Source organism: Triticum urartu, chromosome 7A (genome assembly GCF_056163025.1).
Source record: "Triticum urartu cultivar PI428250 chromosome 7A, HENAU_Tu73, whole genome shotgun sequence".
In the NCBI taxonomy this organism is placed as follows: Eukaryota; Viridiplantae; Streptophyta; class Magnoliopsida; order Poales; family Poaceae; genus Triticum; species Triticum urartu.
Genome location: NC_141879.1, coordinates 209,401,905 through 209,473,993, shown reverse-complemented (window position 1 = coordinate 209,473,993; position 72,089 = coordinate 209,401,905). Strand labels below are relative to the sequence as shown.

At 44.4% G+C, this 72,089-nt stretch overlaps 2 protein-coding genes across 2 annotated transcripts; one reads left to right on the top strand and one right to left on the bottom strand.

The window, feature by feature from the left end:
- Positions 1-31,197: 31,197 nt before the first annotated feature.
- On the bottom strand, positions 31,198-43,293 carry LOC147959049 (uncharacterized). Its single transcript, XM_087532432.1, has 5 exons — positions 43,190-43,293; positions 39,600-39,911; positions 34,473-34,818; positions 33,070-34,061; positions 31,198-31,222 (listed from the first exon to the last, which is right to left on the bottom strand). The coding sequence occupies exons 1-5, from the start codon at positions 43,291-43,293 to the stop codon at positions 31,198-31,200; spliced, it is 1,779 nt and encodes a 592-aa protein (XP_087388558.1).
- Positions 43,294-64,928: 21,635 nt separating this feature from the next.
- On the top strand, positions 64,929-65,411 carry LOC147959048 (uncharacterized). The gene has a single exon (XM_087532431.1). It carries the CDS (start codon positions 64,929-64,931, stop codon positions 65,409-65,411), a length of 483 nt encoding a protein of 160 aa, XP_087388557.1.
- Positions 65,412-72,089: the final 6,678 nt, after the last annotated feature.

The following is a 72,089-nucleotide window of genomic DNA, read 5'->3' as shown; positions in this document are numbered from 1 at the left end:
GACGTGTCTCGGTCATGTATACATAGTTCTTGAACCCGTAGGGTCAGCACGCTTAAAGTTCTGTGACGATCAGTTTTATGAGTTTATATGTTTTGATGTACCGAAGGTATTTCGGAGTCCCGGATTTGATCACGGACATGACGAGGAGTCTCAAAATGGTCGAGACATAAAGATTGATATATTGGAAGCCTACATTTGGACATCGGAATAGTTCAGGCTGAAATCGGGATTTTACCGGAGTACCGGAGGGGTTACCGGAACCCCCCGGGGGCTAATGGGCCTTGTTGGGCCATAAGGGAAAGAGAGAGAGGCCGGCCTAGGGCAGGCAGCGCGCCCCCTTCCCCCTGTCAGAATTGAACTAGGCGAAGGGGGGCGCCCCCCTTTCCTTCTCTTTCTCTCCCTGCCTTTCCCCCTCCTAGCAGGAGTAGGAAAGGGAGGAATCCAACTCCTACTAGGAGGAGGATTCCTCCTCCTAGGCGCGCCAACAAGGGACGGCCGGCCTCCCCCTTGCTCCTTTATATACAGGGGCAGGGGGGCACCTCTAGACACACAAGTTGATCACAAAGATCTCTCCCAGCCGTGTGCGGTGGCCCCCTCCACCATAATCCACCTCGGTCATACTGTAGCGGTGTTTAGGCGAAGCCCTGCTGCAGAACTTCATCAACATCGTCACCACGCCGTCGTGCTGACGAAACTCTTCCCTGATCTCTACTGGATCATGAGTTCATGGGATGTCACCAAGCTGAACGTGTGCTGAACGCGGAGGTGCCGTACGTTCGGTCCTGTCGATCATGATGACGTACGACTACATAAACCGCGTTGTCATAACGCTTCCACTTAACGGTCTACGAGGGTACGTGGACAACACTCTCCCCTCTCGTTGCTATGCATCACCATGATCATGTGTGTGCGTAGGAAAATTTTGAAATTACTACGTTCCCCAACAGGCCGAGGGTATGTACCAGTAGCTATGTGTTTGATCTCCGTCTCACACACACGCACTCTCTCTCTCGTGTTCTTGATTTGGCACGATCTCGATGTATCGCGAGCTTTGATATTGTAGTTGGATCTTATGATGTTTCTCCCCCTCTACTCTCTTGTAATGGATTGAGTTTTCCCTTTGAACTTATCTTATTGGATTGAGTCTTTAAGGATTTGAGAACACTTGATGTATGTCTTGCATGTGCTTATCTGTGGTGACAATGGGATATTCACGTGATCTACTTGATGTATGTTTTGGTGATCAACTTGCGGGTTCAGTGACCTTGTGAACTTATGCATAGGGGTTGGCACACGTTTTCGTCTTGACTCTCCGGTAGAAACTTTGGGGCACTCTTTGAAGTTCTTTGTGTTGGTTGAATAGATGAATCTGAGATTGTGTGATGCATATCGTATAATCATGCCCACGGATACTTGATGTGACATTGGAGTATCTAGGTGGCATTAGGTTTTTAGTTGATTTGCGTCTTAAGGTGTTATTCTAGTACGGACTCTAGGATAGATTGAACGGAAAGAATAGATTCATGTTATTTTACTACAGACTCTTGAATAGATCGATCAAAAAGGATAACTTTGAGGTGGTTTCGTACCCTACAATAATCTCTTCGTTTGTTCTCCGCAATTAGTGACTTTGGAGTGACTCTTTGTTGCATGTTGAGGGATTGTTATATGATCCCATTATGTTATTATTGTTGAGAGAACTTGCACTAGTGAAAGTATGAACCCTAGGCCTTGTTTCAACGCATTCCAATACCGTTTGTGCTCACTTTTATCATTAGTTACCTTGCTGTTTTTATATTTTTTAGATTACAAAAACCTTTATCTATCATTCATATTGCACTTGTATCACCATCTCCTCATCGAACTAGTGCACCTATACAATTTACCATTGTATTGGGTGTGTTGGGGACAAAAGAGACTCTTTGTTATTTGGTTGCAGGGTTGCTTGGGAGAGACCATCTTCATACTACGCCTCCCACGGATTGATAAACCTTAGGTCATCCACTTGAGGGAAATTTGCTACTGTCCTACAAACCTCTGCACTTGAAGGCCCAACAACGTCTACAAGAAGAAGGTTGTGTAGTAGTCATCATTATGAGGTTTGACCGATAAAGATCTTCGTAGAATACGTAGGAGCCAATATGAGCATCCAGGTTCCGCTATTGGTTATTGACCGGAGATGTGTCTCGGTCATGTCTACATAGTTCTTGAACTCGCAGGGTCCGCACGCTTAATGTTCAATGACGATTTATATTATGAGTTATGTGATTTGATGACCGAAGTTTGTTCGGAGTCCCGGATGAGATCATGGACATGACGAGGAGTCTCGAAATGGTCGAGAGGTAAAGATTGATATATTGGAATGCTATATTCAGACATCGGAAATGTTCCGAGTGATTTGGGTATTTTTTGGAGTACCGGAGAGTTACGGGAATTCACCGGGGAAGTTAATGGGCCTTATTGGGCTTTAGTGGAAGGAGGGAAGAAGGGCCACGAGGTGGCGCGCGCCTCCCCCCTGCCCAAACCAAATTGGACAAGCCCCCTTTCCTTCTCCCTCTCCCTCCTTTCCTTCTTTCCTATTCCGAAAAGGAAAGGGAATCTTACTAGGACTTGGGAGTCCTAGTAGGACTCCCTACACTTGGCGCGCCCCTAGGAGGGTCGGCCTCTCTTCCTCCCTCCTTTATATACGTGGGCGGGGGGCACCCCAAGATTTGTCTTAGCTGTGTGTGGTGCCCCCCTCCATAGTTACACACCTCAGTCATACTTGTCGTAGTGCTTAGGCGAAGCCCTACTCCGGTAACTTCATCATCACCATCGCCATGCCGTTGTGCTGACGGAACTCTCCCTCATCCTCAACTGGATCAAAAGCTCGAGGGACATCATCATGCTGAACATGTGTTGAACACGGAGGTGCCGTACGTTCGGTGCTTGGATCGGTTGGCTCGCGAAGACACTCGACTACATCAACCGCGTTACTAAATGCTTCCGCTTTCGGTCTACGAGGGTACATGGACACACTCTTCCCTCACGTTGCTATGCATCTCCTAGATAGATCTTGCGTGATCGTAGGATTTTTTTTGAAATATTGCGTTCCCCAATAGTGACATCCGAGTCGGGTCTATGCGTAGATGTTATATGCACAAGTAGAACACAATGAGTTGTGGGCAATAATAGTCATACTGCTTACTAGCAACGTCTTACTTTGATTTGGTGGTATTGTTGGATGAAGCGGCCCAGACCAACATTACATGACCGCATTCATGAGACTGGTTCTACCGATGTGCTTCGCACACAGGTGGCTAGCGGGTGTCTGTTTCTCCAACTTTAGTTGAATCGAGTTTGACTATGCCCGGTCCTTGTTGAAGGTTAAAACAACACACTTGACGAAAAATCGTTGTGGTTTTGATGCATATGTAAGAACGGTTCTTGCTAGAAGCCCGTAGCATCCACGTAAAACTTGCAACAACAAAGTAGAGGACTTCTAACTTGTTTTTGCAGGGCTTGTTGTGATGTCATATGGTCAAGACGTGATGATATATAAATTGTTGTATGAGATGATCATGTTTTCTAACCGTTATCGGCAACTGGCAGGAGCCTTATGGTTGTCACTTTATTGTATGAACTTTATCACTAAGCGGTAGCGATAGTAGTAGAGGCAATAGTTGGCGAGACGACAACGATGCTACGATGAAGATCAAGGTGTCAAGCCGGTGACGTTGGTGATCATGGCGGTGATTTGGAGATGGCGGTCAAAGGCACAAGATGATGATGGCCATATCATATCACTTATTTTGATTGCATGGGATGTTTATCTTTTATGCATCTTATTTTGCTTATTACGGCGGTAGCATTATAAGATGATCTCTCACTAAATTTCAAGGTATAAGTGTTCTCCCTGAGAATGCACCGTTGCTACAGTTCGTCGTGTCGAGACACCACGTGATGATCGGGTGTGATAAGCTCTACGTTCACATACAACAGGTGCAAACCAGTTTTGCACACACAGAATACTCGGGTTAAACTTGACGAGCCTAGCATATGCAGATATATGGCCTCGGAACACTGAGACCGAAAGGTCGAACGTGAATCATATAGTAGATATGATCAACATAGTGGTGTTCACCATTGAAAACTACTCCATCTTACATGATGATCGGACATGGTTTAGTTGATATGGATCACGTGATCATTTAAATGACTAGAGGGATGTCTATCTAAGTGGGAGTTCTTAAGTAATATGACTAATTGAACTTTATTTATCATGAACTTAGTCCTGATGGTATTAGCATATCTATGTTGATCAACAGCACGCGTATAGCTCCACTATTTTATATTTTTATATGTTCCTAGAGAAAACTTAGTTGAAAGATGATACTAGCAATGATGCGGACTGGGTCCGTGATCTGAGGATTATCCTCGTTGCTGCACAGAAAAATTATCTCCTTGATGCACCGCTAGGTGATGGACCTATTGCAGGAGCAGATGCAGATGTTATGAACATTTGGCAAGCTCGGTATGATGACTACTTGATAGTTTAGTGCGCCATGATTTACGGCTTAGAACCGGGACTTCAAAAACGTTTTGAATGCCACGGAGCATATAAGATGTTCCTAGAGCTGAAATTGGTATTTCAGACTCATGCCCGAGTCGAGAGGTATGAGTCCTCTGATAAGTACTTTGCCTACAAGATGGAGGAGAATAGCTCAACCAGTGAGCATGTGCTCAGAATGTCTGAGTACTACAATCGCTTGAAACAAGTGGGAGTTAATCTTCCAAGATAGTGATTGACAGAGTTCTCTAGTCACTATCACCAAGTTACTGGAACTTCTTGATGAACTATAATATGCAAGGGATGGAAAAGACAATTCCCGAGCTCTTCGCAATGCTAAAGGCTACGGAGGTAGAAATCAAAAAGAAGCATCAAGTGTTGATGGTTAACAAGACCACTAGTTTCAAGAAAAAGGGCAAAGGGAAGAAGGGGAACTTCAAGAAGAATAGCAAGCAAGTTGCTACTCCCAGTAAGAAGCCCAAGTCTGGACCTAAGCCTAAAACTATGTGCTTCTAGTGCAAAGGGACTAGTCACTGGAAGCGGAACTGCCCCAAGTATTTGGCGGATAAGAAGGATGGCAAAGTGAAAGGTATATTTGATATATATGTTATTGATGTGTACTTTACTAGTGTTCATAGTAACCCCAGGGTATTTGATACTGTTTCAGTTGCAAAATTAGTAACTCAAAACAGGAGTTACAAAATGAACAGAGACTAGTTGAGGGTGAGGCAACGATGTGTGTTGGAAGTGATTCCAAGGTTGATAAGATCACTATCACATACTCCCTCTACCTTCAGGATTAGTGTTGAACCTAAATAAATGTTATTTGGTGTTTGCGTTGAGCATGAACATGATTGGATCATGTTTATTGCAATACATTTATTCATTTAAGTTAGAGAATAATTGTTGTTCTATTTACATGAATAAAACCTTCAATGGTCATACACCCAATGTGAATGGTTTGTTGAATCTCGATCGTGGTTATACACATATTCATAATATTGAAGCCAAAAGATGCAAAGTTAATAATGATAGTGTAACTTATTTGTGGCACTGTCGTTTAGGTCATATTAGTGTAAAGCGCATGAAGAAACTCCATGCTGATGGGCTTTTGGAATCACTTGATTATGAATCACGTGATACTTGCGAACCATGCCTCATGGGCAAGATGATTAAAACTCCGTTCTTCGGAACAATGGAGCGAACCACTAACTTATTGGAAATAATACATACTGATGTATGCAGTCCGATGAGTGTTGAGGCTCGCGGCGGGTATCATTATTTTTTGACCTTCATAGATGATTTGAGAAGATATGAGAATATCTACTTAATGAAACATAAGTCTGAAACATTTGAAAAGTTCAAAGAATTTCAGAGTGAAGTGGAAAATCATCGTAACAAGAAACTAAAGTTTCTACGATACTGATCATGGAGGCGAATATTTGAGTTACGAGCTTGGTCTTCATTTGAAACAATGTGGAATAGTTTCGCAACTCACGCCACCTGGAAACCACAACGTAATGGTGTGTCCGAACATCGTAATCATACTTTATTAGATATGGTGCGATCTAGGATGTCTCTTACCGATTTACCACTATCGTTTTGGGGTTATGCATTAGAGACAACTGCATTCATGTTAAATAGGGCACCATCTAATCCGTTGAGACGACACCGTATGAACTATGGTTTAACAAGAAACCTAAGCTACCGTTTCTTAAAAGTTTGGGGTTGTGATGCTTATGTGAAAAAGTTTCAAACCGATAAGCTTGAACCTATATCGGAGAAGTGCGTCTTCATAGGATACCCAAAAAGGAAACTGTTGGTCACACCTTCTATCACAGATCTGAAGGCAAGATATTTGTTGCTAAGAGTGGTTCCTTTCTAGAGAAGGAGTTTCTCTCGAAAGAAGTGAGTGGGAGGAAAGTAGAACTTGATGAGGTAGTTGACCTTCTCCCGAATTGGAAAGTAGTTCATCACAGAAATCAGTTCCAGTGATTCCTACACCAATTAGTGAGGAAGCTAATGATGATGATCATGAAACTTCAGATTAAGTTACTACCGAACCTCGTAGGTCAACTAGAGTATAGTCCGCACTAGAGTGGTATGGTAATACTTTCTGGAAGTCATGTTACTAGACCATGACGAACCTACGAACTATGAGGAAGCGATGATGAGCCGAGATTCTGCAAAATGGCTTGAGGCCATGAAATCTGAGATTGGATCCATGTATGAAGAACAAAGTGTGGACTTTGGTTGACTTGTCCGATGATCGGCAAGCCATTGAGAATAAATGGATCTTCAAGAGGAAGACGGACCCTGATAGTAGTGTTAATATCTAGAAAGCTTGAATTGTCGCAAAAAGTTTTCGACAAGTTCAAGGTGTTGACTACGATGAGATTTTCTCACTCGTATTGATGCTTAAAGTCTGTCCGAGTCATGTTAGCAATTTCCACATTTTATGAAATCTGACAAATGGATGTCAAAACTGCATTCCTTAATGGATTTATTAAAGAAGAGTTGTATATGATACAACCAGAAGGTTTTGTAAATCCTAAAGTTGCTAACAAAATGTGCAAGCTCCAGCGATCCATCTATGGACTAGTGCAAGCATCTCGGAGTTGGAATATACGCTTTGATGAGTTGATCAAAGCATATAGTTTTATACAGACTTGTGGCGAGGCCTGTATTTACAAGAAAGTGAGTGAGAGCACTACAGCCTTTCTGATAAGTATGTGTGAATGGCATATTGTTGATCAGAAATGATGTAGAATTTTCTGGAAAGCATAAAGGAGTGTTTGAAAGGAGTTTTTCAAAGAAAGACCTCAGTGAAGTGCTTACATATTGGGCATCAAGATATATAGAGATAGATTAAGACGCTTGATAAGATTTTTCAACTAGTACATACATTGACAAGATTTTGAAGTAGTTCAAAACAGAACAGTCAAAGAAGGAGTACTTGCCTGTATTGCAAGGTGTAAAGTTGAGTAAGACTCAAAAACACGACCACGGTAGAAAATAGAAAGAGAATGAAAATCATTCCCTATGCCTCAGCCATAGGTTCTATAAAGTATGCTATGTTGTGTACTAAACCTATTGTGTACCTTGCCATGAGTTTGGCAAGGGGGTACGATATTGATCCAGTAGTGGATCACTGGACAATGGTCAAAATTATCCTTAGAAGACTAAGGACATATTTCTCGGTTATGGAGGTGCTAAAGAGTTCTTCGTAAAGAGTTATGTCGATGCAAGCTTTTACACCGATCCGGATGACTCTAACTCTCAATCTGGATACATATTGAAAGTGGGAGCAATTAGCTAGAGTAGCTCCATGCAGAGCATTGTAGACATAGAAAATTTGCAAAATACATGCGGCTCTGAATGTGCCAGACCTATTGACTAAGCTTCTCTCACAAGCAAAACATGATCACACCTTAGTACTCTTTGGGTGTTAATCATATAGCGATGTGAACTAGATTATTGACTCTAGTAAAACCCTTTGGGTATTAGTCACATGGCGATGTGAACTAATCACATAAAGATGTGAACTATTGGTGTTAAATCACATGACAATGTGAACTAGATTATTAACTCTAGTGCAAGTTGGAGACTGAAGGAAATATGCCCTAGAGGCAATAATAAAGTTGTTATTTATATTTCCTTATATCATGATAAATGTTTATTATTCATGCTAGAATTGTATTAACCGGAAACTTGATACATGTGTGGATACATAGACAAAACACTGTGTCCCTAGTAAGCCTCTACTAGACTAGCTTGTTAATCAAAGATGATTAAGTTTCCTAACCATAGACATGTGTTGTCATTTGATGAACGGGATCACATCATTAGGAGAATTATGTGATGGACAAGACCCATCCGTTAGCTTAGCATATTGATCGTTCAGTTTTATTGCTATTGCTTTCTTCATGTCATATACATATTCCTTTGACTATGAGATTATGCAACTCCCGGACACCGGACGAATACTTTGTGTGCTATCAAACGTCACAAACATAACTGGATGATTATAAAGATGCTCTACAAGTATCTCCGAAGGTGTTTGTTGGGATGGCATAGATCGAGATTAGGATTTGTCACTCCGAGTAACACAGAGGTATCTCTGGGCCCGCTCGTTAATGCACATCATAAGAAGCCTTGCAAGAAAAGTGACTAATGAATTAGTTGCGGGATGATGTATTATGAACGAGTAAAGAGACTTGCCAGTAACAAGATTGAACTAGGTATAAAGATACCGACGATGGATTCTCGGGCAAGTAACATACCGATGGACAAAGGGAATAACGTATGTTGTAATAACGGTTCGACCGATAAAGATCTTCGTAGAATATGTAGGAGCCAATATGAGCATCCAGGTTCCACTATTGGTCATTGACCGGAGAGGTGTCTCGGTCATGTCTGCATAGTTCTCGAACCCGTAGGGTCCACACGCTTAACGTCCGATGACGCTTTTGTATTATATGAGTTATGTGATTTGGTGACCAATTGATGTTCAGAGTCCAGAATGAGATCACGGACATGACGAGGAGTCTCGAAATGGTCGAGAGGTAAAGATTGATATATATATATATATGACGATAGTATCCGGACTCCGGAAGTGTTTCGGAGGGTACCGGGTACATATCGGGTCACCGGTAGGGGTTCCGGCCCCCCAGCAAAGATATGGGCTTAATGGGCCAACTGAGGTAATACACCAGCCCATAAGGGGCTGGTACGCCCCCTATAGGGCCAGCCATATGGGGAGGAAAGAAAAGGAGAGGAGGAAAAGGAAAGTGAGAAGTAGGTCTCCTAGTTCCTTCCCCTCCCCCCTCATTCCTTAGCCCCTTGTCCAAACATGGCAGGGGGGCGGTTAGGGCAGGAGCCCTAGGGCCGGCCGACCACCTATGTGGTGCACCAGGCTGCCTCCCCTCCCCTCCCACCTATATATATTGTAGGGGTGGGGGCGTGCCCCTAGCACAACACAAAAACATCTGTTAGCCGTGTGCAGCGCCCCCCTACAGAGATTACACCCTCAGTCATATTCTCGCGGTGCTTAGGCAAAGCCCTGTGCGGATCACTTCACCATCACCGTCACCACACTGTCGTGCTAACGGAACTCATCTACTTCCTCGACACTTTGCGGTATGAAGAGTTCGAGGGACATCATGGAGCTGAACATGTGCAGAACTCGGAGGTGTCGTACGTTCGGTACTTGATTGGCCGGAAAGAAAAGAAGATCAACTACATCAACCGCGTTTTCAAACGCTTCCGGCGTCGGTCTACAAGGGTACATAGACACACTCTCCCCCTCTTGTTGCTATGCATCTCCTAGATAGATCTTGCGTGAGCATAGGATTTTTTTTGAAATTGCATGCTACATTTCCCAACAGTGGCCATGAAGGCTCGATGGCCATGGCTCAAAAGGACAGACGTGACTAGACCATGGAGTGAGCTCGGAATCAAAGTTAGTAGGCTCAAGAAGCACGAGAGCTAAATGCAGATCTTCTTTGAGGCCACCTCTGAAGTGATAGATGATAACCCACAAGTATAGGGGATCAATTGTAGCCTCTTTCGATAAGTAAGAGTATCGAAACCAACGAGGAGCTAAAGGTAGAACAAATATTCCCTCAAGTTCTATCGACTACCGATACAACTCTACGCATGCTTAACGTTTGCTTTACCTAGAACAAGTATGAAACTAGAAGTACTTTGTAGGTGTTGTTGGATAGGTTTGCAAGATAATAAAGAGCGCGTAAATAAAAAGTAGGGGCTGTTTAGATAAAGCCACAACTAAATTAGTTTTAGTAGAGAGCTTTTTGTCACGAGAAAGTTATTTGTCCCTAGGCAATCGATAACTAGACCGGTAATCGTTATTGCAATTTTATTTGAGGGAGAGGCATAAGCTAACAAAATTTCTCTACTTGGATCATATGCACTTATGATTGGAACTCTAGCAAGCGTCCGCAACTACTAAAGATCATTAAGGTAAAACCCAACCATAGCATTAAAGTATCAAGTCCTCTTTACTCCCATATGCAAACAACCTACTTACTCGGGTATGTGCTTCTGTCACTCACGCCACCCACCATAAGCAAATCATGAATGTATTGCAACACCCTGCAGCGGGGATCCCTCATGCTTGCGCGACACAGAGAGCACCATAGGACAACATCAATACTAAAACATGCAACTCAAACCAATCACGATCATCAATTAACCCATAGGACAAAACGAATCTACTCAAACATCATAGGATAGCCATACATCATTGGGAAATAATATATAGAATTGAGCACCATGTTCAAGTAGAGATTACAACGGGTAAAAGAGGGGTTACACTGCTGCATAGAGGGGGGAAGTGTTGGTGATGGTGGCGGTGAAGTTGTTGGTGTAGATTGCGGTGATGATGATGGCCCCGGCGGCGTTCCGGCGCCGCCGAAAGATAGGGGGAGAGAGCCCCCCTCCTTCTTCTTATTCCTTGACCTTCTCCCTAGATGGGAGAAGGGTTTCCCTCTGTTCCATGGTCTCATGGCGTGGGAGGGGCGAGAGCCCCTCTGAGATTGGATCTATCTCTCTGTTTCTGCGTTCCCTGATTCTGCCCTTTCACCGTTTCTTAAATTCCTGGAGATCCGTAACTCCGATTGGGCTGAATTTTGGATACGATTTTTATTCGGATATTGGCTTTCTTTCGGCGAAAGAAGGGCACCAACCGCCTTACGGGGTGGCCACGAGGGCCCAGGGTGCGCCTGACCCCCTAGGGCGCGCCCCCTTCCTCGTGGCCCCCTCGGGCATCGTCTCCCGTTGATTCTTCTTCCCAAAAATATCATATATTCCAAAAAAAATCTCCGTCAGTTTTTATCCCATTTGGACTCCGTTTGATATGGATTTTCTGCGAAACAAAAAACATGCAACAAACAAGAACTGGCACTGGGGACTGGGTCAATATGTTAGTCCCAAAAATAGTATAAAAAGTTGCCAAAAGTATATGAAAGTTGTAGAATATTGGCATGGAACAATCAAAAAATATAGATACGACGGAGACGTATCAGCATCCCCAAGCTTAATTCCTGCTCGTCCTCAAGTAGGTAAATGATAAAAAAAGATAATTTTTGATGTGGAATGCTACCTAGCATAATCTTGATCATGTAATCTAATCATGGCATGAATATTAAGACACGAGTGATTCAAAGCAATAGTCTATCATTTGACATTAAGATAATAATACTTCAAGCACACTAATAAAGCAATCATGTCTTTTCAAAATAACATGGCCAAAGAAAGTTATCCCTACAAAATCATATAGTCTGGCTATGCTCCATCTTCACCACACAAAATATTCAAATCATGCACAACCCCGATGACAAGCCAAGAAATTGTTTCATACTTTTGACGTTTTGAAACCTTTTCAATTTTCACGCTATACATGAGCGTGATCCATGGACATAGCACTATAGGTGGAATAGAATATGATGATGGGGGTTGTGTGGAGAAGACATAAAGGAAGAAAGTCTCACATCGACGCGGCTAATCAACGGGCTATGGAGATGCCCATCAATTGATGTCAATGTGAGGGGTAGGGATTGCCATGCAACTGATGCACTAAGAGCTATAAGTGTATGAAAGCTCAAACTGAAACTAAGTGGGTGTGCATCCTACTTGCTTGCTCATGAAGACCTTGGACATTTGAGGAAGCCCATCATCGGAATATACAAGCCAAGTTCTATAATGAAAACTTCCACTAGTATATGAAAAGTTATAACTCAAGAGACTCTCTATATGAAGAACATGGTGCTACTCTGAAGCACAAGTGTGGTAAAAGGATAGTAACATTACCCCTTCTCTCTTTTTCTCTCATTTTTTCTTTTTTTTCTTTTGGTGGGCTTCTTTGGCCTCTTTTTTATTTTGGATTCTTTGGCCTCTTTTATTTTGATAACATCACATAGGACAATGTTCTAATAATGATGATCATCACACTTTTATTTACTTACAACTCAATATTACAATTCGATACTAGAACAAAGATATGACTCTATATGAATGCCTACAGCGGTGTACCGGGATGCGCAATGATCTAGCGTAGCAATGACATCAAAAAACGGACAAGCCATGAAAACATCATGCTAGCTATCTTACGACCATGCAAAGCAATATGACAATAAATGCTCAATTCATGTATATGATGATGATGGAAGTTGCATGGCAATATATCTCGGAATGGCTATGGAAATGCCATAATAGGTAGGTGGCTGTTTTGAGGAAGATATAAGGAGGCTTATGTGTGACAGAGCGTATCATATCACGGGGTTTGGATGCACCGACGAAGTTTGCACCAATTGTCGAGGTGAGAAAGGGCAATGCACGGTACCGAAGAGGCTAGCAATGATGGAAGGGTGAGAGTGCGTATAATCCATGGACTCAACATTAGTCATAAAGAACTCACATACTTATTGCAAAAATCTATTAGTCATTGAAACAATGTACTACGTGCATGCTCCTAGGGGGTAGATTGGTAGGAAAAGACCATTGCTCATCCCCGACCGCCACTCATAGGGAAGACAATCAATAAATATCTCATGCTCCAACTTCGTTACATAACGGTTCACCATACGTGCATGCTACGGGAATCACAAACTTCAACACAAGTATTTCTACAATCTACAACTACCCACTAGAATGATTCTAATATCACCATCTTTATATCGCAAAACTATTGCAAGGAATCAAACATATCATATTCAGTGATTTACAAGTTTTATGTAGGATTTTATGACTAACCATGTGAATGACCCATTCCCGTCATCTCTCTAAATAGATATAATTGAAGCAAGAGAGTTTAATTATTTCTAAAAAAGATATGCCCACGCTCTAACAAATATAAGTGAAGCAAAAGAGCATTCTACAAATGGCGGTTTTCTATGTGAAGAGAAACAGGCAATCCAAACTTCAAAAGATATAAGTGAAGCACATGAAGCATTCTATAAAGCCATACTCAAAAGATATAAGAGAAGTGCAATGAGAATTCTATAAATCAACCAAGGACTATCTCATACCAGCATGGTGCATGAAAGAAAAGTGAAAACTAAATGCAAAAGACGCTCCAAGATTTACACATATCATGTGACGAATAAAAATATAGCTCCAAGTAAAATTACCGATGATTGTTAGAAGAAAGAGGGGATGCCTTCCGGGGCATCCCCAAGCTTGGTTGCTTGGGAGTCCTTGAATATTTCCTTGGGGTGCCTCGGGAATCCCCAAGCTTAGGCTCTTGCCACTCCTTATTCCTTCATCCATCGTGATCTCTCCCAAAACTTGAAAACTTCAATTACACAAAACTTAACGGAAAGTTTGGTAACATTCGTTAGTATAATAAAGAAAATCACTACTCTAATTACTGTTGTAAACCAATTCATATTTTGTTTTTTCATTGTATCTACTGTAATATAACTTTTGCATGGCTTAATCCACTGATAGAAATTGATAGTTTCATCAAAACAAGCAAACTATGCATCAAAAACAGAATATGTCTTAAACAGGACAGTCTGTAGTAATCTGAACATTCACCATACTTATGGCACTCCAAAAATTATGAAAAAATTAGGAAAAATAAAAAATTTGTATGGAAAGACAGTGCAAAAAGTTTCGGAACCGTTTGACGTTCCAGTAAGAAATGTAAAATCGTGCACTACAGCCAAAGTTTCTGTTCTGCACCACACAAACCAACAAGCAATGTAAACATCCTAAAGGAAAATCTTGGCACATTATTTTTATAATATAATGGAATTGTACAAGGGTATAATTATTTTCATTGAAAAGTATCTGTAATCAAGATTCACAAAGTTTCCGTGAGCATGAACAAAGTTCAAGGAGCTCCCCCACTTCAACAATGCTTGTCTCTCTCACTTTCACTTTCCTTTTTGAAAAGTTTTGGGTTCCCCTCTTTATTTTTTTGTTTTAAACTATATAAAAGCACTGAACAGAAATAAATGAATCTCAAAAACTTCCGGGTTGTCTCCCTGGCAGCGCTTTCTTTAAACCCATTATGCTAGGCATATAGTACTCAAGTAATGAATCCACCTAGATCCCAAGGTATATCAAAGCCAATTTGAATTAGCAATGATTTGGCATTTAGTAGTGAGCACAAAGCAACATATATCATGTAATGACGAAGTCTAACTCTCTTCCTATGCATCCGCATGTCATAAAAGAACAATTCATGCACACATAGTAAAGGCCAATGCATAGTATAAATAGTTTCTTGCAATTTTATCATATTGGAAACATGGAGAGGCGGAAATGTAGTTCCTCTCTCATAATAATTGCAAGTAGGAGCAGCAAGCACATGCATATTATATCTATCAAAATCATCATGTGTAGTAGTGAAATGCAACCCATCAATATAATCCTTAATAAGGGAAAACTTCTCCGATATAGTGTAGTCGGGAGAATTCAAATAGATAATAGGACTACCATGCGTGGGTGCAATAGCAACAATTTCATGCTTAACATACGGAACTATAGCAAGTTCATCTCCATACGCATAATTCATATTGGCATCTTGACCACAAGCATAGCAAGCATCATCAAAAAGGGATATTTCAAAAGAATCAACGAGATCATAACAATCATCATAGCAATCATCCTTCGGTAAGCATGAAGGGAAATTAAACAATGTAATCATTAGAAGGTGGGCACGGGTAGCTAATCCGCTCTTCCTCCTTTTGTTCTTCGATCTCCTCATCATCTTTTTCATCCAATGAGCCCACAGTTTCATCAATTTCTTCTTCCATAGACTCCTGCAAAATATTAGTCTCTTCTTGGACAGCGGAGACTCTCTCAATAAAATCATCAATATCGGAATTGAATTCATAATTCTCATAGCAATATCTAAGTATAGCAAAATTTTCAGGTCTATAAACAGCATCATCAAGATTTTCACACTCTTTAAACAAAGATTCAATTTCATAAGCACCCATAAAAGCAATGAATTCTTCTATTTGTTCCATATCATAATAATCATATATACCATTATCATAAGAAGCCAAGGTTTCATCATCATTAAATTCACATAAAAAGGGAAGGTGTGGAGCCTTCATCCTAGAGCAACAAGTATAATCATATCTCAAGCATAGTTGCCGAGCATACCAATTCAACATATAAATTTGATCCCATAATAGTTTCCCTTTTTGAGTCAAGCAATAATCCCTAAAGTATTCACGTTGATCCAACGTTACTCCCATTATAAAGTTGAATGGGGTTTTCTCAGGATTATCAAAGTAGTACATAATATATTTCACATAATGAGCATCGAGGGTTTTAGGAGGTTCCCCATCTCCATGAGTAGCAAGTAAACCTAATTTTTTTTGGCATTTCGTGTTCCATATCCATAACTTAGAACAGCAAATAAAATTTACTTAGTGATAAAGCAAACAAGCACACACGAGGATATTCACCCCATGCTATAATTCCCTGGCAACGGCGCCAGAAAAAGGTCTTGATAACTCACAAGTATAGGGGATCAGTTGTAGCCTCTTTTGATAAGTAAGTGTGTCGAACCCAATGAGGAGCTAAAGGTAGAACAAATATTCCCTCAAGTTCTATCGACCACCGATACAACTCTACGCACGCTTAACGTTCGCTTTACCTAGAACAAGTATGAAACTAGAAGTACTTTGTAGGTGTTGTTGGATAGGTTTGCAAGATAATAAAGAGCGCGTAAATAAAAAGTAGGGGCTGTTTAGATAAAGACACAACTAAATTAGTTTAAGTAGAGAGCTTTTTGTCACGAGAAAGTTATTTGTCCCTAGGCAATCGATAACGAGACCGGTAATCGTTATTGCGATTTTATTTGAGGGAGAGGCATAAGCTAACATACTTTCTCTACTTGGATCATATGCACTTATGATTGGAACTCTAGCAAGCGTCCGCAACTACTAAAGATCATTAAGGTAAAACCCAACCATAGCATTAAAGTATCAAGTCCTCTTTACTCCCATATGCAAACAACCTACTTACTCGGGTATGTGCTTCTGTCACTCATGCCACCCACCATAAGCAAATCATGAACGTATTGAAACACCCTACACCGGGGATCCCTCACACTTGCGCGACACGGAGAGCATCATAGGACAGCACCAATAATAAAACATGCAACTCAAACCAATCACGATCATCAATTAACACATAAGACAAAACAGATCTACTCAAGCATAGGATACCAATACATCATTGGGAAATAATATATAGCATTGAGCACCATGTTTAAGTAGAGATTACAGTGGGTAAAAGAGGGGTTAAACCGCTGCATAGAGGGGGGAGAGTTGGTGATGGTGGCGGTGGCGGTGAAGTTGTTGGTGTAGATTGCGGTGATGATGATGGCCCTGGCGGCGTTCCGGCGCCACCGGGAGAGAGGGGGAGAGAGCCCCCCTCCTTATTCCTCCTCCTTGACCTTCTCCCTAGATGGGAGAAGGGTTTCCCCTCTGGTCCATGGTCTCATGGCATGGGAGGGGTGAGAGCCCCTCTGAGATTGGATATGTCTCTCTGTTTCTGCGTTACCTGATTCTGCCCTTTCACCGTTTCTTAAATTCCCGGAATCCGTAACTCCGATTGGGATGAATTTTGGACACGATTTTTATCCGGATATTGGCTTTCTTGTGGAGAAAGAAGGGTACCAACCGCCTTACGGGGTGGCCACGAGGGCCCAGGGCGCGCCTGAACCCCTAGGGCGCGCCCCCTGCCTCGTGGCCCCCTCGGGCATCGTCTCGCGTTGATTCTTCTTCCCAAAAATCACATATATTCCCAAAAAAATCTCCATCATTTTTTATCCTGTTTGGACACCGTTTGATATGGATTTTCTGTGAAACAAAAAACATGCAACAAACAGGAACTGGCACTTGGCACAGGATCAGTATGTTAGTCCCAAAAATAGTATAAAAAGTTGCCAAAAGTATATGAAAGTTGTAGAATATTGGCATGGAACAATAAAAAATTATAGATACGACGGAAACGTATCAATAGGTCATGTTCTTTTCATCAGGAACATCCTGCCTTGCAAAGTGAGCAAGTTTCTGAAACTGAATGTTGTATTGGTACACAGACATGCTTCCTTCCTTGAGATTGCGGAACTCCTTACGCTTGCTCTCAGCAACACTTGTTGGAATATGATGAGCTTTGAAATCTCGGCAGAAATCATCCCAAGTAATCACATGACCTCCTCTGGAGTCTTTGTATTGTTGCCAATCAGTAGCTTGGTCCTTGAGTTGAAACGAAGCGAACTTGACGTAGTCCTCAGGCCTGACATTACTACATTCAAAATGCTTGTTGATGTCCACGAGCCAATCATCAACGTCCGTGGCCTCGGCACAGTAGCTGAAAGACTTTGGCTGATTTGCAAGGAACTGGTTGAGGGTAGCAAACTGAGGCTGATTGTTGAAATTCCCTTGGCCTTGATTTCCTTGGTTGCCTTGACCTTGGTTGCGTTCTTGCAAGAGTTGCAAAAGAATCTGGGCATTGGCGTTGGTGGCTGCCATGACAGATTGCCATGCCTCCGGAGGCGGAGGTGGAGGTGGAGGGTTCACCTGACTCCCATCATTGTATTCCGGATTCAGACGCGTTGGAGGAGCCATCCTGAAGAGGGTGACATCCGTTAGAATCTTGATAGACAGATAGACAAGATGAATCAACGGATAGAAATTGCAACATATAGTCTTCACAATAAACATCTGAACAAGAATGAACGAATGAATTCCAAAGTTAACATCACACGCCCATTAAGGTGAGAAGCCACTTAGATAAAGGTTGATGAGTGAAACAACAAGGTACGAATGGAACAAACAAGTGGTAAGGATTACCCAATCACAAACCAAATATCTACAGGAAGAAATACTAGAGCTACTTGAATTCCCACCTATAAACTCCTGAAACTTTCTGGTCATGCAATTTGGTGTTCGGGATACAGGGAGGCACAATATATATCACATAACTAACAAGCCCTACGCTCCAATTGTATCCATCCATCAACACATAACTAACAAACATTCGGAAATCGGGTACCTCAACCTTTGAAAAGCATCCGTTATACGAGTTATGGAAATAGTCTCGAACTCCCACCCCAGTACTGGGTGGCGTCGAGGTTATCTCACAAACAACTGCATAGAAGAGATTTTCGATGTGGGCAAACTCAGGTATTCCAGAACTGCAACGATAAAATTGTGACGACAACACCTCGGAGCTTTACTCCCCGGGACACTGCCACAACCCCTAAATGACAAGAGGTACCAAGAACAATGTTCTCGTCACAAGAATATCAGAACGATTCCAGGATACCCGCGTGATCCTAAAACTTTTTTAGTGAAATTTGAGGAGAGGAAAGTCTAAACATCTATGTCAGGAGGCCTCAACAGAGCGACGAAGGGACTGGGGAGTAAAAAGAATCTTACTCTCCGATATATATAATCCCAAGACTCATAACATTTTGTTCTAGACTGAACGATGTCAGCGATTCGATCAAGCAGGGGGCTCCTAAGTTGGGGATGGCTCTGATTACCAACTTGTAACACCCATGATGCGGCTATAGCTCCTACATGTTGAGCCATGACTTAGAGGCATAACCCATAGTGGTTTTGTCGCAAGAAGGGTCATCTTCACAACATCCCATGTAGTGAACGAGAAAGGGATAAATAGAGTTGGATTACACTCGCCACGTCACACAATATTCAAATAAGTCATACATCATCAGAATACACTCATATTCTGACTATGGACAACCAAATGAAAAAGAAAATAACCAAACTGCTAGGTCCCCGATAGTCCCAACTGGGCACCACTACCGATCATCAGGAAACGACACCTAGTAACGACCAAGGTCCTCGTCGAACTCCCACTTGAGTTCAGTAGCGTCACCTGCACTGGTATCATCGGCACCTGCAACTGTTTTTGGAAGTATCCGTGAGTCACGAGGACTCAGCAATCTCACACCCGTGAGATCGAGACTATTTAAGCTTATGGGTAGGATGAGGTAATGAGGTGGAGTTGCTGCAAGCGCTAAGCAATTATGGTGGCTAACATACGCAAATAAGAGTAAGATGAGAAGCTACGCAATGGTCGTGAAGCTACAAGTGATCAAGAAGTGATCCTGAAACTACTTATGTTCAAACATTACCCAAAACCGTGTTCACTTTTCGGACTCCACCGAAAAGAGACCATCACAGCTACACACACGGTTCATTCATTTTAGTTAAGTCAAGTGTCAAGTTCCCTACAACCGAATATTAACAAATTCCCATCTGCCACATAACCGCAGGCACGGCTCTCGAAAGTTTATACCCTGCAGGGGTGTCCCAACTTATCCCATCACAAGCTCTCATGATCAATGAATGATATTCCTTCTCTCGGAAAGATCCGATCAGTCTCGGAATCCCAGTTACATGACATTTCGACAATGGTAAAACAAGACCAGCAAGACTGCCTGATGTGCCGATAAATCCCGATAGGAGCTACACATATCTCATTCTCAGGGAACACAGGATGAACACTACGTACAACGACCGAAGACCCTGGGTGAAGGGGTGGCACCGCAAGTGGCTCTAGGTTGGACCGACACTCAGGGGAGCACTGGCCCGGGGGGTTAAAATAAAGATGACCCTCGGGTCTGCAAAACCCAAGGGAAAGTTATAGGTTGTTAGGCAAATGTAAAACCAAGGTTGGGCCTTGCTGGAGGAGTTTTATTCAAAGCGAACTGTCAAGGGGGTCCCATAACCCCAACCGCGTAAGGAACGCAAAATCAAGGACCATAACACCGGTATGACGGAAACTAGGGCGGCAAGAGCGGAACAAAACACCGAGAAAAAGTCCAAGCCTTCCACCCTTTGCCAAGTATATAGATGCATTAATTAAATAAGGGATAATTTGATATCCCAACATATCCATGTTCCAACATGGAACAACCTGCAAGGCACCTGCAACTAGCAACGCTATAAGAGGGGCTGAGCAAAAGCGGTAACTTAGCCAAAGAATAGTTTGCTAGGAAGGTGGGTTAGAGGCTTGACATGGCAATATGGGAGGCATGATATAACAAGTGGTAGGTAGTGCGACATAGCGATAGAACGAACAACTAGCAAGCAAAGATAGAAGTGATATCGAGGGTAATGGTCATCTTGCCTGCACAGTTCTCTAAGTTGTCGAAAGCTTGCTCCTCGTTAGCGTACTCAACAGGTTCCTCGTTCACGTACTCGTCTCCCGGCTCTACCCAAAGCAAGAACACAAGCAACGGAACAACAATCAATCACGGTGCAATGCACAAACAACATGATGCAAGACATGGCATGGGATGCAAGGTATGATGTGCAATGCATATGGATACTCCAAAAGGGAAAAGATGAACGAGACATCAACTTGGAAAACCAAGTATGCCACTGGAAAGATGAGGTGATTTCAGTCGAAATCGATATAAGGAACACCGGAAACGGATGCACGGTTTGCAAACGACAAGCACTACAAGAATGACACAAATCTGCGATTAACAACATCATAGCACTTAGAATGCAACAAGAAACTATGCTACAACGCTCCAACATAGCAACAATGTACATGGACGTAAAGTACATGTGAAGTTCTAACAAGTGGTAAGGATTACCCAATCACAAACCAAATATCTACGGGAAGAAATACTAGAGCTACTTGAATTCCCACCTATAAACTCCTGAAACTTTCTGGTCATGCAATTTGGTGTTCGGGATACAGGGAGGCACAATATATATCACATAACTAACAAGCCCTACGCTCCAATTGTATCCATCCATCAACACATAACTAACAAACATTCAGAAATCGGGTACCTCAACCTTTGAAAAGCATCCATTATACGAGTTATGGAAATAGTCTCGAACTCCCGCCCCAGTACTGGGTGGCGTCGAGGTTATCTCACAAACAACTGCATAGAAGAGATTTTCGATGTGGGCAAACTCAGGTATTCTAGAACTACAACGATAAAATTGTGACGACAACACCTTGGAGCTTTACTCCCCGGGACACTGCCACAACCCCTAAATGACAAGAGGTACCAAGAACAATGTTTGGTACACTGCCACAACCCCTAAATGACAAGAGGTACCTAAACGATAAGGGGTTGTCAATCCCTACACGGCCACTTACGAGAGTGAGATATGATAGATATGATAAGATAATTTTTTGGTATTTTTATGATAAAGATGCAATGTAAAATAAAAGCAAAGTAAAAAGCAAATGAAATAACTAAGTATTGGAAGATTAATATGATGAAGATAGACCCGGGGGCCATAGGTTTCACTAGTGGGTTCTCTCAAGAGCATAAGTATTCTACGGTGGGTGAACGAATTACTGTTGAGCAATTGACAGAATTGAGCATAGTTATGAGAATATCTAGGTATGATCATGTATATAGGCATCACGTCCGAGACAAGTAGACCGACTCCTGCCTGCATCTACTACTATTACTCCACTCATCGACCGCTATCCATCATGCATCTAGAGTATTAAGTTAATGAAAACAGAGTAACGGCTTAAGCAAGATGACATGATGTAGAGGGATAAACTCATGCAATGTGATGAAAACCCCATCTTGTTATCCTCGATGGCAACAATACAATACGTGCCTTGCTGCCCCTACTGTCACTGGGAAAGGACACCGCAAGATTGAACCCAAAGCTAAGCACTCCTCCCATTGCAAGAAAGATCAATCTAGTAGGCCAAACCAAACTGATAATTCAAAGAGACTTGCAAAGATAACCAATCATACATAAAAGAATTCAGAGAAGATTCAAATATTGTTCATAGATAGACTTGATCATAAACCCAAAATTCATCGGTCTCAATAAACACACCGCAAAAAGAAGATTACATCGAATAGATCTCCACAAGAGAGGGGGAGAACATTGTATTGAGATCCAAAAAGAGAGAAGAAGCCATCTAGCTAATAACTATGGACCCGTAGGTCTGAGGTGAACTACTCACACTTCATCGGAGGGGCTATGGCGATGATATAGAAGCCCTCCGTGATCGATGACCCCTCCGGCGGAGCTTCAGAACAGGCCCCAAGATGGGATCTCGTGGATAGAAAGTTACGGTGGTGGAATTAGGGTTTTGGCTCCGTATCTGATCGTTTGGGGGTACGTAGGTATATATAGGAGGAAGGAGTGCGTCGGTGGAGCAACAGGGGGCCCACGAGGGTGGAGGGCGCGCTTGGGGGGGGGGGGGGGGTAGGCGCGCCCCCCTACCTCATGGCCTCCTCTTTTGTGTCTTGACGTAGGGTCCAAGTCTCCTGGATCATGTTCAGTGAGAAAATCATGTTCCCGAAGGTTTCATTCCGTTTGGACTCCGTTTGATATTCCTTTTCTTCGAAACCCTAAAATAGGCAAAAAAAAACAGCAATTCTGGGTTGGGCCTCCGGTTAATAGGTTAGTCCCAAAAATAATATAAATGTGGATAATAAAGCCCAATAATGTCCAAAACAGTAGATAATATAGCATGGAGAAATCAAAAATTATAGATACGTTGGAGACTTATCAAGCATCCCCAAGCTTAATTCCTGCTCGTCCTCGAGTAGGTAAATGATAAAAAACAGAATTTTTGATGTGGAGTGCTACTTGGCATAATTTTAATGTAACTCTTCTTAATTGTGGTATGAATATTCAGATCCGATAGATTCAAGATAAAAGTTTAATATTGACATAAAAATAATAATACTTCAAGCATACTAACAAAGTAATCATGTCTTCTCAAAATAACATGGCCAAAGAAAGTTATCCCTACAAAATCATATAGTCTAGCTATGCTCCATCTTCACCACACAAAATATTTAAATCATGCACAACCCCGATGACAAGCCAAGCAATTGTTTCATACTTTTGGTGTTCTCAAACTTTTTCAATCTTCACGCAATACATGAGCGTGAGCCATGGATATAGCACTATAAGTGGAATAGAACGGTGGTTGTGGAGAAGACAAAAAGGGGGAAGATAGTCTCACATCAACTAGGCATATCAACAGGCTATGGAGATGCTCATCAATAGATATCAATGTGAGTGAGTAGGGATTGCCATGCAACGGATGCACTAGAGCTATAAGTATATGAAAGCTCAACAAAAGAAACTAAGTGGATGTGCATCCAACTTGCTTGCTCATGAAGACCTAGGGCATTTTGAGGAAGCCCATCATTGGAATATACTAGCCAAGTTCTATAATGAAAAATTCCCACTAGTATATGAAGGTGACAACATAGGAGACTCTCTATTATGAAGATCATGGTGCTACTTTGAAGCGCAAGTGTGGTAAAAGCATAGTAACATTGTCCCTTCTCTCTTTTTCTCTCTCATTTTTTATTTGGGCCTTTTCCCTTTTTTTCTTTTTTATGGCCTCTTTTCTTTCTTTTTTTTTCTTTTTTTTGTCCGGAGTCTCATCCCGACTTGTGGGGGAATCATAGTCTCCATCATTCTTTCCTTACTGGGACAATGCTCTAATAATGATGATCATCACACTTTTATTTTTCTTACAACTCAACAATTACAACTTGATACATAGAACAAAATATGACTCTATATGAATGCCTCCGGCGGTGTACCGGGATGTGCAATGAATCAAGAGTGACACGTATGAAAGAATTACGAATGGTGGCTTTGCCACAAATACGATGTCAACTACATGATCATGCTAAGCAATATGACAATGATGGAGTGTGTCATAATAAACGGAACGGTGGAAAGTTGCGTGGCAATATATCTCGGAATGGCTATGGAAATGCCATAATAGGTAGGTATTGTGGCTGTTTTGAGGAAGGTATATGGTGGGTATATGATACCGGCGAAAGGAACGCGGTATTAGAGAGGCTAGCAAAGGTGGAAGGGTGAGAAAAGTGCGTATAATCCATGGGCTCAACATTAGTCATAAAGAACTCATATACTTATTGCAAAAATCTACAAGTTATCAAAGCAAAGTATTACGCGCATGCTCCTAGGGGGATAGACTGGTAGGAAAAGACCATCGCTCGTCCCCGACCGCCACTCATAAGGAAGACAATCAAAAAATAAATCATGCTCCGACTTCATCACATAACGGTTCACCATACCTGCATGCTACGGGAATCACAAACTTTAGCACTAGTATTTCTCAAATTCACAACTACTCAACTAGCATAACTCTAATATCACCATCTTCATATCTCAAAATAATCATCAAGCATCAAACTTCTCATAGCATTCAACACACTCATAAGAAAGTTCTTTTACTATTCTTGAATTCCAAGCATATTAGGATTATTTAAGCAAATTACCATGCTATTTAAGACTCTCAAAATAATCTAAGTGAAGCATGAGAGACCAATAGTTTCTATAAAACAAATCCACCACCGTGCTCTAAAAGATATAAGTGAAGTACTAGAGCAAATCTATATAACTCAAATGATATAAGTGAAGCACATAGAGTATTCTAATAAATTCCAAATCATGTATGGCTCTCTCAAAAGGTGTGTACAGAAAGGATGATTGTGGTAAACTAAAAATAAAAGACTCAAATCATACAAGACGCTCCAAGCAAAACACATATCATGTGGTGAATAAAAATATAGCTCCAAGTAAAGTTACCGATAGAAGTTGACGAAAAGAGGGGATGCCTTCTGGGGCATCCCCAAGCTTTGGCTTTTAGGTGTCCTTTGATTATTTTGGGGGTGCCATGGGCATCCCCAAGCTTAGGCTCTTGCCACTCCTTGTTCCATAATCCATCAAATCTTTACCCAAAACTTGAAAACTTCACAACACAAAACTTAAAGTAGAAAATCTCGTGAGTTCCATTAGCGAAAGAAAACAAAATACCACTTCAAGGTACTGTAATGAACTCATTATTTATTTATATTGGTGTTAAACCTACTATATTCCAGCTTCTATATGGTTTATAAACTATTTTACTAGCCATAGATTCATCAAAATAAGCAAACAACACACGAAAAACAGAATCTGTCAAAAACAGAACTGTCTGTAGTAATCTATAGCTAGCGCAAGATCTGGAACCCCAAAAATTCTACCATAAATTGCTGGACGTGAGGAATTTATCTGTTAATCATATTCAAAAAGAATTAACTAAATATCACTTTCCAAATAAAAATGGCAGCAGTTCTCGTGAGCGCTAAAGTTTCTGTTTTTACAGCAAGGTTAACAAGACTTTCCCCAAGTCTTCCCAGCGGTTCTACTTGGCACAAACACTAATTAAACAGAAAAAATCACAACCTAAACAGAGGCTAGATAAATTATTTATTGAATAACAGGAAGGATAAATATTGGGTTGTCTCCCAACAAGCGCTTTTCTTTAAATCCTTAAAGCTAGGCATTGATAATTTTAATGATGCTCACATGAAAGACAAGAATTGAAGCACAAAGAGAGCATCATAAAACAAGTGACAAACACATATAAGTCTAACATACTTCCTATGCGTAGGCATTTTATAGGCAAACAAATTGTCAAGGCAAGCAAAAACTAGCATATGCAAGGAAGCGGAAAGAAACAATAGCAATCTCAACATAACGAGAGGTAATTTAGTAACATGAAAATTTCTACCACCATATTTTCCTCTCTCATAATAATTGCATGAGGGATCATAAGCAAATTCAACAAAATAGCTATCGCACAAAATATTTTCAACATGATCCATATGCATGCAGAGTTGACACTCTTCCAAAATAGTGGGATTAACATTAACTAAAGTCATGACCTTTCCAAACCCACTTTCAATAATATTGCAAACACTATTATCAATCTCATATTCATCATGGGGCTTAAATAAATTTTCAATATCATAAGAAGAATCACCCCAATCATGATCATTACAACAAGTAGTAGACATAGCAAAACTAGCATCCCCAAGCTTAGGGTTTTGCATATTATTAGCACAATTGACATCAAGAGAATTTATAGTAAAATCATTGCAATCATGCTTTTTATTCAAAGATCTATCGTGAATCGTTTCATAAAGTAATTCATCACACTTTTCAGATTCACGAATTTCAAGCAAAACTTCATAAAGATAATCTAGTGCACAAAACTCACTAGCAATTGGTTCATAATAATAGGATCTCTTAAAAAGATTAGCAAGTGGATGAGGATCCATAGATCTTAGGTTCTCTATTTAGTAATAAATAAACAACTATTCCAACCATACGAGCAAATAAGAAACGGGCAAAAAGAGGCAAATAGAGAAAGAGAGGGAGGATAAAGAGAGAGAGAGAGAGAGAGAGGGCGAATAAAACGGCAAGGGTGAAGTGGGGGAGAGGAAAACGAGAGGCAAATGGCAAATAATGTAATGCGGGAGAGAAGGATTGTGATGGGTACTTGGTATATTGACTTTTGCGTAGACTCCCCGGCAACGGCGCTAGAAATCCTTCTTGCTACCTCTTGAGCACTGCGTTGGTTTTCCTCGAAGAGGAAGGGATGATGCAGCAAAGTAGCGTATGTATTTCCCTCGGTTTTTGAGAACCAAGGTATCAATCCAGTAGGAAGCTACGCGCGAGTCCCTCATACCTGCACAAAACAAATAAATCCTCGCAACCAACGCGATAAGGGGTTGTCAATCCCTACACGGCCACTTACGAGAGTGAGATATGATAGATATGATAAGATAATTTTTTGGTATTTTTATGATAAAGATGCAATGTAAAATAAAAGCAAAGTAAAAAGCAAATGAAATAACTAAGTATTGGAAGATTAATATGATGAAGATAGACCCGGGGGCCATAGGTTTCACTAGTGGGTTCTCTCAAGAGCATAAGTATTCTACGGTGGGTGAACGAATTACTGTTGAGCAATTGACAGAATTGAGCATACTTATGAGAATATCTAGGTATGATCATGTATATAGGCATCACGTTCGAGACAAGTAGACCGACTCCTGCCTGCATCTACTACTATTACTCCACTCATCGACCGCTATCCAGCATGCATCTAGAGTATTAAGTTAATGAAAATAGAGTAATGCCTTAAGCAAGATGACATGATGTAGAGGGATAAACTCATGCAATATGATGAAAACCCCATCTTGTTATCCTCAATGGCAACAATACAATATGTGCCTTGCTGCCCCTACTTTCACTGGGAAAAGACACCACAAGATTGAACCCAAAGCTAAGCACTCCTCTCATTGCAAGAAAGATCAATCTAGTAGGCCAAACCAAACTGATAATTCGAAGAGACTTGCAAAGATAACCAATCATACATAAAAGAATTCAGAGAAGATTCAAATATTGTTCATAGATAGACTTGATCATAAACCCACAATTCATCGGTCTCAACAAACACACCGCAAAAAGAAGATTATATCGAATAGATCTCCACAAGAGAGGGGGAAAACATTGTATTGAGATCCAAAAAGAGAGAAGAAGCCATCTAGCTAATAACTATGGACCCGTAGGTCTGAGGTGAACTACTCACACTTCATCGGAGGGGCTATGGTGATGATGTAGAAGCCCTCCGTGATCGATGCCCCCTCCGACGGAGCTCCGGAATAGGCCCCGAGATGGGATCTCGTGGATACAGAAAGTTACGGCCGTGGAATTATGGTTTTGGCTCCGTATCTGATCGTTTGGGGGTACGTAGGTATATATAGGAGGAAGGAGTACATCGGTGGAGCAACAGGGGGCCCACGAGGGTGGAGGGCGTGCCTGGGGGGGTAGGCGCGCCCCCTACCTCGTGGCCTCCTCTTTTGTGTCTTGACGTAGGGTCCAAGTCTCCTGGATCATGTTCAGTGAGAAAATCACGTTCCCGAAGGTTTCATTCCATTTGGACTCCGTTTGATATTCCTTTTCTTCGAAACCCTAAAATAGGCAAAAAAACAGCAATTCTGGGCTGGGCCTCCGGTTAATAGGTTAGTCCCAAAATAATATAAAAGTGGATAATAAAGCTCAATAATGTCCAAAACAGTAGATAATATAGCATGGAGAAATCAAAAATCATAGATACGTTGGAGACGTATCAGTAACCTGCATGAAGTAAACGTATTCAAGAAGCTAAACATGGCAAGATCAAGTTCATAGGGTACATGCATCACTAGCAAATCACATGGCAATATTGAATATCATGTTAACAATCTGCCAGGAACAATATTTAGCAAAAATAGAGCAAGGAAATGACTTGTTAGATTACTCCATAATTGTAACCAAAGAGATGAACGGATAGAACAACACCACATCTTCAAAACACTCTTACTGAACTATCTTAAAATGTGCATGGATCTCATGGTAGCAACAAGTTTACATGGCATCTAAATGTAACTGGAAAAGGACTTAGCAAAATGACCAAGTGCCTGAAATCAGCAACATTATGAAGCCCACTTTGCATGCTTGTGCTAGTCACCACATTGATCACAAAAATACAAAACTTGCACCCCTGTAATGATGGCCTGATGGAGCTCATAAAACATGTAGACATCATGCTCATAGGATGCACATACAAAATGCAACGAAAATAACAATTGATCAAGTTCTGTTAAATTCCAGCAGACAACATCATATAGCACTTTCGCAACAATGATAATGGCATCAAAATGGAGAGTAACATGCATGCAAATGCCACTAGCATCAAGAGCATCACGAGAAGAACATTTGATATATCATATGCATGATTCGAAGCACCGAGCACAGAGATATAGCATGTTGAACAGGACATCACAATGTGCAGATTTCGGGACTTTGTGAAAAAAATGAAGTCAACCTTTGATTCGGATCTAGGGTTTGGAGGCGCGGTTCCCGAGGACGGCTGGAGAGCTCGCCGGATCTTGCGACGGAGATGAGGGTGCGGCGGCCGGTGACACGGGGCAGCTCGCTGGAGAAGGTCGCCGGACGAGGAGGAGGCCAGAGCGGTCCGCGGCGGAGGCGGTGAAGGCGGCTTGGCGCGCGGCGCCGGAGGGCTCCGGTGGCACCGGCGGAAGGCAGAGGAGGGCGCTGGGGCGGAGGGTGCAGGGCAGGGAGGCGGAGCTTCATCGGCGGCAGGCGCGGAGGAGGCCGGGAGGCGGCGCGGGTGCGGCAACCAGTGTGGGGAGGCGCGGGCGGCGCGCGGGCTTCGGGGGCCCGCACCGGGCCTGGTGGGCCGGCGCGGTGGACGGCGGCGGAGGCCATGTGTCGCCTCCTAGTTGGCTGTGGGCGGCGGCTGGATCTGTCCGGTGGCGCCCGGACATGTCCGGCGGTGTGGAGGGACCTAGGCTAGGGTTTGTACCGTGAAAAATGAGGAGGGTGAGGTAAATATATAGGTAGAGGGAGTTAGGAGCGTCCAAATAAGGTGCGGTTTTCGCCCACACAATCGTGATCCAACGACGGAGAGCATGAAGGGGGTTTTAATGGGCTAGTCGGCTGTTTTGGAGGGGTGTTGGGCTGTAACCAGAGATGGGCTTTTACGGTTACCCGGTTAATCATTGGGGCATCAAACGACCTCCAAATGGAACGAAATTTGACAGGTGGCCTACCGGTGGTGTCCCAAGGCCACTCGACAAATCTCGACCCATTCCGAGAACATTTTCTCCCGCTCATGAAACGAGATAAGAGAGGTGCAACGGGTGCATGTGGGAGTGTCGGATTGCGAAACAGACAACGGGGAAAATGACTGGATGCATGAGACGAACATGAATGCAGAAGAGATGCACATGATGTCATGAGATGAAATGCATGACATGAACAAAATGCAAAACGAAGACAAAACCCAACCACGAAGGGAATATCATATCACATAGCCGGAAATGGCAAGAGTTGGAGTTACAAATATGGAAAGTTACACCCTGGGTGTTACAACACTCCACTACAATAAGATCTCGTCCCGAGATCTAGGACTGAAAGAATTCCAGATATTAGGAACAGAGGTGATCCTCGCGTTCCCAGGTGGCTTCTCGGTTGGAATGGCATGACCACTTCACTTTCAGGAATTTGATTGACTTGTTGCGAGTCTTGCGCTCGGTTTGTTCAAGAATAGCAATGGGATGCTCATGATAAGTCTCTTCTTGGAGACCAATCTCTTCGAAGCTGATAGTGCACTTGGGTGTCTTGAAGCACTTGTGAAGCTGTTACACGTGAAACACATCATGCACATTTGCGAAGTTGGACGGAAGCTCAAGTTGATAGGCGAGGTCGCCTCTTTTACCAATGATCTTGAAAGGACCCACGTATCTCGGGGCAAGCTTCCCTTTGATACCGAAGTGACGAGTGCCTTTCATTGGAGAGATGCGGAGGTAGACATGGTCTCCAATCTCGAAAGCCAAGTCACAGTGCTTGCTATCATAGTAACTCTTCTGGCGCAATTGCATGGCTTTGAGATTTTCACCGATGACTTCACACATTTCTTCAGCTTTTGTGATCAAGTCATTGCCGAGAAGTTGGCGTTCACTAGTCTTTGACCAATTGAGAGGAGTACGACACTTTCTATCATATAGAATTTCAAATGGGGCCTTGCCCGAACTTGCTTGGAAGCTGTTGTTGTAGGAGAACTCGGCATATGAAAGGCAATCTTCCCACTTCATACCGAAAGAGATGACACAAGCCCTGAGCATATCTTTGAGGATTTTATTGATTCGCTCGACTTGGCCACTTGTTTGAGGATGGAAAGCTGTGCTGAAGCGAACGTTGCTTCCCATGGCCTTTTGGAGGGAGTCCCAAAACTTAGAAGTGAAGATACTTCCGTGGTCTGAAGATATAAATTGCGGAAAACCATGCAAGGAGAAAATTTTGGAGGTGTAAAGCTCTACCAACTAAGCTGTTGCCATAGATTCTTTGATTGGAAGGAAATGAGCCACTTTTGTAAGCTTGTCAATGACAACGAAAATAGCATCATTCTCACGCTTGGACTTGGGAAATCCAGTTACAAACTCCATTTCAATATGGTCAAACTTCCATTCTGGAATGGCAAGAGGTTGGAGGAGACCAGTTGGTCATTGGTGTTCTGCTTTCACCCTTCGGCAGACATCACATTCATTCACGAATTGAGCAATCTCTCGCTTCATTCGAGTCCACCAATAGGACTGCTTGAGGTCGTGGTACATCTTCGAACTGCTTGGATGAATGGACAAGAGAGAATTGTGCGCTTCGTTCATTATGACCTTCCTTAGATCACCTTGAGGAACCACGATCCGGTCCTCGAAGAATAAAGTGTCTTTGTCATCAATGCGGTAGCACTTGTATTTGGATAGGCCCTTGGCAATACCATGTTTCACCTTTTTCACCATGGTATCAAGGAGTTATTCCTCACAAATTTGGTCTTCCAAAGTAGGAGTGACTTGAACGTTGGCAAGAAAACCTTGAGGAACAACTTGGATATTGAGCTTGCGGAAAGCTTCACAAAGATCCGGTTGGAATGGCTTGAGAATTAAGCTGTTGTAATAAGCCTTTCTGCTCAAAGCATCTGCAATCACATTGGCCTTGCCTGGAGTATATTCAATACTTGGGTTGTACACTTGAATCATTTCGAACCATCGAGATTGCCTGAGGTTGAGGGTTGAGTGAATATATGCTTGAGGCTCTTGTGATTTGTGAAAATGTCCATTTGCCTTCCCAACAAGAGATGTCTCCATGTTATTAATGCATGGACAACTGCCGCCAACTCAAGATCGTGAGTGGGGTAGTTCCTTTCGTTGGGCTTCAACTGATGAGAGGTGTAAGCCACAACTTTCTTCTCTTGCCTTAACACAGCGCCGAGACCTTGCAAAGAGGCATCGCAGAAAACTTCGAATGGCTTGGATTCATCAGGAGGAGTCAAGACAGGAGCTGAGACAAGCTTCTCTTTTAGAGTGTTGAAAGCAACGTCACACTCAGGAGTCCATACACACTTGACATGCTTCTGGAGGAGGTTGGAAAGAGGCTTTGCAATCTTAGAGAAATTCTCAACGAATCTTCGGCAATAGCTTACAAGTCCAACAAAACTGCGGAGCTGCTTGACATTCTAAGGAGGCTCCCAGTTCAGAATTGTAGAAACCTTCTCCGGATTAACAGCAGTGCCCTTGGCGGAGATGATATGACCAAGATAAATAACTTCATCAAGCCAAAACTCACATTTGGAAAACTTCGCATAGAATTGATACTCTCTGAGCTTGTCGAGCACCAATCTCAAATGCTTGGCATGATCCTTCTTATTCTTGGAGAAGATCAAGATATCATCAAGATACACCAGGACAAATTCATTTGTGTAGGGGTTGAAGATGAAGTTCATCATGCGAGAGAACGTTGGAGGAGCATTGACAAGACCGAAGGACATGAAAGCATATTCATAAGAACCAAAGCTTGTTCTGAATGCTGTCTTGGGAATATCTTGTTCACGAATTTGAATCTGATGATAACCCATACGGAGGTCAAGATTGGAGAATACTTTAGAACCTTTAAGTTGCTAGAATAGCTCATTGATGTTGGGAAGTGGATACTTGTTCTTAGTTGTCTTCTTGTTCAATGGACGGTAATCGACAGAAAGTCGGTCCGTGCCATCCTTCTTCTGGACAAAAAGAACACCACAACCCCACGGAGATGAACTCGGTCTGATCAAACCCAGACGCTCTTGTTTCATCGAGCTGTTTCTTCAATTCCTTCAACTCCTTTGGTCCAAGCTTGTATGGACGCTTGCAAACGGGTTCAGTACCAGGCTCAAGATCGATAACGAATTCAACTGGCCAATGAGGAGGCATTCCTGGAAGCTCTTCTGGAAAGACGTCTTGGTACTCACAAATGACTGGAATCTGAGAGATTGCATCTAACTCGCCCTTCTCATTGAGAGAAAACAGTCGAATGGTTTCGTCCCAAGCGGCATAGATGATCACATCATCAGAAGAGTGTGTCAACTGAATCTCCCAGGCAGCACAATCAAGTTGAGCCTTGTGCTTAGAAAGCCAGTCCATGCCGAGAATTAGATCAATATCAGAGTTTCCAAGAACAATTGGTTTAGACAAAAATTTATAGTTGCCCATCTTGATAGAAACATCCGGGACGCAATTATTAGATGTCATTTGCTTACCCGGGGATACAATCTTCAACGGGATAGGAATCTTTTCCGTCACAAACTCATGCTTGGCAACAAAAGGTCTTGAAATGAAAGAAAGCGATGCACCAGTATCGAATAAAACTTTTGCAGGAATGTCATTAACTGAGAGATTACCCATTATCACATCAGTAGATTCCTCTGCTTGAGCTGCATTCAACAAGTTCACCTTTGCATGCTTGGGATTATGCTTGACCACTGCATTGCTTGAAGATCTCATAGGAGGAGGAGGCGGAAGGCGCCTTTGGTTGAAGCACTTGTTCGCATAGTGACCTTTCTGCTGACACTTGTTGCAAGTCACCTCTGAGAGCGGACGATGATAAGGAGCACTTGACCATGGATCTTGAGTCTTAGATTTGTTTTGATAGGCTGGTTTGGGTGGGTGAGAAGATCCATGGCCACCTTTGTTCTTCTGCTGGTAGGGCTGATGAAACAGAGGAGGAGGAAGCCAGAACTTCTGTTGCTTAGCTGCCACTTGTGAGGAAGAAGAAGACTGAACTGCATCCTTGATTCTCTTCTTAGAAGCCTCACACTTGAGCTGAGCACCTTCTTGCTTGAGGGAAATGTTATAGAATTGATCAAACTTAGTAGGCTCAAGAAGCACGAGAGCTAACTGCAGATCTTCTTTGAGGCCACCTTTGAAGTGATAGATCATGCTCTTTTCATCAGGAACATCCTGGCTTGCGAAGCGAGCAAGTTTCTGAAACTGGATGTTGTATTGGTACACAGACATGCTTCTTTGCTTGAGATTGCGGAACTCCTCACGCTTGCTCTCAACAATACTTGTTGGAATATGATGAGCTTTGAAATCTTGGCAGAAATCATCCCAGGTAATCACACGACCTCCTTTGGAGTCTTTGTATTGTTGATACCAATCAGCAGCTTGGTCCTTGAGTTGAAATGAAGCAAACTTGACGTAGTCCTCAGGCCTGACATTGCTACATTCAAAATGCTTGTTGGTGTCCACGAGCCAATCATCGACGTCTGTGGCCTCGGCACAGTAGATGAAAGACTTCGACTGATTTACAAGAAACTGGTTGAGGGTAGCAAATTGAGGCTGATTGTTGAAATTCCCTTGGCCTTGATTTCCTTGGTTGCCTTGACCTTGGTTGTGCTCTTGCAAGAGTTGCAAAAGCATCTGGGCATTGTAGTTGGTGGCTGCCATGACAGATTGCCATGCCTCCAGAGGTGGAGGTGGAGGTGGAGGGTTCGCTTGACTCCCATCATTGCATTCCAGATTTAGAAGCATTGGAGGAGCCATCCTGAAAAGGGTGACATCCGTTAGAATCTTGATAGACAGATAGACAAGCTCAATCAACAGATAGAAATTGCAACATATAGTCTTCACAATAAACATCTGAACAAGAATAAATGAATGAATTCCAAAGTTAACATCACATGTCCATTAATGTGAGAAGCCACTTAGATAAAGGTTGATTAATGAAACAACAAGGTACGGCTGGAACAAATAAGTGGTAAGGATTACCCAATCACAAATCAAATATCCGCGGGAAGAAATACTAGAGCTACTTGAATTCCCACCTATAAACTCTCGAAACTTTCTCGTTGTGTAATCAGGTGTTGGGCATACATGGAGGCACAATATATATCACACAACTAACACGCCCTACGCTCCAATTGTATCCATCCGTCAACACATAACCAAGAAACCTTCGGAAATCGTGTACCTCAACCTTCGAAAAGCATCCGTTATACGAGTTATGGCAATACTCCCGAACTCCCGCCCCAGTACTGGGTGGCATCGAGGATATCTCACCAACAACTGCATAAAAGAGATTTTCGATGTCGGCGAACTCAGGTATTCCAGAACTACACTCATAAAATTGTGACGACAACACCTCGGAGCTCAACTCCCCGGGACACTGCCACAACACCTAAATGTCAGGAGGCACCAAGAACAATATTCTCGTCCCAAGAATAACGGAATGATTCCAAGATAACCGCGTGATTCTAAAATGTTTTAGTGAAATTTGAGGAGAGGAAAGTCAAAACATCTACGTCAGGAGGCTTCAATAGAGCGACAAAGGGACTGAGGAGTAAAAAGAATCCTACTCTCCGATATATATAATCCTAAGACTCAAAACATTTTGTTCTAGACTCAATGACGTCAGCAATGCGCTCAAGCAGGGGGGCTCCTAAGTCGGGGATGGCTCTGATTACCAACTTGTAACGCCCACGATGCGGCTATAGCTCCCACATGTCGAGGCACGACTTATAGGCATATCCGCATAGTGGTTTTGTCGTAAGAAGGGTCATCTACACAACATCCCATGTAATGAACAAGAAAGGGATAAATAGAGTTGGATTACACTTGCCACATCACACAATATTCAAATAAGTCATACATCATCAGAATACACTCATAGTCCGACTACGGACAACCAAATGAAAAAGAAGATAACCCAACTACTAGATCCCCGATCGTCCCAACTGGGCACCACTACTGATCATCAGAAAACGACACGTAGTAACGACCAAGGTCCTCGTCGAACTCCCACTTGAGTTCGGTAGTGTCACCTGCACTAGTATCATCGGCACCTGCAACTGTTTTTGGAAGTATCTGTGAGTCACGAGGACTCAGCAATCTCACACCCGCGAGATCAAGACTATTTAAGCTTATGGGTAGGATGAGGTAATGAGGTGGAGTTGCAGCAAGCGCTAAGCAATTATGGTGGCTAACATACGCAAATAATAGTAAGATGAGAAGCTACGCAACTGTCGTGAAGCTACAAGTGATCAAGAAGTATTCAAGATGAGAAGATACACCACGTAAACAGCTCCCGCAGACAAAGAACAAATACTTGCAACCCGATGTATTAAAGGGGTTGTCAATCCTTTTCAGGTAACAGTGCCAGAAATTGACAAGTAGACGAGATAAAAACTGTAGTAGATTGATAAATGCAAATAAAAGCAAATAAAATGCTGCGTGATATTTTGGGTTTTTTGGATTAATAGATCTGAAAATAAAAGCAAATAAAAATAGATCATGAAGGCAAATATAATACAGAAGATACCCGGGGGCCGTAGGTTTCACTAGTGGCTTCTCTCGAGAAAAATAGCAAACAGTGGGTAAATGAATTACTGTTAGGCAATTGATAGAACTTCAAATAAACATGATGATATCCAGGCAATGATCATTATATAGGCATCACGTCCAAGATTAGTATACTGACTCCTGCCTGCATCTACTACTATTACTCCACACATCGACCGCTATCCAGCATGCATCTAGTGTATTAAGTTCATGGAGAAACGGAATAATGCAATAAGAACGATGACATGATGTAGACAAGATCTATTTATGGAGAAATAGACCCCATCTTGTTATCCTTAATAACAACGATACATACGTGTCGGTTCCCCTTCTGTCATTGAGATCAAGCACCATAAGACCAAACCCATCACAAAGCACCTCTTCCCATTGCAAGATAAATAGATCAAGTTGGCCAAACAAAACCCAATATCAGAGAAGAATTACGAGACTATAAGCAATCATGCATATAAGAGATCAAAAGACTCAAATAACTTTCATGGATAAAAACATAGATCTGATCATAAACTCAATGTTCATCGGATCCCAACAAACACACCGCAAAAAGTGTTACATCATATGGATCTCCAAGAGACCATTGTATTGAGAATTAAACGAGAGTGAGGAAGCCATATAGCTACTAACTATGGACCCGAAGGTCTACAAAAGACTACTCACGCATCATCGGAGAGGCACTAATGAGGATGATGAACCCCTCCGTGATGGTGTCTAGATTGGATCTGGTGTTTCTGGAACTTGCGGCGGCTGGAATTGATTTTCGTCGACTCCCCTAGGGTTTCCGAAATATTGGGGGTATTTATAGAGCAAAGAGGCAGTGCAGGAGGCCACCGAGGTGGGCACAACACACCTAAGCATGCCTTGGGGCCCAGGCCCGCCCTGTTGGGTTGTGCCCCCCTCAGGGCACTCCCTAGGTGCTCTCCGGCCCATTGGGTGTCTTCTGGTCCATAAAAAATCAACAAAAGGTTTCGCTGCGTTTGGACTCCGTTTGGTATTGATTTCCTGCGATGTAAAAAGCAAGCAAAAAACAACAACAGGCAGTTGGCACTATTTCAATAGGTTAGTATCAAAAATGATATAAAATGATTATAAAACATCCAAGAATGATAATATAATAGCATGGAACAATCAAAAATTATAGCTACATTGGAGACGTGTCAACGCGCAGCGCCGCCGCCGGCGGTTGGCAGAGGGCCCGGTCTTGCTCTGAGGGCACCGACGGGCTTGGTGGCCAGGGAGGCGGCAGGTGAGGCAGTGCGTTGGATATCTGCAGTCTATACGGCGATGCTCCGAGCTCAGCCAGCGCAGGCAGAGGCCCTTGCAGCGCCTTAAGAACGCCTGCCTCGATGTAGCTGCATCCTCACTTGGGCGGTGCGGGCGCATTAAAGGCGGAGGACGGGGAGCCCCGTTACCCAGCAGATTGAGAGTGTTTCGCTTGCTTTTGCGGGACCTCGCCTGCGTGCAACCTTCCTCAAGCGGTGGCGGGATTTAGGCTGATGGAGCCGCAGCTGGGGGGGATAACTATGGAGCGCAGGCAAGAATCCAGCGGATCTGAGGATGACGCGCTAGGGGAGCCGCCATTAAGATCCGGCACCACAATGATGGATTTGAGGCGGGCACCCCCCCTTCGACCGGGCCGGGCGCAGACAGGAGGGGAGCTCGCGTGGACTACCAGATCTGGAGATGAGCGGGTTGCCGAGCCCCGGGCCGCCTCCACCGAATCTGGCGACATGACGAGCGTAGGATTCAGGGAAAGCTGCGATTCAGAGACGTGAGATGGGGATCCAGCTACAGATCCGCCCACCTCATCCTCGGACGAGGCCCTGTCAACCTGCTCTGTGGGCGCTGGAGAGGCCGAACCCGGGGAGCGCATCGAGGCTCGGAGGAAGGCTACTGTCCGGCGGGCAGGGGGAGGCGTGGCCGCCGCGGCTGGAGCGGCCAGCGGCGCTAGGCTAGGAGGGGCTGGAGCGGCGCTTTGCTCTCGTGTCTTGCAATCAATTTAAAAGCACATTTCAGACCGCAGAGACTAATTTCCTTCTAAAGGTGGTCTCTGAGCAATAAAAAGAAATGTTAGAGATGAAATATCGCTTCCGGTGTATTGCTCTTGCATGCAACATGAAGAAGCACCCGTTGAGTTAGAGAAAAACTAGGTATTAGGATCCCACCGTCCTCATTGTAAGCTTAGGGGCGATCTGATAATACCTTCTATCTTTGCTTTTTCGAGCTTCTTTATCTTTTCTTGTGAAATAAAAATTGAGTTATCAAGTTAGTTAGGAGCAAGGGAGGAGTCTTTATTCCAAGGGAAAAGTATATCTTTTGTCCTTTAATTTTTTCCAAAGTATAGAAATGATCCTTCAACTCTAAAACCAGCAAATCTTAGTCCCTCAATTTTTAATATCGGATAAGTTTAGTCTTTCTTACCGCTTATAGTGATTTGGTGCTCACGTGGACACGGTTTTAACTAAAACTAAACATGTTGCATAAGCTTGACGGCCAATGCACACAGGTTTGACCGCCACATACATATCCACAAACTCACCGTGGCCACCGTCATCGAGCCACTGCTCCCGTAGGAACTCGCGGCAACGGGTGCCGACCAGAGGGCGTTGCTGCAGCAGCACTCCTCGGCAGCTCGTGAGGAAGCACTGGCTGGGCTCAGGCGTGCTGCTCCGAGATCGCCTATGGGTATGTACGTATCGAAGCTGGCTTGGGTTCCACCGGAAGATAACACACGCACAGCAGAGCTGCTGGATCGATTCACAGGAGACTAGCTAGGTACGTACTACTCCGTAGATGGATTTTCGCCGGATTGGAAAACGCACACAAGCAACACACTTAAGCGACCCGCCGGCGTAGCGGAGTCGGTCGTGGATGGTTGGACTGTTTTAGTCGCTGTGGCCGTTGTCCGGCACGCCTTGACTCTCGCCCGGAGAGGAGCTCGTGCCTCAGTCGCGTACGCCCGGCGACAAGCACCTGATTGGTTTCCAGTGCACGGTGGCCATGTCCTTGAGTAGCCTCGACAGTGACGGAGTCGAGCCTGGACATGGATTCGTGCAGCAGCAGCCGGTAGGGCCGTGCACGAGGTCGCCCATGGACATCCTCCGCTTGCCCCAGGACGCGCCGGTGACCCTCGACGGGCGACGGCCGCAACCTGCAACGCATATCCTTTTCGCCTGCTGCGCAAAGCCGCTCCTCAGAGGCACCACGAAGTTGGGTGTGGCCTTGACGTGGAAGAAGGGGACGCCATAGCCCTGCTGACTGCTGTGCGGCCCTCGCCGCCACCGTCTGAAAATGTGGCAAGCGCACGACAGGGGTTTGATAAAATGCCAACGAAAACCATGCCACATCATCAATCAAACAACTCAGAGCGGTACGAGGGACTAAAGTTATCCGGTTTGAGAAGTTGAGGGACTAAAATTTGCTGTTTTGAAGTTAAAAGACCATTTCTATACTTTGAAAAAAATTAAGAGACGAAAAATATTTTTCCCTTATTCCAATGACTAGTGGATATTTAAGATGCAAAGTTTTATTGCATCCTCACAATAATTATATTAGGTGCAAGATTAAACTTGGGTGCTACTACATTTCTACCTAGAGATAATAGTAAGTCTTCCACATATTAAGAGACGATTGATTAGTGATAGTTAGCAACTGTATGAAATAGATCATCTTTGTTTCAGTATTCTCATGAGAATGTTAGGCAAAAATAAATAATAGTTCTTTGAGACATGTTCCCAAATAAAACAAATTAGCAAGAGCAAGAAGCGAGAAAGGTTGAACTCTCAAATGCTAATTAAGTATGATCATTAAAATTTGAGAGGTCTTTTTTTCATTCATTTCGCTAAGCATTCTTAGCTTACTGGACACAAATTAAACATCATATGATTGTGACATGAGCAAATAAGCCTGCTACCCAAGAGAAGGTGAAAAATAAAAGCACATGATTTAGAAGAAAACAAGCATATAAACGCTGGTTGAAAGAAATGAGAGCCCCTCGCAACTTGCTCAACTGAAGCACAGATGACTTATTGCATGGAAGTTGTTAAACTTCTGCTAATGAATTGATCACTAAAGGTGTGGAACCCTTCATAATTATGTTGGTGGTAAAGATGCACTAGCATTCATCATGATTATGTGTCTAATGTGAACATTCATTTGATGCAATAGACTCTTTCGTTTACATTTACCCACACCTCATGTACTTGACGACCTTGTTCTTCAAGCTGTGGGATTTGCTCAGGACGAGCAAAACTCTAAGCTTGGGGGAATGAGTCCAAAATATATTACTTTTTATCTTTAGTTTTTGTTCCGTAGTCATACGATTGTCAAAATTTTACCATGTTCGTTGTAATGCCCTAGTGTCATGCTACAGTGATCTCATGCTAATGATGCCTTGTCACCATGTTTGCTAAGCCAAATTGCCATTCGATAAAAATCAAAGTCAAATTCAAAATTCAAATTGCAAGTGAAATTTCAAGTTTCACAAACATGGTTGCAAAATAATCCATCATTTAGCAAATATTCCATAACAATTATTTGTTAAGGAAAACAACGTAAGTTATTTGCTTAATTGGGCTCTAGCAACTAAAACAGTACCAAATCGACATATTTAAACACTTTTTCATTTATGCAAAATTCAGACACCTTCAAATATTTTTCAAACCTTTTGTGGCAGTGCCAAATAATGCAAAGTAAATATATGGCCAAGTCCCATATTTTGCAAAAGTCATTTGTTGGCTAAATAAAAATGCAAAATTGGTGCTGTAAAAGAATAAAACAGAAAATAGAAAACAGGAACAAAAACTAAAACATAAAAGAAAAATAAATAAAGGAGTTTTACTACTGTGCACTTGAGGCCCAAAAGACCATTAACTAGCCCAGCCCACCTCCTATCTCCTTCCTCTTTGTACAGGAGGCAAGGCATGGCGCACATCCACGTCGGCCATGCCGTGGATGGCCGACACTTGCGCCTTAGCTGCGTCGTGGGGAGGATAAAAGCAGTGTTGGACGCCCTTGATCAAACCCTAGCTTCTAATCCCCTATCCCCCACTCGTTCGTCTCACTATTGTAGACACCCGACGCCACGAATGTCGTGTTGTCGTCGTCCCCGTGGTCATCGCCCACCTCGTCGGCTGAGGCCTTGCCAGGAGCTGCGTGTGCTTCATCTACATCGACTCCGAGGAGTAGCTTGAGCAGGAGATCACCACAGCGCAGGGATCGACATCGTCTTCATCCTCCGGTCACCGCGACGCCATCGACGAATTCATCGCCGTCGCTACAATCCCAGCCTCCTCGAACTCGCCCTGGAACCGCAGTGAGCTCCCCTCCCCGTTCCCCTGTTTCCCCTTGATTGCATCACCGTAAACAACCACCCCACTGCCATGCCTCGAGCTCCACTCTGCGGGCTCCTGGCCACGCCCGCGCACCCAGCCACGCACCCATGGTCACTGTTGGCCGTGCCCTGGCTGCACCTCATGCACGCCCTGCTGCGTGTGCCCGCGTCCGTTGAGGGAGTATTGGATTAAGGGGTCCTCGGGTGTCCGGGTTATTCGATATGGGCCAGACTGATGGGTCGTGAAGATACAAGAAGAAGACCTTCCCCCTGTGTCTAGGTAGGAGTCCTCTATGCGTGGATGGCCAGATTGGTGTCTGGATATGCTATTTCCTTCCCCCACCAACCGATTCTGTACAACCCTACGCCCCTCCAGTGTGTATATAAACCAGAGGGTTTAGTCTGTAGAGACTATCCGAATTCTCATAGGCTAGGAAACTAGGGTTTAGCCATTACGATATCGAGGTAGATCAACTCTTGTAACCCCCATACTCATCAAATACAATCAAGCAGGACGTAGGGTTTTACCCCCATTAAGAGGGCCCGTACCTGGTGTAACATTCCGGATGTAACATTCCATAATTGTAACTCCAACTCTTGCCATCTCCGGCTATGTTATATGTTATATCCTCCGTGGTTGGGTTTTGTCCTCGTTTTGCATTTTGTTCATGGCATGCATTTCATCTCATGTCATCATGTGTATCTCTTTTGCATTTGTGTTCGTATCATGCATCCAGTCATATTCCCCATTGTTCGTTTCAGAATCCGACACTCACACATGCACGCGTTGCACCTCTTAGATCTTGTTTCGTGACAGGAGAAAAACATTCTCGGAATGGCCCGAGATTTTTCGAGTGGCCTTGGTACATCATTGGTAGGCCGCCTGTCAAATTTTGTTCCATTTGGAGGTCGTTTGATGCCCCAACGGTTAACCATGTAACCATCGAAACCCCTCTCTCTTTGCAGCCCGACACCCCACCACAACAGCCCACTAGCCCATCTAAACCCCCTCCATGCTCTCCGTCGTTGGATCACAATCGTGTGGGCGAAAACCGCACCTCAAAACTCCTCTCCTAGCTTCCTCTAGCTATAAAACACCCCTCCCCCGAAATCAGGGCAAACCCTAGTCTCCACCTTCCCCCTCCGCCGCCGGACGTGTCCGCCGGACCGGAGACGTCCGCCGCCACCCGCATGGAGAATCCGCTCGCGCCACGTGAGCAGCGCCGCCTACCTCCACTGCTGGCCTGAGCGGCCCGGGGCGGGCCCACCTGGCCTATCCGCCGCCGCACGCACCCCGCACGCGCCGCCGCCGCCCATCCGCCGCTCGCCGCTCATCCCAAGCCGCCCCTCTGCCTTCCGCCGCCGCCCGCCTCCGCTGCCTTGCGCCGCGCTCGCCGCCACTCGTTTCCCCGTGGCGGCACCCGTCACCGGCCAGATCCGGCGAGGAGCCGGCCAGATCCGTTGCCTCCGCCGCCCACCGGACTCGCCGGAGTCCACGCTGGCTCGCCGGAGCCCCTCACCACCCGGACCAGCGCCCAATTCACTTCGCCTCGACCCGATCCGTCTGCGTTGACTTTTTCCAGAGGTCCAAAATCTTCTAAGTCCCTGATTTCTCACAATATGTGCTCATGTTTGGGCTGCCATAACTTCCTACTCATAGCTCCGTTTCACATGCATGATATGTCGAAATGTTCATCTCGTGATGCTCTTCATGCTAGTGTCATTTGCATGCATGTTACTGTCCATATTGATGCCCTAATCTTCGTTGAAAAGTGCTAAATGATGTTATCTGCTGGAATCCATCATAACATGCTGATTTGTCTTTTTCATAGCATTTTGTGTGTTTGTCCTTTGAGCATCATGTTAACATGTCTTAGGAGCATCTTCATGCCATCTTTACTGTGGTGCAATCCTTGTATTTTTATGTGGCATATGGTGACTAGCACAAGCATGCCAAGTAGGCCACTTGATGTTGCTGATTTCAGCCACTTAGTTTTTCTGCCAAGTCTTTTCCTGTTACATTAGGTTGCTATGTTAACCTGTTGCCTCTAGTGAACCCATGCATATTTTGATGGAGTTCAGTAAGGATGTTTTGAAGATATGGTTATGCTCTATTCATCCATGCCATTGTTGGTAATTATGGCGTACTATAGCTTGTCTTTACCATGCTCTAGTTTTGCTAAATATTATTGTTGTCAGTCTATTAAGAGGAAGTGCATTTTGCCATGTGTTCTGCTAGTGATCCATGCACCCTATGACCATGATCTTGCCATGTTTAGCTTCCTAAATGTGTCTTCTTACTGTTGGTTGCTTTGTTATGCCTTGAAATGCTATGTGGTGAGTTGCACAAGCTTGCAAAGTTGCTATCAAGAATCTGTCTCTGCCATGCATGATTTTCTTCTTAAGTCTGGAACCTGTTCATATCACTTGCCATGTTTTCATTGATGCTACCATCTTTTCTGTGGGTTTTTGGCTCAAGTTCAGTAAGGGTGTTTTGTTCATTGCCTTTAGTACTAGCATGCCATGCTCAAGTTTGCCATGATATGTTCCTGTAGCTTGTAGTTTACTAGCTCTAAACATTCTACCTGATGTTGTTTCTGCCATGATCAGTAAATTTGTTGTCATTTGCATTTTTGCCATGCTGTTTTAGACTTGTTCTAGTGAGTTCTAGCATAAAATCAGTGTTCATGATTTGTCGAGCTTCATCTGTACTTCATTTCCATGTGTTTTGTTTTTATGTTGGAGTGCTGTAGCACATTTTCATGATGCATCTTAAGTACTATGTTGTTGTTAAGCGCAGTTTTGCATTGTTCTTGTTTTGCTCGTCATTTGCAAACCGTGCATCTATTTTCGGTGATCTTCATATCGATTTCGACTGAAATCTCTCAACCTATCCAGTGGCATGCTTGGTTTGCCAAGTTGGTGCCACATTCATCTTTTCCCTTCTGGAGTACCCATATGCATTGCACATCATATATTGCATCCCATGCCATGTCGTGCATCATGTTGCTTGTGCATTGCACCGTGATTGATTATTGTTCCCTTGCTTGTGTTCTTGCTTTGTGTAGAGCCGGGAGACGAGTTCGTGAACGAGGATCCTGTCGAGTACGTTTACAAGGAGCAAGCTTTCGACAACCCTGAGAACTTTGCAGGCAAGATGATCATTATCCCCGATATCACTTCTATCTTTGCTTGCTAGTTGTTCGTTCTATGGCTATATCGCGCTACCTATCACTTGTTTTTCAAGCCTCCCATATTGCCATGTCAAGTCTCTAATCCACCTTCCTAGCAAACCGTTGTTTGGCTAGGTTACCGCTTTTGCTCAGCCCCTGTTATAGCATTGCTAGTTACAGGTGCAGTGCAGATTGTTCCATGTTGGAACATGGATATGTTGGGATATCACAATATATCTTATTTAATTAATGCATCTATATACTTGGCAAAGGGTGGAAGGCTTGGCCTTTTGCTCGGTGTTTTGTTCCACTCTTGCCGCCTTAGTTTCCATCATACTTGTGTTATGTTCCTTGAATTTTGCATTCCTAACACAGTCGGGGTGTTATGGGCCCCCTTGTCTCTTCGCCTAAAGTAAAGCTTTTCCCGAGGAGATCCAACATTGGTTTTACCATTTGCCTAATAATAACTAAAATTTGGATAGGGAGTAATTAACCCAAGGATTCTTAATCAACCCCCGGGCCAGTGCTCCTCATGAGTGTTGGTCCACCTACCCAGCAGTCGGTGCTGCCGCCTCGGGGAAACTCGAGGTATTTTGGCTATCATCCACTTAGCATAGACGGGTGAGTCCGTAGATGGAGAGCACGCGGCTCTGGCACGGGTCTGACTCACCGGGAGATCTCCTTGGGATACTTTTCCTTTCTTGGAAGAGCTTGTGCACCGGGATTCCGAGAATACTCGGGGTGTCCCGCGATGGAGGATTGTCTCCATGGATCGTGAGCTTGTCATGGGCTAAGTTGGGACACCCCTATAAGGTTTAAACTTTCGAGAGCCATGCCCGCGATTATGTGACAGATGAGAATTTGTTAATATCTGGTTGTAAAGAACTTGACACTTGGCTTAATTAAAATACACCAACCGCGTGTGTAACCGTGATGGTCGACGAGGTTCGGGAAGAGAACACAGTGGGGTTATGTTTGGACGTAAGTAGCTCAGGATCACTTCTTGAACACTTCCAGCTCTGCGTTCGTTGCATAGTTTCTCATCTTACTCTTGTACTCGTATGTTAGCCACCATATTTGCTTAGTGCTTGCTGCAACTCCACCTTATAACCACATCCTACATTTAAGCTTAAATAGTCTTGATCTCGTGGGCTTTGAGATTGCTGAGTCCTCGTGACTCAGAGATACTACAAAACAGTTGCAGGTGCCGATGATACAAATGCAGGTGATGCCACCGAGCTCAAGTGGGAGTTCGACGAAGACCTTGGTTGCTACTACGTTTCCTTTTCTGGATGATCAGTAGTGGTGCCTAGTAGGGACGAACGGGACTTAGCATGGGGGTTGTCTTCTTTTCATTTGGATCCGTCCGTAGTCAGACCTTGTGTGTACTCGGTTTGATGTATGAATAATTTGATCATTGTGTGACATGGCGATTGTAAGCCAACTATTTACTTACTTGCTCATTTACATGGGATTGTGTGAACATGACCCTTCTTGCGATCATACCAAAATGTGGTTATGCCTCTAAGTCGTGCCTCGACACGTGGGAGATATAACCGCATCTTGGGCGTTACAAGTTGGTAATTAGAGCCATCCTAACTTAGGAGCCCCCTGCTTGATCGAACCGCTGGCATTGTTGAGTCTAGGACAAAACTGTTTTGAGTCTTAGGATTATATATATTGAAGAGTAGGATTCTTTTTACTCCTCAGCCCCCTTCATCGCTCTGGTAAGGACGCCTGACGTAGATGTTGACTTTCCTCTCCTCATTTTCACTAAAAAAAATTAGGATCACGCAGGTATCTTGGGATCGTTTCGATATTCTTGTGACGAGAACATTGTTCTTGGTGCCTCTTGACATTTAGGGGTTGTGGCTGTGTCCCAGGGAGTTGAGCTCCGAGGTGTTGTCGTCACAATTTTATAGTTGTAGTTCTAGAATACCTGAGCTCACCGACATCGAAAATCTCTTTTATGCAGTTAGTGGTGAGATAACCTCGACGCCACCTAGTAGTGGGGAGGGAGTTCGGGAGTATTGCCACAACTAGTATAACGGATGCTTTTCGAAGGTCGAGGTACACGATTTTCGGAGTTTTCTTGGTTATGTGTTGACGGATGGATACAGTGGAGCGTAGGGCTTGTTAGTTGTGTGATATATATATATATATATATATATATATATATATATTACGCCTCCCTATATCCCCAACACCAGATTGCATAACCAGAAAGTTTCGGGAGGTAATAGGTGGGAATTCAAGTAGCTCTTAGTTATTCTTTCGACAGATAATTGGTATGGGATTGGGTGATCCTTACCATTTATTTGTTCCAGTCGTACCTTGTTGTTTCATTCATCAACCTTTGTCTAAGTGGCTTCTCACCTTAATGGTCGTGTAATGTTAACTTTGGAATTCATTCATTCAATCTCTGTTCGAATGTTTATTGTGAAGACTTCTTTGCACATATCTGTTTGTTGATTCAGCTTGTCTATCATGGTTCTAACGGATGTCACCCTCTTCAAGATGGCTCCCCCAAAGCGTCTGTATCCGCAACGTGCTGATGGAGAGCAATCAAACCCTCCGCCTCCTGCTCCGCCTCCGGAGGCATGGCAAGCTGTGATGGCGGCCACCAACGCCAATACCCAGATGCTTTTGCAGCTCTTGCAAGAGCGCAACCAAGGCCAAGGCAACCAAGGAAATCAATGCCAAGGGCAATTCAACAATCAGCCTCAGTTTGCTACCCTCAACCAGTTTCTTGCAAGTCAGCCGAAGTCTTTCAGCGCTTGTGCCGAGGCCATGGACACCGATGATTAGCTCGTGCATATTAGTTGATGCAAAGTGAAACTGCCCATGTGGACACTGTCCTCCTCCGTAGAAGTGCTCGTACAAACAAGTACGATGGGTTCAAGGTGCCACCTGTTTCTGACAAGAGAGCTGCGACATCCAAGGTCAAGCCCAGGAAAGATCCTTTTGTTCCTTGCTCCTCTTCTGCTGGTGGGCCTAAAAAGGTATCTCACGTTATTCCACCTCCCACCTCCATCCTAGCTATCCAATCCATTGGCACTAATATGTGTGGTTTGCATCCGAGTCAGTTAAGTAAGCGGAAGCTGCTCTCTTCTCAAGCTGGGCAGAAGAGCGACACCGTGGATCCTGATGCAGTTTAAGGCGTGGAAAGTGCTGTGCTAGAACATCCGAGGGATCAACTCTGAGCAAAAACAATTGGGTTTGTGTAATGCTATTAGTAGTAGTGGATGTTCAGTAATTTGTCTACAAGAAACCAAGCGTGCTGCTTTTGATGTTGCTTTTGTTACACTTTTCTGTCCTAAAAAGTTTGATAAATTTGAAGTGGTGCCCTCTTAGGGGGCCTCTGTTGGTTTAATTGTGCTATGGGATAGTTTGATGTTTAATGGCACTATGATATGTTGAGAATCTTTTGCTTTGGGTATTCAGTTTACTTCTTTGCAAAATGCCAACAAGTGGAATCTTATTAATGTTTATGGGCCATGTACTTGGCCTGCCAGAGCTGCTTTCACTTCTTGGCTGTTTGATTTGGACATACCTGATGATGAGGATTGGTTTCTCTACGGTGACATTAATTATATTAGAGCGCCTGATAATTGTAATAAACCTGGAGGGGATGCTAATGACATGCTAATGTTTAATGATTTTATACAGTCTCAAGCGCTGGCCGAGCTACCAATTAAGGGCAGACAGTTCATGTGGATCAATATGCAGACTGATCCTCTGCTTGAACAAACCGACTGGTTCTTCACTTCCTCGAACTAGACGTCGAACTATCCTAACACCACCGTGGGGCCACTCCCCAAGCCAGTCTCAGATCATACTCCTTGTGTGGTCTCCATTGAGTCCTCTGTCCCCAAAAGCAAGGTGTTTAGGTTTGAAAATTTCTGGATTTCACATCCAGGTTTCTTGGAGCTGGTTCAGGCAACATGGGATAAGTATTGTTATGCACCCAACTCAGCTGCATTGTTATGCAAGAAGCTAAAAAACTTATGGTATGCTCTAAAAAAATGGAGTAAAAACATCTATCGCTTGAATTTGTGTATTGACAATTCAAACTGGGCACTTCTCAAACTGGATAATATTGAAGATAAGCGGGCATTGACAATACCTGAAGCAAACTTCAGGGGAATTCTTAAGGATCATTTGGTCACGCTCCTCGGCTATAAACAAGAATATTGGAAGAATAGGTACACAGTTCGTTGGTTCAAATGTGGGGGTGATAATACTAAATTTTTCCACTCGGCGGTGTCGGAGAGATATCGCAAAAATTCCATCGCCTCTCTCAAACTTCAGGATGGTACTGTTGTTTCTGACCATGCAGGTAAAGCGAAGGAGCTCTTTGAAACATACAAGGAAAGACTGGGAAGAAAGACACCTTATGAAATGAAATTTGATCTGGCAAGAATTATTAAGAAAGTTGAAGGCTTGGATGGGCTGACTAAACCCTTCGCGCATGAGGAGATAGACAAGGTGGTGCAGGAGATGCCTACGGATAGAGCACCGGGCCTCGATGGGTTCAATGGTTGCTTCCTCAAATCTTGCTGGCATATTGTCAAAGAAGATTTTTATAGTCTTTGCAAGGATTTCTATGATGGTACTCTAGATATTCAAAGTCTCAACTCAGGTTATATCACACTCATCCTGAAGATCTAGTCGCCCAAAACTGCTAATGATTACAGACCAATCACCTTGCTCAACTGTTGTCTCAAGCTTATAACTAAGCTGCTAGCTAATCGTCTACAGAAAATTGTTCTTAAGGTTATCCATCACAATCAATATGGTTTTGTCAAAGGGAGGTCGATCCAAGACTGCTTGGCTTGGGCCTTTGAGTACATCCATCAATGCCAGGCTTCTGGGAGTGAGTGTTGTATCCTGAAGTTGGACTTTGCGAAGGCGTTCGACACGATTCAGCATGAACCAATGATTGAGATCATGCGCAGTATGAGATTTGATGATAAGTGGCTGGGCTGGATTAATTGCATTTTTTCCTCTGGTTGTTCTTCGGTGCTGGTCAACGGCACCCCGGGGAAGCAATTCCAGTGTCTTTGCGGTGTTCGTCAGGGTGATCCTCTATCACCACTAATATTCGTTCTCGCAGCGGATCTGCTGCAGTCGGCGATCAATGACACCCGCAACTCAGGGTTGATCCAACTACCTATACCGACGCCAAATAAGGACTACCCTGTAATCCAGTCCGCTGATGATACGATCGTTGTGTTCCCCGCTTGCCCCATGCAAGCTCAGGTGTTGAGGAAAATTTTGATGGATTACGCAACATCTGTGGGTCTCAAGATCAACTTTAACAAGTCCACTTTGGTACCTATCAACCTGGATCATATGAATGCCACGGTGTTGGCGGCAGTCTTTGGTTGCTCAATTGGCCAGATGCCATTCACGTATCTTGGTTTACCCATGGGCACCACGCGTTTGTTTGTAAATGATTTGATGTCATTGGTCACGTTAGTGCAGAGGAGGGTTCCGGCTGCGGCGTCGTTGTTGGATTATGGATCCAAGCTAACTTTACTAAATTCTGTAGTGACCTCTCTGGCCATATATGCCATGTGTTCGATCAAGATAAACCTTAAAATCATTGAACACCTTGATAAACTGCGACATCTTGTCTCTGGGTGAGGAAATCGGATGATGGAAACAAAAGTAGCTCTCTGGCAGCATGGGGGATGGTGTGTAGACCAAAGAACAAAGGAGGCCTAGGAGTCATTGATCTCAAAATCCAAAATCAAGGGCTTCTTCTCAAACAGCTCCACAAGTTCTATAACAAACTTGATGTCCCCTTGGTAAACTTGATCTGGAACATGCAAGGTACGTCATGAGCCCCGTGGCTCGTTTTGGTGGAGGGATGTCATGCAACTCTCGGATATCTACCGAGGGATCACCAAGGCGGATGTGGCTGTGGGTGAAACGATCCTCTTTTGGAAGGACAAATGGAAAAATGAGGTTTTTCAGGATCGGTTCCCGAGAGCCTTCTCATTCGCTATAGATCCAGACATACCGGTGCGCCAGTTGCTTTCTTCTCAATGATTGAGTGAGGTGTTTCACCTTCCATTATCGCATGAGGCACGACAAGAGGTGGCTGGTTTGTAGGCAGATACTATGGAGGTATCCATCACCGAGGACAAGGATATTTGGTCTTGTATCTGGGGGGATGTAACGCCCTCGATGCGGCTATATCTCCCACGTGTCGAAGCACGACTTAGAGGCATAACCGCATTGAAAGCAATGTCGCAAGTGAGGTAATCTTCACACAACCCATGTAATACATAAGGGAAAAGATACATAGTTGGCTTACAATCGCCACTTCACACAATTACAAGAATAAAGCATTACATCATCCAGATACAATCAAGGTCCGACTACGGAACCGAAATAAAAGAAGACTACCCCAAATGCTACACAAATCCCCGATCGACCCCAATTGGGCTCCACTACTGATCAACTAGAACGAATCAACACAAAGGGCAAGATCTTCATCGAGCTCCTCCTTGAGCTTGGTTGCATCTCTGCATGGTTCAACGACACCTGCAAGCTGGTTTTGGAAGTATTTGTGAGTCACGGGGACTCATCAATCTCACACCCACGCGATCAAGACTATTTAAGCTTATGGGAAGGGTAAAAGGTATGAGGTGGAGCTGCAGCAAGCGACTAGCATATGTGGTGGCTAACCTATTCGTAAAAGAGAGCGAGAAGAGAAGGCAAAGCACGGTCGAAAAATCTATGATCAAGAAGTGATCCTAGAACAACCTACGTCAAGCATTACTCCAACACCGTGTTCACTTCCCGGACTCCGTCGAGAAGAGACCATCACGGTTACACACGCGGTTGATGCATTTTAATTAAGGTCAACTTCAGGTTTTCTACAACCGGACATTAACAAATTCCCATCTTCCCATAACCACGGGCACGGCTTTCGAAAGTTCAAATCCCTGCAGGGGTGTCCCAACTTAGCCCATCGCAAGCTCTCACGGTCAATGAAGGATATTCCTTCTAGCGGGAAGACCCGATCAGACTCGGAATCCCGGTTATAAGACATTTAGACAATGGCAAAACAAGACCAGCAAAGCCACCCAGATGTGCCGACAAATCCCGATAGGAGCTGCACATATCTCGTTCTCAGGGCACACTGGATAAGCAAGACGTCGGGTGGGCTAGCCCAGAGTTGCCCCTGGTAGCTCCGGACATCGCTCAGTTGGACCAACACTCAGAGGAGCACTGGCCCGGGGGTTTAAAATAAAGATGGCCCTCGAGTCTGCAGAACCCAAGGGAAAGAAAAGGCTATGTGGCGAATGGTAAAACCAATGTTGGGCCATGCTGGAGGAGTTTTATTCAAGGCGAACTGTCAAGGGGTTCCCATTATAACCCAACCGCGTAAGGAACGCAAAATCCGGGAATATAACACCGATATGACGGAAACTAGGGCGGCAAGAGTGGAACAAAACACCAGGCATAAGGCCGAGCCTTCCACCCTTTACCAAGTATATAGATGCATTAATTAAATAAGAGATATTGTGATATCCCAACAAAATAACCATGTTCCAAACATGGAACAAGCTCCAATCTTCACCTGCAACTAACAACGCTATAAGAGGGGCTGAGCAAAGCGGTAACATAGCCAAACAATGGTTTGTTATGACAAGGTGGGTTAGAGGCTTGGTTCAACAATATGGGAGGCATGATAAGCAAGTGGTAGGTATCGCAGCATAGGCATAGCAAAAGAGCGAGCAACTAGCAAGCAAAGATAGAAGTGATTTTGAGGGTATGGTCATCTTGCCTGAAATCCCGCAAGGAAGAAGAACGAGTCCATGAAGAAGACAAACGGACATAGTCGAACGGATCCTCACAACTCCGGAACGAAACCGAAGCTAACGCGAGAAGCAACCCGGAAAGAAGCAAACAACATAGTAAACAACCACCACATAAGCATGGCACGAAGCGCAAACAAGTATGATGCATGTCCGGTTTAATGAAGCATGGCATGGCAAAATGCATAAACAATCCTACAAATTAAGTGGAGCTCAACATGCAACTCCGTTGCATATTGACGAAACACCAAATTCAAGTTATTTAGTTCGATCTCGTTTATGTACCCAACAAGATTAAATGTTGTTAGCATGGCAACAGGGTGAAGCAAAGTAAAACTACCTATCTAGTCAAGTTTAAATGAGGCCGGAAGCAACGTACAACAATTCCGGTAAATCCCCAGATGCATATATTAGGTTTGGTGCTGTTCTGCCCTAAACCAAATTTTATAGTTGTTAAACAAGCAAAGTGATGCCACCATGTTAAACTAGGCAAAATTCTACCCCATTTACATATAAAGTTTATTAGAAACCGAGCTACGGTTATTTAGTTATGATTTAAACCGTTTTAGCAAGTTATTTAAGCAAATTAAAACAAACAACATTTTAAACATTTTAAACATAGATGAAAGTTTCATATTATTAAACTAGATGAAAAACTAAGCAAGTTTCATATACAAAGTTTTTACATGTGATGCTTAGTTTGTGAGATATTACATGCATGAAGGCTAAGGGGTTTTCTGTAAATCTGCAAATCCCTAGAAATTAGCTAAATTCGCAGAACCAAAAAAAACATCCATTGGGCCGATACTGAACTGGCCCAGCAGTAAGAAAAGAAAAAAAGGAGGGGCGCTTGGGGTGGCCTCACCCATGGGCTTCGGCCCGTTCGGTGGTGAGGTGGACCGGATCTGGTGGACTGGATGGTTGAAGGGGCGCGGCTGTCCTTGCGCGAGAAGCGGTCCAGGCGTGGCCGCGGTCGACCAGCGAGGAGCAGGACGAGGCGCTGGGTGAGCGAGGCGACTGGTCAATGCGAGGCGCTCGTCCCCTGAAAGAAGAACAGAGACAGCGACAGCCTGCTAGCAAGGAAGAAGACGGCGATGCATGAGGCAGCGGCGGTGCTGGAAGGTGCAGGGACATCGAGGAATGGCAAAATGGGGCGGCACCGAGCGGATCTGGACGGAGGGGTCGAGGAGGACGACGGCGGTGAGACGCGACAACGAGGTTCGGACGGCCATGGCGGACTCCATGGGCTTGGCGGGGCGGCGCAGGTGGTCTCCTGCAGAGAAAGACGTGAGAGAGAGGAAATGGTAGAGGAAGAAGAGAGGGGGACGGGGCCTTGAACCTGATGGCCCGAGGAGAGGTCAAAGGAGGCCGTGGGATCCTGCTAGTGCTGCTTCCCATCGCTGGCGGGGACGGATCGCGAGGAACACGGCGGAGCTCTGGATCGGGATGAGCTTGGCTCTCTTTGGGCGTTGCACGGCGCGGAAGGGAGGCAGGGAGCAGTGGAAGGAGGAGACTCGCACGGGAGGGGCGCCATGGATCCTGGTAGCATGCTCGAGCACCTCTTGTTCGGGCGCGGGGGTTGCAAGGACGAAGAACGGCGAGGTGGCGGCTCGGGCTCTGGTGGCGGGGTGAGGAGCTTAGGTAGGGAACATCAGAGATGCTGCTGGTGGAGGTGGATCGAAGAGGGGATGGATTCGAAGGGAGCCATGGGAGGCTCTGGTTGGTGGGGATCGATGGATTGGGCAGGGGAGAATGAGAGGATCCCGAGGTAGCTTGTGAGTTGGTGGCGGCGGCGGACACGGAATGGATGGGACATACCCTAGGTTTTAGGGTTTGTCCAAATAGGCATGTGGGTGGACTATTTATATAGGGAAAGGAGAGAGTTTGGACCTTCCGATCGAAAACACACGGACGAGAATAAATAGACTAGGGAGTCCAATAAATAAAACGATGATATTTTGTAGATGTTTGGGGTTGTTCCGGACCCAGCAGTAACGACTGTCTGGGTCGGGTTCGGGACAATTTTCGGACGCGCGCGAGGGGTTCGATGCACTGTGCAGAGAGGGTTTCGGGGCCTAGCGGTTGATAGCGGACTGTGCAGAAGTCCTCAGGCTGAGAGAAGAGGAGAGAGAGGCCCGGCGACTGTTTCCGGAGACCGAAAACGTCCGACGATTTGACCGACTATAATGCCGCTATAGTTTAAAGGTCGGGCTATCAAACGAACTCCGAATGCGATGAAACTTGACAGGCGGTCTATCTACACTAAAATAAGACCACACGCCAACTTTCAACCCATTCCAAGAACATTTTCTGGCCACTTATAAAATACTATTTTGGACATGCCGCGGGCGCGTGCAAGTGTGGTTGGGCTCAGATCGGACAACGGACGGAACTGGGGGAACCCGGACGGATGCAGGTTTTGAAAACATGATGATGCAATGCACATGATGACATGATGAAATGCAACACGCAAGCAAATGACATGGCAACGTCAGCGAATAACTTGAAGACACCTGGCGCAACGGTCTCGGGGCGTCACAACACTCCACCACTACGAGAGGATCTCGTCCCGAGATCTAGAATGGCACCGGAGGGAAAACGGAAGAGAAAAGAGAAAAGGTAAAACTAAGTTGCTTCTTTGACAAACGAGTGAAACCAATGAACCTTGAAAGGTTGAACAACTTGAAAGGAATAAAACCACGGAGGTGATCGAAGTTGAAAAAAAACACTCCGTTAGAAAGAGGAACAAGGAAGAACAAATTCGGGCAGCAATCCGATTGAAAAGAAAAGGAATTGAATAAGAACTTGATAAGATGAGAAGATACTTGATGAAATCACAACACACTTCCTCCGTAACTGTTGAAAGAATGGGACAAGGGGTAAGAAAGATCTCAGACCGCACTCCGGTTGAGAAGGGAGGTAAAACTTGATAAGATGATAGAACTTGAAAAGAGGGCACGACACTCCGGTTAAATGGATAAGCACGAAAAGAACATTATCTTTGATGAAACGAGATGATGGTGAATAAAGCAACATCACAATGCCTCCGGAACAAAAGAATAGAAGATAGATAATTGAAATAGGAGAATTGAGAAGAAAATGCCAACTTCTGTCACAAAAGAGCTTGAAAAGGCATCTTTAGGAGAAGGGTCGAACGGAGTTGTTGACAAACCAACAACGAAAAGAGTAAGCTTGTTGTGGGCTTATGGAAAACATCTCAAAACTATGAGGTGAAATTCTGCCATTAACGGAAACAATAAATTGGATTGATATGAACAAGGAGACGAGAAGATTATTTCACCAGGAGGATAGATGAAGAACTTGGATCATATATTATCACCATAAATAGCAACAAACCTTAGGGAAAGTTTTAGGTGAAAAATAACCCAAGATAACTCCAACTAAGAGGTTGATGGATTTAACATATGTCATTCTTAACAACATGTGAATCATGGAACATGAACTCAAATCATCAAGAATGACATAATACCACCTCAAAATATGAGATATGAAAGAATTGCACTTCGAATTGCAAGATGAAGAAAACTTGAGCCCCTTAGAAAAGAATCTTGATGAACACTTCAAGAAGGAATTAAATCCTTGATGAACCAACATGTAGAACATCCATGAAGAACTCCGGTAATAAAAGAATGATCCAAAATAATTGAATGATGAAAAGAATAAGATTGAAGCCTTGCAATGATTTAGATGAAGCTTTGTGACGAGATAAAGTGGAAACTTGGAACTCCGGAAAATAAAGATGAGCAAATGAAATCAAGAATTTGATGAACCTATGAAATAAGGAATTGAATTTACTCCATGAAACAAGAATAAGAATTATGTTATGCTTATCCTTCACCAATTAAATTGATGACAATCAACGGACTTGACATATTACTTATTCCCATAGAAAAGATTAAGAGAGATATCGATAACTTGATAAGGTCTTCAACGAAACACCGGTAGAATTGAAACAACGAATGAATCTGTATGATAACGAAAGAGAAGAACTCTTGAACGAACCACCGTAAGAATTGAACAACGAATGAAGTAAAAGGATGAATCACCGGTAAGAATAAACAAATGAACGAACATACTTGAGACAATCTAGATACATGAGAATGAAGAGATCACGAACTGATTAGAGATCACTTGAACGATGCACCGGTAAGATTGGAGAATGATAACTGAAAGCTGAGAATGAATAAACCTGAATTGATGGACTCCGGATAACAAACTGAGAAGACTCTTGAATTGCTCCGGATAGGTGAAAAGAATTCTCATGATCAAAATAATTACGAGAGGATGGCAACAAGCTAGAATCACGAATCTTGAAGAGAATGGAGCAAGATTAAAGAGAAACTCTTCTTCGGTCTTCAAAATCTGAGAATAAAGACGAGAAACACCACCATGAATTATTTAGACACTCCGGAATGAAGAATGGAAAGGTTGAGCCAACGATGAAAAGAATTTGAAAGATCTTGGCAAAAAACATAAGGCTGTTGACAATCATTCTTACGTCAAACTTCGAAAATAAAATTTGAGGATAGCTCCGGGAAAATAAGAAGAGTCAGGTAAGATCCCGGGAAAAGACTTGTGGGTTAGGGCCCACTCAAGAGAAACACCGTTGAAATGATTTAAAGAGAGAGATTGCACCGGTTGAATTAAAAGACTTGAATGAGATAACAGCCTCAAGATATCTTGAGCACTCCAGAACAATTGAATAGCAAACGGGGAATGATTATGAGGTGCACCGGCATAAGAACACATTTGAAAAGAGGAAAAAGGATGTGATCAACAAAGTTTGACTTGAAACCACCGGAGATGAAAAGAATGAAGAATGACGAACTTGAAGCTCCATTAGAATCTTCATGAGAATCACCGGATAAGAACATTGACGGAGAAGGAATGGAGAGACTTCACAAGAATAAAAGGATACTTGATTAAGACATCGGATTCCTTGAAGAAAAAGGGTGGGTGGGCGGGAAAACAAAGGCAACTTGGGGACGGATGAAACAAACACCGTTGAGAAGAACTGATACTTGATCTTGCGGATGTTGCGATGATCGGATCCACTTGAAGAGAAGCACACCGGTTAAAAGGATTGACATCACAAACTCGATGATCGAGAAGGATTAGTATCCACATATAAATATGAGAACACCACTTAGGAAAGGCATGGAATCAACATTTGACTTCGAAGCAACTCAAATACCACAACTCGAAACAAAACAAAGGATTGGCTTGCAAAATAGGCCGGAACAAACATATGATCGAGATTTAGTCCGAAGTTTTCGTTGTGGGGCCTACACGGGCTCGATCGTACATCACCATCATGTACAAGGCAGTGCACATGACATACGAAGCATCCCCGAGTCGGCATAGCCAAGGACTCTTTAAGACACAACGAGACCACTGTAAAACCAACCGTGGATAGGCGGACCACTAGACGTCGAACCCCAATTTCATATCATACATCTGTCAGAAAGATATCCTAAGAGGTACTTGAATTCCCACTTATAAACTCCCGAAACTTTCCGGTTATGCAATCAGGTGTTGGGGATACAGGGGAAGCATAATATCTCACCCAAAACTAGCAAATCCTACATCCAGCTATATCCATCCTTCAACACATAACCAAGAAACCTTCGGAAATCGTTTACCTCAACCTTCGAAAAGCATCCGTTATACGAGTTATGGCAATACTCCCGAACTCTCGCCCCAGTACTGGGTGGCGTCGAGGTTATCTCACCAACAACTGCATAAAAGAGATTTTCGATGTCGGCGAAACTAATCTCAGGTATTCCAGAACTACAACGATAAAATTGTGATGACAACACCTCGGAGCTCAACTCCCCGGGACACTGCCACAACCCCTACATGATAGGAGGCACCAAGAACAATGTTCTCGTCACAAATCGATCGGAACGATTCCAAGATACCCGCGTGATCCTAAATTTTTTTAGTGAAATTTGAGAAGAGAAGAGTCAAAACTCTACGTCAGGATGCCTCACCAGAGCGATGAAGGGACTGAGGAGTAAAAAGAAGTCCTGACTCTCCGATATATATAATTCCTAAATGACTCAAAACATTTCTAGACTCAATAACGCCAGCGATTCGATCAAGCAGGGGGCTCCTAAAGTCGGGGAAGGCTCTGATTACCAACTTGTAACGCCCTCGATGCGGCTATATCTCCCACGTGTCGAAGCACGACTTAGAGGCATAACCGCATTGAAAGCAATGTCGCAAGTGAGGCAATCTTCACACAACCCATGTAATACATAAGGGAAAAGATACATAGTTGGCTTACAATCGCCACTTCACACAATTACAAGAATAAAGCATTACATCATCCATATACAATCAAGGTCCGACTACGGAACCAAAATAAAAGAAGACTACCCCAAATGCTACACAGTTCCCCGATCGACCCCAACTGGGCTCCACTACTGATCAACTAGAACGAATGAACACAAAGGGCAAGATCTTCATCGAGCTCCTCCTTGAGCTTGGTTGCGTCTCTGCATGGTTCAACGGCACCTGCAAGCTGGTTTTGGAAGTATTTGTGAGTCACGGGGACTCAGCAATCTCACACCCAGGCGATCAATACTATTTAAGCTTATGGGAAGGGTAAAAGGTATGAGGTGGAGCTGCAGCAAGCGACTAGCATATGTGGTGGCTAACCTATTCGCAAAAGAGAGCAAGAAGAGAAGGCAAAGCACGGTCGAGAAATCTATGATCAAGAAGTGATCCTAGAACAACCTACGTCAAGCATTACTCCAACACCGTGTTCACTTCCCGGACTCCGCCGAGAAGAGACCATCACGGTTACACACGCAGTTGATGCATTTTAATTAAGGTCAACTTCAGGTTTTCTACAACCAGACATTAACAAATTCCCATCTGCCCATAACCGCGGGCACGGCTTTTGGAAGTTCAAATCCCTGCAGGGGTGTCCTGACTTAGCCCATCGCAAGCTCTCACGGTCAACGAAGGATATTCCTTCTAGCGGGAAGACCCGATCAGACTCGGAATCCCGGTTACAAGACATTTCGACAATGGTAAAACAAGACCAGCAAAGCCACCCAGATGTGCCGACAAATCCCGATAGGAGCTGCACATATCTCGTTCTCAGGGCACACCGGATGAGCAAGACGTCGGGTGGGCCAGCCCAGAGTTTCCCCTGGTAGCTCCGGACATCGCTTAGTTGGACCAACACTCAGAGGAGCACTGGCCCGGGGGTTTAAAATAAAGATGACCCTCGAGTCTGCAGAATCCAAGGGAAAGAAAAGGCTAGGTGGCGAATGGTAAAACCAATGTTGGGCCATGCTGGAGGAGTTTTATTCAAGGCGAACTGTCAAGGGGTTCCCATTATAACCCAACTGCGTAAGGAATGCAAAATCCGGGAACATAACACCGATATGACAGAAACTAGGGCGGCAAGAGTGGAACAAAACACCAGGCATAAGGCCGAGCCTTCCACCCTTTACCAAGTATATAGATGCATTAATTAAATAAGAGATATTGTGATATCCCAACAAAATAAGCATGTTCCAAACATGGAACAAGCTCCAATCTTCACCTACAACTAACAACGCTATAAGAGGGGCTGAGCAAAGCGGTAACATAGCCAAACAACGGTTTGCTAGGACAAGGTGGGTTAGAGGCTTGGTTCAACAATATGGGAGGCATGATAAGCAAGTGGTAGGTATCGCAGCATAGGCATAGCAAAAGAGCGAGCAACTAGCAAGCAAAGATAGAAGTGATTTTGAGGGTATGGTCATCTTGCCTGAAATCCCGCAAGGAAGAAGAACGAGTCCATGAAGAAGACAAACGGACGTAGTCGAACGGATCCTCACAACTCCGGAACGAAACCGAAGCTAACGCGAGAAGCAACCCGGAAAGAAGCAAACAACATAGTAAACAACCACCACATAAGCATGGCACGAAGCGCAAATAAGTATGATGCATGTCCGGTTTAATGAAGCATGGGATGGCAAAATACACAAACAATCCTAGAAATTAAGTGGAGCTCAACATGCAACTCCATTGCATATTGACGAAACACCACATTCTAGTTATTTAGTTCGATCTCCTTTATGTACCCAACAAGATTAAATGTTGTTAGCATAGCAAGAGGGTGAAGCAAAGTAAAACTACCTATCTGGTCAAGTTTAAATGAGGCCGGAAGCAACGTACAACAATTCCGGTAAATCCCCATATGCATATATTAGGTTTGGTGCTGTTCTGCCCTAAACCAAATTTTATATTTGTTAAACAAGCAAAGTGATGCCACCATGTTAAACTAGGCAAAATTCTACCCCATTTACATATAAAGTTTATTAGAAACCGAGCTACGGTTATTTAGTTATGATTTAAGCCGTTTTAGCAAGTTATTTAAGCAAATTAAAACAAACAGCATTTTAAACATTTTAAACATAGATGAAAGTTGCATATTATTAAACTAGATGAAAAACTAAGCAAGTTTCATATACAAAGTTTTTACATGTGATGCTTTGTTTGTGAGATATTACATGCATGAAGGCTAAGGGGTTTTCTGTAAATCTGCAAATCCCTGGAAATTAGCTAAATTCGCAGAACCAAAAAAACATCCAGTGGGCCGAAACTGAACTGGCCCAGCAGTAAGAAAAGAAAAAAAGGAGGGGGCGCTTGGGGTGGCCTCACCCATGGGCTTCGGCCCGTTCGGTGGTGAGGTGGACCGGATCTGGTGGACTGGATGGTTAAAGGGGCGCGGCTGGCCTTGCGCGAGAAGCGGTCCAGGCATGGTCGCGGTCGACCAGCAAGGAGCAGGACGGGGCGATGGGTGAGCGAGGCGACTGGTCAACGCGAGGCGCTCGTCCCCTGAAAGAAGAACAGAGACAGCGATAGCCTGCTGGCAAGGAAGAAGACAGCGATGCATGAGGCAGCGGCGGCGCTGGAAGGTGCAGGGACGTCGAGGAACGGCAAAACGGGGCGGCACCGAGCGGATCTGGACGGAGGGGTCGAGGAGGAGGACGACGGTGAGACGCGACAGCGAGGTTCGGACGGCCATGGCGGACTCCATGGGCTTGGCGGGGCGGCGCAGGTGGTCTCCTGCAGAGAGAGATGTGAGAGAGAGGAAACGGTAGAGGAAGAAGAGAGGGGGACGGGGCCTTGAACCTGATGGCTCGAGGAGAGGTCAAAGGAGGCCGTGGGATCCTACTAGTGCTTCTTCCCATTGCTGGCGGGGACGGATCGCGAGGAACACGGCGGAGCTCTGGATCGGGATGAGCGTGGCTCTCTTTGGGCGTTGCACGGCGCGGAAGGGAGGCAGGGAGCAGCGGAAGGAGGAGACTCACACGGGAGGGGCGCCATGGATCCTGGGAGCGTGCTCGAGCACCTCTTGTTCGGGCGCGGGGGTTGCAAGGACGAAGAACGGCGAGGTGGCGGCTTGGGCTCTGGTGGCGGGTTGAGGAGCTTAGGCAGGGAACATCGGAGATGCTGCTGGTGGAGGTGGATCAAAGAGGGGATGGATTCGAAGGGAGCCATGGGAGGCTCTGGTTGGTGGGGATCGATGGATTGGGCAGGGGAGAATGAGAGGATCCCGAGGTAGCTTGTGAGTTGGTGGCGGCGGACACGGAATGGATGGGACATCCCCTAGGTTTTAGGGTTTGTCCAAATAGGCATGTGGGTGGACTATTTATATAGGGAAAGGAGAGAGTTTGGACCTTCCGATCGAAAACACACGGACGAGAATAAATAGACTAGGGAGTCCAATAAATAAAACGATGATATTTTGTAGATGTTTGGGGTTGTTCCAGACCCAGCGGTAACGACTGTCCGGGTATGGTTCGGGACAATTTTCGGGCGCGCGCGAGGGGTTCGATGCACTGTGCAGAGAGGGTTTCGGGGCCTGACGGTTGATAGCGGACTGTGCAGAAGTCCTCAGGCTGAGAGAAGAGGAGAGAGAGGCCCGGTGACTGTTTCCGGAGACCGAAAACATCCGACGATTTGACCGACTATAATGCCACTATAGTTTAACGGTTGGGCTATCGAACGAACTCCGAATGCGATGAAACTTGACAGGCGTTCTATCTACACTAAAATAAGACCACATGCCAACTTTCAACCCATTCCGAGAACATTTTCCGGCCACTTATAAAATACTATTTCGGACATGCCGCGGGCGCGTGCAAGTGTGGTTGGGCTCAGATCGGACAACGGACGGAACTGGGGGAACCCGGACGGATGCAGGTTTTGAAAACATGATGATGCAATGCACATGATGACATGATGAAATGCAACACGCAAGCGAATGACATGGCAACGTCGGCGAATAACTGGAAGACACCTGGCGCAACGGTCTCGGGGCGTCACAGGGGAGGAGTTTTTCGTTCCACACAATACTATGCTTATTGCTTCAGCCAAGTTCAGGTCGATGACGCCTTCAAGTGGATTTGGAAATCCAAATGCACCATGCAGTGGAAAGTTTTCTTATGGTTGCTAATGTCCGACAGATTGAACACTAGAAACATGCTCAACAGAAGACATTACAGAATCCAAAATGATGATTACACGTGTCTGCTCTGCTGTAACCCTACGGAGGAAGACATTATACACCTCTTTTTTACTTGCCCCTTCAGTCAGAGATGTTGTAACGCTCTTGGGATACAATGGCCAAGTGATCCGTGCAGGTTGAGGAAATTGCATGAGGCCAAGGCTAGATGGGCTCGACCAATGTTCCTCGAAGTCTTTGCGGTGGCAGCTTGGGGGATCTGGAAGGAGAGAAATGACAAGCACTTCCGTGGGATTCGGCCCTCATTTGGATCCTAGAGAGACAGATTCAAACGGGACTTTGCCATGCTAGTTCATAGAGCAAAGCAGGAGCATGGCCCCTACATTTTATCCCTTGCCGATTCTCTGTAAAGATTCTTGTAAATTATCTTGTAATAGTTTAGTCTCTATACCCCCCCTCTATAATGTAATCTGTAACTCTTTGGACTTTCTAACCCCCCTTCTCTTAAAATATTAATATAAAAAAGGAAGTGAGGGAACCTCACTGTCATCAGTTCTCAAAAAAGTTCGCCTCTTTTCAGCTCAAGGACCAAGTAGCTGATTGGTATCAACAGTACAAAGATTCCAGAGGGGGTCGAGTGATTACCTAGACTGACTTCTGCCAGGACTTCCGAGCTCATCACATTCCAACAAGTGTTGTCGAGAGCAAGCGTGAGGAATTCCGCAATCTCAAGCAAGGAAGCATGTACGTGTATCAATACAACATCCAGTGTCAGAAGCTTGCTCGCTTCGCAAAGCAAGACGTTCCTGATGAAAAGAGCATGATCTATCACTTCAGGGGTGGCCTCAGAGAGGATTTGTTGTTAGCTCTCGTTCTTGTCGAGCCTACTCGGTTCGATCAGTTCTACAACATGGCCCTTAAGCAAGAAGCTGCTCAGCTCAAGTGTGAGGCTTCAAAGAATAGAATCAGGGATGCAACTCACTCGTCTTCTTCCTCTCAAGTGGCAGCTAAGGAACAGAAGTGCTGGCTTCCTCCACCTCCTCCGTTTCGTCAGCCCTACCAGCAGAAGAACTCAGGTGGTCGTGGATCTTCCCACCCACCCAACCCAGGCTATCAGAACAAGTCTCAGACTCAGGCTCCAAGGATAGGTGGTCCTCCTATTCCTCATTATCAATGCCCGCTCTCAGAGGTTACTTTCAACAAGTGTGGTCAGAAAGGCCACTATGCAAACAAGTGCACCCAGAGGCGCCTTCCGCCTCCTCCTCCTGTGAGGTCTTCAAGCAATGCAGTTGTCAAGCATAATCCAAAGTTTGCAAAGGTGAACATGATGAATACAGCTCAAGCAGAGGATTCTTCAGATGAGATCATGGGTAACCTCGCAGTTAACTCTTTTCCGGCAGAAGTATTATTTGATACTGGTGCATCGCATTCGTTCATATCAAGACCTTTTATGAGATGCATGACTTGATGCCTGAGTTATTAGCCAAGCCTTTATCCATTGTCTCTCCGGGGAAGATCATGAATTCTCGCTTGATAGTTCCTGATATAAGCATCAAGATGGGCAATTGTAAATTCCTGGCTTCCCCAATTGTTCTCGGCGACTCTGATATTGAACTCATTCTCGGCATGGATTGGCTTTCTCAGCACAAGGCTTCTCTTGATTGTGCTGCCAGGGAGATTAAATTGACGCACCCTTCTGAGGATGTGATCATCTATGCCGCTCGTGATGAAACCATTCGGTTGTTCTCTGTGAATGAGAAGGGCGAGTTAGATGCTATTTCTCAGATCCCAGTTGTTTGTGAGTATCAAGATGTGTTTCCAGAAGAGCTTCCGGGTATGCCTCCTCACTGGCCAGTCGAGGTCATTATTGATCTTGAGCCCGGTATGGAACTCGTTTGCAAGAGCCCCTACAAGCTTGGGCGAAAAGAGCTGAAAGAATTGAAGAAATAGCTCGATGAACAAGAGCGTCTGGGTCTGATCAGACCGAGTTCATCTCCTGGGGTTGTGGTGTTCTTTTTGTCAAGAAGAAGGATGGCACGGACCAAATTTGCGTCGATTACCGCCCATTGAACAAGAAGACAATCAAGAATAAATACCCACTTCCCAATATCAATGAGCTATTCGAGCAACTCAAAGGTGCAAAGGTGTTTTCCAAGCTTGACCTCCAAATGGGTTATCATCAGATTCGCATTCGTGAAGAAGATATCCCTAAGACAGCATTCAGAACAAGCTTTGGTTCTTATGAATATATTGTCATGTCTTTCAGGCTTGTCAATGCCCCTCTAACATTCTCTCGCATGATGAACTTCCTCTTCAACCTCTACACCAATGAATTCGTCATGGTGTATCTCGATGATATTTTGGTCTTCTCCAAGAATAAGAAGGATCATGCCAAGCATTTGCGATTGGTGCTCGACAAGCTCGGAGAGTATCAATTCTATGCAAAGTTCTCCAAATGTGAGTTTTGGCTTGATGAAGTTCTTTACCTTGGCCACATCATCTCCGCCAAGGGCATTGCTATTAAGTCGGAGAAGGTTTCTGCAATTGTGAATTTGGAGCCTCCTCAGAATGTCAAGTAGCTCCGCAGTTTCCTTGGGCTTGCAAGCTATTACCGAAGATTTGTTGAAAATTTCTCAAAGATTGCTAAGCCTCTTTCCAACATCCTTCAGAAGCATGTCAAGTATTCCTAGACTCCTAAGTGTGATGTTGCTTTCAACACTCTCAAAGAGAAACTCATCACAGCTCCTGTCCTAACTCCTCCTGATGAGTCCAAGCCATACGAAGTTTTCTGTGCTGCCTCGTTGCAAGGTCTCGATGTTGTGTTAACGCAAGAGAAGAAATTTGTGGCCTATACTTCTCGTCAGTTGAAGCCAAATGAAAGGAAGTACCCCACTCACGATCTTGAGTTGGCGGTAGTTGTCCATGCATTAATAACATGGAGAAATATCTTGTTGGGAAGGCAAGTGGACATTTTCACCGATCACAAGAGCCTCAAATATATCTTCTCTCAACCCAACCTCAACCTCTGGCAAACTCGTTGGGTCGAAATGATTCAAGAGTACAATCCAAGCATTGAATACACTCCAGGCAAGGCGAATGTGATTGTAGATGCTTTGAGCAGAAAGGCTTATTGCAACAGCTTAATTCTCAAGCCCTTCCAACCCGATCTCTGTGAAGCTTTCCGAAAGCTCAACCTCCAAGTTGCTCCTCAAGGTTTTCTTGCCAACCTTCGAGTCACTCCAACTTTGGAAGACCAAATTCGTGAGGCACAACTCCTTGATACCATGGCGAAGAAGGTGAAACATGGTGTTGCCAAGGGCTTACCAAAATACAAGTGCTATCACGTAGATAACAAGGACACCTTATTCTTCGAGGACCGGATTGTGGTTCCTAAAGGTGATCTAAGGAGGGTCATAATGAACGAAGTGCACAATTCTCTTCTTTCTATTCATCCAGGCAGTTCGAAGATGTACCATGATCTCAAGCAGTCGTATTGGTGGACTCAAATGAAGCGAGAGATTGCTCAATTCGTGAATGAATGTGATGTCTGTCGAAGGGTGAAAGCAGAACATCAACGACCAGCTGGTCTCCTCCAACCTCTTGCTATTTTGGAATGGAAGTTCGATCATATCGAAATGGACTTTGTCACTGGCTTTCCCAAGTCCAAGCATGGGAATGATGCTATATTCGTTGTCATTGACAAGCTTACAAAAGTGGCTCATTTCCTTCCAATCAAAGAATATATCACGGCAGCTCAGTTGGCAGAGCTATAGACCTCCAGTATTGTCTTGTTGCACGGAATTCCGCAATTGATCTCTTCAGACCGCGAAAGCATTTTCACTTCCAAGTTCTGGGACTCCTTCCAGAAGGCCATGGGCACCAACATTCGTTTCAGCATGGCTTTCCATCCTCAAACTAGTGGCCAAGTCGAGAGAGTCAATCAAATCCTCGAGGATAGGCTCAGTGCTTGTGGCATCTCTTTCGATATGAAGTGGGAAGATTACCTCCCATATTCCGAGTTCTCCTACAACAACAGCTTCCAAGCAAGTCCGGGCAAGGCCCCATTTTAAATTCTATATGGCAGAAAGTGCCGTACTCCTCTCAATTGGTCCGAGACTAGTGAACACCAACTTCTTGGCAACAACTTGATCACAAAAGCTGAAGAAATGTGTAAAGTCATCCATGAAAATCTCAAAGCCGCGCAATCGTGCCAGAAGAGTTACTATGATAACAAGCACCGTGACTTGGCTTTCGAGATCGGGGACCATGTCTACCTCCGAGTCTCTCCAATGAAAGGCACTCAATGCTTCGGTATCAAAGGGAAGCTTGCCCCAAGATACATGGATCCTTTCAAGATCATTGGCAAAAGAGGCGACCTCGCCTATAAACTTGAGCTCCCGTCCAATTTCTCAAATGTGCATGATGTGTTTCACGTGTCAAAGCTTCGCAAGTGCTTCAAGACGCCCGAGCGCACTATCAACTTCGAAGAGATTGACCTCCAAGAAGACTTGTCTTATCATGAGCATCCCGTTGCCATTCTTGAAGAAACCAAGTGCAAAACTCACAACAAGTCAATCAAATTCCTGAAAGTTAAGTGGTCTCAACATTCCGACCGAGAAGCTACTTGGGAGCGCGAGGATCACCTGCGTTCCGAATATCCGGAGTTCTTTCAGTCCTAGATCTCGGGTCGAGATCCTCTTGTAGTGGTGGAGAGTTGTAACGTCCCGGATGTAACATTCCATAATTGTAACTCCAACTCTTGCCATCTCCGGCTATGTTATATGTTATATCCTCCGTGGTTGGGTTTTTTCCTCGTTTTCCAGTTTGTTCATGTCATGTATTTCATCTCATGTCATCATGTACATCTCTTTTGCATTTGTGTTCGTCCCGTGCATCCAGTCATTTTCCCCGTTGTCCGATTCGGAATCCCACACTCACACATGCACCCGTTGCACCTCTTAGATCTCGTTTTGTGAGCGGGAGAAAAACATTCTCGGAATGGGCCGAGATTTGTCGAGTGGCCTTGGTACATCACCGGTAGGCCGCCTGTCACATTTCATTCCATTTGGAGGTCGTTTGATGCCCCAACGGTTAACCGTGTAACCGCCTAAACCCCTCTCTCTTTGCAGGCCAACACCCCACCACAACAGCCCACTAGCTCATCTAAACCCCCTCCATGCTCTCTATCGTTGGATCACGATCATGTGGGCAAAAACCGCACCTCAAAACTCCTCTCCTACCTCCCTCTAGCCATAAAACACCCCTCCCCCGAAATCAGGGCAAACCCTAGTCTCCACCTTCCCCCTCCGACGCCGGACCGGACGTGTCTACCGCCGCCTGCGTGGCAAATCCGCTCGCAACATGATAGCAGCGCCGCCTCCCTCCACCGCCGGCCCGAGGCGGGCCCTCCCGGCCTATCCGCTGCCACCCGCGCCCCGTGCGCGTCGCCTCCGCCTGTCCGCAGCTAGCCCCGCACCGCCCCGCCGCCTCCCGCCGTCGCCTGCCTCCACCGCGTTGCGCCATGCTCGCCGCCGCTCGTCTCCTTGTCGTCGGCCCCTGTCACCGGCCAGATCCGGCGAGGAGCCAGCTGGATCCGCCGCCTCCGCTGCCCACCGGACTCGCCGGAGCCCCTCACCGCCTGGACCTGCGCCCGATTCGCATCGCCCCGACCCGATCCGTCCACGTTGACTTTTTCCTGAGGTCCAAAAGTCTTCTAAGTCCGTGATTTCTCACAATATGTGCTCATGTTTGGACTGCCATAACTTCCTGCTCATAGCTCAGTTTCACGTGCATGATATGTCGAATTGTTCATCTTGTGATGCTCTTCATGCTAGTGTCATTTGCATGCATGTTATTGTCCATATTGATGCCCTAATCTTCGTTGCAAAAGTGCTAAATGATGTTATCTGTCGGAATCCATCTTAGTTGCTGATTTGTCTTTTTCATAGCATTTTGTGTGTTTGTCCTTTGAGCATCATGTCAACATGTCTTAGGAGCATCTTCATGCCATCTTTACTGTGGTGCAATCCTTTTATTTTTATGTGCCCTGTGGTGACTAGCACAAGCATGCCAAGTAGGCCACTTGATGTTGCTGATTTCAGCCACTTAGTTTTTCTGCTGTCTTTTCCTGTTACATTAGGTTGCTATGTTAACTTGTTGCCTCTAGTGAATCCATGCATATTTTGATGGAGTTGAGTAAGGATGTTTTGAAGATATGGTTATGCTCTCTTCATCCATGCCTTTGTTAGTAATTATGGGGTACTGTAGCTTGTCATTACCATGCTCTAGTTTTGCTAAATATTATTGATGTCAGTCTGTTAACAGGAAGTGCATTTTTGCCATGTGCTTTGCTAGTGATCCATGCACCCTATGACCATGATCTTGCCATGTTTAGCTTCATAAATGTGTCTTCTTACTGTTGGTTGCTTTGTTATGCCTTGAAATGCTATGTGGTGAGTTGCACAAGCTTGCAAAGTTTCTATCATGAATCTGTCTCTGCCATGCATGATTTTCCTCTTAAGTCTGAAACCTATTCATATCACTTGCCATGTCTGCATTGATGCTACCATCTTTTCTGTGGGTTTTTGGCTCAAGTTAAGTAAGGGAGTTTTGTTCATTGCCTTTAGTACTAGCATGCCATGCTCAAGTTTGCCATGGTATGTTCCTGTAGCTTGTAGTTTACTAGCTCTAAACATTGCTACCTGATGCTATTTCTGCCATGATCAGTGAATTTCTGCCAAGTCTGTGAAATTGTTGTCATTTGCATTTTTTCCATGCTGTTTTAGACTTGTTCTAGTGAGTTCTAGCATAAGCTCAGTGTTCATGATTTGTAGAGCTTCACCTGTACTTCACTGCCATGTGTTTTGTTTTTATGTTGGAGTGTTGTAGCATATTTTCATGATGCATCTTAAGTACTATGTTGGTGTTAAGCGCAGTTTTGCATTGTTCTTGTTTTGCTCGTCATTTGTAAACCGTGCATCCGTTTTCGGTGATCTTCATATAGATTTTGACCGAAATCTCTCAACCTATCCAGTGGTATGCTTGGTTTGCCAAGTTGGTGCCACATTCATCTTTTCCCTTCCGGAGTATCCATATGCATTGCACATCATATATTGCATCCCATGCCATGTCTTGCATCATGTTGCTTGTGCATTGCACCATGATTGATTGTTGCTCCCTTGCTTGTGTTCTTTCTTTGGGTAGAGCCAGGAGACAAGTTCGTGAATGAGGATCCTGTCAAGTACGTTTACGAGGAGCAAGCTTTGGACAACCCTGAGAACTTTGCAGGAAAGATGGTCATTACCCCCGAGATCACTTCTGTTGAGGAACGTAGTATTTCAAAAAAAATCCTACGATCAAGCAAGATCTATCTAGGAGAAGTATAGCAACGAGCGGGGAGAGTGTGTCCACGTACCCTCGTAGACCTAAAGCGGAAGCGTTTAGTAACACGGTTGATGTAGTCGAACATCTTCGCGATCCAACCAATCAAGTACCGAACGCACGACACCTTTGCGATCTGCACACGTTCAGCTCGGTGACGTCCCTCAAACTCTAGATCCAGCTGAGGCCGAGGGAGAGTTTCATCAGCATGACAGCGTGGTGACAATGATGATGAAGTTACCTACGCAGGGCTTCACCTAAGCACTACGACAATATGAACGAGGTGGAAATCTATGGAGGGGGCACCGCACACGGCTAAGAAATCAATTTGTGTGTCTATGGGGTGCCCCTCCCCCATATATAAAGGAGGGGAGGAGGGGGGCAGCCGACCTCATGGGGCGCGCCCCAAGGGGAGGAATCCTAGTCCTACTAGGAGTAGGTTCCCCCGTTTGCTAGTCCAACTAGGAGGGGATGGAAAGAGGAAGAGGGGGAGAAGGAAAGCCCCCCCCCCCCAATTCAGATTGGGCTTGGGGGGGCGCGCGCCTCCACCTGGCCGCCTCCTCCCCTCTTCCACTAAAGCCCATGAAGGCCCATTAACCCCCCGGGGGGTTCCAGTAACCCCCCGGTACTCCGGAAAATGCCCGAACCTATCCGAAACATTTCCGCTATCCAAACATAACCATCCAATATATCAATGTTCATGTCTCGACCATTTCGAGACTCCTCGTCATGTCCGTGATCACATCATAAATCACAATACATATCGTCATCGAACGTTAAGCATGCGGACCCTACGGGTTCGAGAACTATGTCGACATGACTGAGAATCATCTCCGGTCAATAACCAATAGCGGAACCTAGATGCTCATATTGGTTCCTACATATTCTATGAATATCTTTATCGGTCAAACTGCACAACAACATACATTGTTCCCTTTGTCATCGGTATGTTACTTGCCCGAGATTCGATCATCGGTATCATCATACCTAGTTGTTGGAAATATGCCCTAGAGGCAATAATAAAATGGTTATTATTATATTTCCTTGTTCATGATAATTTTCTATTGTTCATGCTATAATTGTGTTATCCGGAAATCATAATACATGTGTGAATACATAAACCACAACACGTCCCTAGTGAGCCTCTAGTTGACTAGCTCGTTGATCAAAAGATAGTCATGGTTTCCTGACTATGGACATTAGATGTCATTAATAACGGGATCACATCATTAGGAGAATGATGTGATG

Excerpts from the sequence above, each read along its gene's own strand:
- LOC147959049 (XM_087532432.1), bottom strand. The coding sequence starts at position 43,293 with ATGAGCGGCGAGCGGCGGATGGGCGGCGGCGGCGCGTGCGGGGTGCGT. Across the intron at positions 34,819-39,599 it reads GTGCACTGGAAACCAATCAG|GATGGCTCCTCCAATGCTTC; the intron begins GTGCTTGTCGCC and ends CACCCTTTTCAG. Across the intron at positions 34,062-34,472 it reads ATGTCAGGCCTGAGGACTAC|GATGCAGTTCAGTCTTCTTC; the intron begins GTCAAGTTTGCT and ends AAGAGAATCAAG.
- LOC147959048 (XM_087532431.1), top strand. The coding sequence starts at position 64,929 with ATGCCTGAGTTATTAGCCAAGCCTTTATCCATTGTCTCTCCGGGGAAG.